The 70928-nt window shown below is 47.2% G+C and overlaps 1 protein-coding gene across 6 annotated transcripts; it reads left to right on the top strand.

The window, feature by feature from the left end:
* The first annotated feature begins 27182 nt into the window (after positions 1 to 27182).
* On the top strand, positions 27183 to 62344 carry P4HA2 (prolyl 4-hydroxylase subunit alpha 2). Of its 6 annotated transcripts, XM_090288027.1 has the most exons (17): positions 27183 to 27259; positions 27743 to 27916; positions 36192 to 36291; positions 36985 to 37081; positions 37456 to 37607; positions 40293 to 40430; positions 44120 to 44359; positions 45493 to 45686; positions 46471 to 46647; positions 49827 to 49897; positions 50136 to 50235; positions 56937 to 56990; positions 57436 to 57495; positions 57544 to 57609; positions 59551 to 59619; positions 60003 to 60099; positions 61878 to 62344. In XM_090288027.1, the coding sequence occupies exons 2-17, from the start codon at positions 27857 to 27859 to the stop codon at positions 61946 to 61948; spliced, it is 1746 nt and encodes a 581-aa protein (XP_090144153.1). In that variant the 5' UTR covers positions 27183 to 27259; positions 27743 to 27856; the 3' UTR covers positions 61949 to 62344. The 6 variants fall into 6 exon arrangements, with proteins under 6 accessions (XP_090144153.1, XP_090144148.1, XP_090144150.1 ...); XM_090288022.1 differs by lacking the exon at positions 57436 to 57495; XM_090288024.1 differs by lacking the exon at positions 57544 to 57609.
* Positions 62345 to 70928: the final 8584 nt, after the last annotated feature.

Here is a 70928-nt window from a genome sequence, read left to right as displayed (position 1 = left end):
CATTAGCTGAAAGTAGCTGGGCCAGTGGGGCCCCCTCTCTGTAGTTCTTTCTAACCTGCCATTAGAATTGGACTGAAAAAAAGCTTCCTGTTCTGGTTATGATGTTAGGTTGTATGAGACAAACCCTGTTGCAAAAAATCAAACAAACAAACACTATAAAATTGGACAAAAAAATATAAAACAACTATTTGAGGGCATTGGAGAACAGCTGATATATGTAAGAATTGAAGGATTCTGATTCTTGAGAAAAGGGAATAATCTATAGTGAGTTCCACATTTCCCCTGACCTTTTCCCTGGGAACATTTTCCACACTGCTGTGTGAGACAATATGACCAAGAAGAAGGCATGCACCTTACCAGACTAAGGCTGGAGACACTGGTGTTCAGGGATGCCAAAGAGGCTGGAACTTTGGGAGGAAGGTTGGTGCAAAAGTAATGTCCGACTTTTTTAAAAGAAAGTTTTAGATAGTATTTATTAAATTTGTGCCTCTTCTTATAATTTTTTGATGTCACAGTGACTACTTTACACCTTATTTTTTTCAGGTTATTGAAGTATTGTTCATAATCATCCACAATATTTGTACCCATGTTCATCCCATTTAAAGAACACATTAGAAATATTTTACTCTATGAGTTTCATAAAAGTGCCAATGCAAGTACAGCAGCAAAGTTTATTCAGAGCACTTATGGGGACGATGCAGTGACTGAAAGAAGTTGCAGGAGGTGGTTTTCCCATTTCCAAAATGGGGATTTCAGTTTGAAAAATGAGCCAAAAGAGGGTTGTTCAAAAAAACTTGATTCCGAAGTGTTGGAAGCTGTTGTCACAGAAAACCCCACCGTTACCTCTAGGAAACTTGCAGAACAATTTAATGTAGCCTATACAACCATGCTACACCAGCTGAAAAGGACCAGAAAGGTTTCAGTAGTTGAAAGATGGGTCGCACACGAACTGTTTCCAGAGAATCCGCAACAGTGTGTGGCTTGTTGTGAATCATTGCTTTTGCGACACCTTCAGGCACCATTTTTAGGTAGACTTGTTACAGGTGCTGAGAAGTGGATCCTTTACCATAATGTTAAACACTTCTGATCATGGATCAGTCGAGGAGGAAGAAGAGCTCAACAACCAAGAGGAGGACTTCATCCAAAGAAGATCATGTTGAGTGTATGGTGGAATATGGAAGGAATTGTCCATTACAAACTGTTAGACAACAATCAAACAATTACTGCCAATCTTTACTGTGAACAACTTCATTGTTTGAAAGCAACTTTGAACCAAAAGCGACCCTCCTTAGTCAACAGAAAGGGTGTCATCTTCCATCATGATAATGCTTGTCCTCACACAGCTCAACTCACCCAAAATTTCTTTAAAGAGCTTGGATGGGAAACAATGCTTCATCCTCCATATTCTCCTGACCTTGCTCCTTCTGATTATCACTTATTTCAGGGACTACAGAACCATTTTGATGGTCTTAGGTTGACATCAAGAGAAGAGGTTGAAAATGAGTTGGATTCATATTTTGCTTCAAAACCTAAAAAATTTTACAAGTGTGGCATTTATAACCTAGTTGACAGATGGAATGAAGTTCTAGAAAGCAGAGGAGGTTATGTTAACATAAATACTTTCATAATCATGGGCATTTTCATTTTTAAAATAGACCTCAAAAATCAGACATTATTTTTGCACCAACCTTATAGAAAGAAGGAACAACAGAGAAGGAGCCCAGTGATTATATGCACATTTCTCTGGATTTATTGCCCTAATTATAAACAGCATCTTGGAGACTAAAGAATTGAGCAGAGATTCTAGCAGTTACAAAGCGCATGGGAGACAAATTGGAATGCAAGTCCTGCCAAGGTGGAGCAGCCTTGGTAAACACTCAGGTTTTCAGCTGAGTTCCAGAATAGTCACAGCCTAGGAGAGAGGGCCATAGCTTAGAAATGAGTTATACACAAGGACAAAAAGAGTGAACTTCCCTAGCTAAAACACGGCATGAAACCAAGCCTTGATAGGAGTAAGGAGATCTGTCCGTCAGTTTCCCACCTGCCAGAAGACAATTTAATCCTCTTTTTCTGGATGAAGATAATGTCACCCAGAGCCTTTCTAATTTTCCCCAAAATTTGTTTTGTTCAATACAAAATTATAAGACATGCTAAAAAGTAGGATCAAATGGCTGATAACCAAGAAAAAAGACAAATAATGAAAATAGACCCACAGGTGTTTCAGAAATGAGGGACTCCAAATAATTATAATTAAAATATTTAAGAAAATAGCAGGAAAGGACTAATTAGGTGAAAAGCTGAAGAACTTAAAAATAAAATTGCAATACATAAAAGAGAATGAAATTGACATATACAACTGAAAATATATAATGTCTGTAATGAAAAACTCATAATATAGATTTAATAGCAGAAGGGACATAGCAGAAGATAGGATAAGTTACCTACAACACACAGGTGAAATAAAAGTAAAAGAACAAAAATAGGAGAGAATAAGAGACATATGGGACTTTGTCAGACATGCTAATGTATGTATAATTGGAATCCCAGAAAGAGATGGTTTAAAAAAAAACAGGGCAATATTAGAAGAGGTTATAACAAAGAATTTTCCAAAACCAATGAAAGTACCAATGCACAGATTCAAAATGCTAAGAAAATCCCAAGATAAATACAAAAAGAACTACATGTAAACACATGATAATCAAACTTCTGAAAAACAAGTAAAATCTTAAAAGTAGTCACAGGGAACATTAACAGGCATACTACCTTAATGGAGCCATTATAAGACTATTAAGTCTCTTTTCAAAAGAAATGATGGAATTAGTTGACAAATGGAATGACATCTTTAAATTATAGAAAGAAGAAACCTACCAACATAGAATGCCTTATCCAGTAAAAATACCCTTCAAAATGAAAGCAAAATAAAGACATTTCTGACAAACCAAGGCTGAATTTGTTACCAATAGAACTTCACTAAAAAAAATACTAAAGGAAAACAATTTCTTATAAAAACATGGAATTACAAGAATTGAATAACATCAGAAAGGGTGAATATGTGAATAAAATAAATAATTATTGACTGTATAGAATGACAATGTATCATTTCACAATAATACATCGTAGAGTTTATAACATGTAGAATTTGTAATATATATGACAATAGAACAAAGGATGGAAGGATTCAATGGAGTTCATCTGTTGTAAGTTTCTTGCATTGTTCAGGCAATTATGAAAGTTCCCATTTAATATATGTAGATTCTAGTAAATTAGGTTTACATATTGAGATATCTTAAGAAAACTTCTAAACAAATAAAAAAGAATGCCTAAATAAAAGCTAATAAAGAAGGAAAATGCAGAACAAACACACATATCCAGTCTCTTGATTTAAAGCAAAGGCACTAATACATTTCAGTGAGGTGAGGATGGTCTTTTCAGTAAGTAGTTCTGGGTCATTTGAACCTTGATTTCTCATTACATCATGCACCAAAATTAATGTGACACAGACTATAGGCCTAACTATGAAACCTAAAACAATGAAACTAATGAAACCATGGTAGACTATTCTTATAACTTTTGGATAGGTAAAGCTTTCTTAAATGGGTCATAGATATCACTAACCAAGAAACAAAAGATTAATATATTGGATTTATAAAAATTTAGAACCTTTGTTCAACCAAAAGACACTATTGAGAAAATGAAAAGTTAAGTTACAGACTGAGTGGGAATTTTTGATATATATGTATATGTGTAACAAAAGATTTATGTCAGAATCTATGTACGAGAAATACAGAAAACCCCATAGAAAAATGGGTGAACACTTGAACAGATATGTAATAAGAAATAACCAATAAACATATGAAAAGGTGATCAATATAATTAGTCACCAGGGAAATATTATCTAAAATTATAATGAACTATCGCTCCACTCCCATCAGAATGACTGAAATTGAAAAGGGTAACAATACCAGATATTGGCAAAGATATGGAGTGACTAGAACTCTCATACATTGCTGCAAAGAGTGTAATTTTATGCAACCATCAAGAAAAATGGTTGGAAGCAACTACTCTAGCTAAATATATGCATATCCTATTACCTGGGTTTATGTGCTACATAAATGAGTACTTATTCCCAGTAAAAGACATGTGCAAACATATTCAAAGCAGTTTAACTTAAAGTAACTGAAAAGTGGAGACAATTCAAAGGTGCACCAACAATAAAGTGGATAAATTGTGGTGTATTCAAACTATGGAATTCTAACAGCGATGAGCTAGAATGACGTACTATCACAAATGGTATCACAACCATAACGTTGGGTATAAGAAGCAGACACAAAAGTATATATTGTATAATTTCACTTTTTTGAAGTTTAAAACCTGACAAAAATAGGCAAAGGGAGGGTCGGTGGGCTATGATGGGGCACAAGGGAGCCTTCTGGTATCCTGGGAATAGTCTCTATCTTGATCTAGGTGGTGGTTATATGAATTTGCATGTGTGCAAAACACATTGAGCTGCATATCAAGATATGTGTAGTTTACTGAATGCTAAGTATCTCTTATTAAGGACATTTTTAAGCACAAGTTTAAAATGGCACTGGCTGCTCATGGTGGGGGTCTGTGAAGTTCAAGCAGGAGATACTGGCTGTCCAGTGGGTGCAATGAGGTCCTGCCTGGCTATCACAGGCCTCCCTGTGAATCAGCCATTCCCATACCCCAGGCTTTGCTTCTTCCATCTCCCAAACACCCAGGGGTCACCCTGGCCAGCTACTGGGGGAGACCCACAACCTGACCCCTTCATCTGACCCCTCAGCAAGGGAGAAGGCCCTTCCACAGTCACCCTCAGCCCCTGGGATTTACTGTTGCTGCCTCATTTGTGTCCCTGCTCCCCATTCTCCCTCCACCCTCCAAAATATCCCATAAGCTCCGTGGGGGGTGAACTTTCATCAGACTCATCCCTGTCAGGGTCCCTGGCACCCAGGCCTGAGCAGAGGGGGTTTCAGCAAATGTTCACGGACTGACTGAATGTGAGTAAGCGAGGGTGCAGAGGGCCCCGAGGCCTCAAGCTGAGCGACCTAGAGTGGAAGCCCTTCCAGGGCGCATGGGCCCTGCCACCCCTCAGCGTGGCTGGGGAGGCTCACAGACAGGACAGATCATCGAGCCGGGCTCTCCAGGGTATGCGGCAGGCAATGTCCCCAGAGCCCATCTCGTCCCTCTGGCTGATCTGTCCTTGGTGCTGCGCACTGGTCCACCCCACCAGGAAGCCGCCAGGCAGGAGATCCTGTTGATGTCATCGCGCAGCTCAGCAGCCAGAGGTCCCGAAGGAGCGAGTAGAAGCCATCCAGCACCCAGGATGTCTTTCAAGGGCTAGGTCACACTTGGGACAGGGAGAAGGCTCCACGCTTAGCTGCCCATCACAGGAGCAGCTCAGAGCATCAGAGAAGCCCAGATGAGGCCTGCCTGCTCCTACTCAGCACCCCCCTCCTCCAGGGGCTCATCTCAACAGGAGCCAGGAGAGTCCAGGGATCCTGCGTCCTGCCGATGGCCTTTCCCATCCCTTACTTCACCTCGCTGCCCTTCCGGCCCTTGGTTAGTAGTGCTCCCCCAAGGCTGGAAGCCACCTTAACTGGCTGTGAAGGGCCCTGGTCACCCTCCCACGCCTCTCCCGCTGAGTGAGGGGCTTGAGACCCTCCCAGCATCCTCCTGCCTTCCCCACCACTCCAGGTCCCAGCACTGCGTCATTGGCTGTGGCCCGGTAAACACCTCTAATCTGCCTGCGTTGCTCGTGCTTATGACCTCCTGGCAGAGGTCTCAGCTAAACCTTGGCCGGCTGGAGGCGCAGGGCACAGGATCAGGCCAGGGCTCTTGGAGCAAGGCTGGGACTGCGCCTCTGATGGGTGCCCCGCGGTGGGCTCCGTGCGCCCTCTGCTGGCCAGCCTCATCTATGCAGCTGCAGTCTGGCAGGACCAGGGCCGCAGCAGAATTTCCCTGGGAACACACACCTCGGCTGGTGTCCCGGGATGGAGGGCAGACAATGAGGGCAGGGGCCTGGATCTGTTGGGTGACTGTTGGGGTCGGAGGGCTCTGCTCACCCTCAAGGTTGCCGACACACAGTAGAGTTCGATGGCCCAGCCATTGAGGGAAAGCCATCTGTCCCCTTAACTATGTGGGTCACTCACGCGTCAACCAGAAAGATGCCCTGTCCCAGCCACCCCTGCTACCCTTGGGCTCTCTGATTGGTACAGATGTTGGAGGTGAACTCTTTCCTGATTCTATACCTCAGCGGACTGATTCAGGGTCAGGGACAAGGTCAGATTCTGGTTCAAAGTAGCATCAGGTTCTGACTCAGAGTCCTGATTAAAGGCAGACCCAGAGGATACAACATAGAACCTCCTTCTTCTCATGGGAGAAGCCAAGTCTCACAAGCTCATGCACACACACAGGAGTGTGTGTGTGTGTGTGTGTGTGTGTGTGTGTGTGTAGCGGGTAAGGACGCTGCTGATAAAGGCTGGCCAAGTTGTTCTATAGGCACAGTGATCATTAAGCTTCTCACAGGTTCCTGCAAATGTTGGAGACAAGAAAACATGGAGAAGACTACACAAAAGAAAATATCAATACAAAATGCTAGCAGATGTGACCTTCTGCCATGGAAACTAGTCAGCTGTGGCTTTGCCGCGTTCTCACTGGGCAAATATAAGATGTACTTAAGTGGTGTGTGGTATGTCGGATCTGTCAGTATGGTGACAGGTAGCCAGGACCCCGGAGGCATGAGTGACCTGACATTCTCAGGGTGAGCCAGCATCCTGGGCAGCATCCCACAGGGGCAGAAGACCGGGATCCCCAGCAAGTTCAATAATGGTGTCTACTCAAGGGACAGAAGACTCAGGGTCACAATCAGAGCTGATACAGGTAGAACAGTGGAAGACAGGAGAGAGCCCACAGGAGGGGTTGGGGACCTTGAGGCACCCAGTTGAAAAGCTCCTGAGATTATGTGGAGGTATTGATTTTGTACAAGTGAGCAAAGGATATTCCTTTTCCAATTCACTTTATTTTCGCCTCCTGGCAAGTAGTGATGAATTTGGAATTCTACAATGTCTGCAATGGGCATGGAGCCCCAGGCCAGTGCAGTACAGAATCTGCAGAACTTGGTCGAGCTAGGATCACTCATGGATGGAGTGACTCACTCACCACACTTCACAAAGGATATAAGGTGACTTGCAGACAGGAATCACTATAGCAAGAGGAAGGGGGAATAGAGGCTCAGGGAGGGGCTAGTGTGGAGAATGTCATTAAATGGGTGGGTACCTTGTAGTGGAAGGAGTCAGGCAACTGAGGAAACCAGACACTGTGATTAGGATTCCGTGTCTGTCTGGAACCAGCAGCATGCTGGCGTGTTCTTTGGGGGTAGCCAGTTTGCATTGTGGGGGCTGCCACTGACTGCTTCTAGCAGGGTCTGCTCAGGGCTGACAGGGCTGAGGGAGCCAAAGCAAAAAAGACCTCATTGTGGGTGAAGAGGGCCTCATCATCAAGAGGGAGCTGAGGATGGGGAGCAGAGTATTCAGTATTTGTTGAATGAATAAGTGAATGAACACATAGTCCTTCCTCTTTATTGATTCTTTTTAAGTATATTTTATTGATTATGCTGTTACAGTTGTCCCAACATTTCCCCCTTTGATCCCCTCCACCTGGTACTCCACCCTTCCCTCCAGCAATCCTTTCTTTAGTTCATGTCCATGGGTCCTGCATGTAAGTTCTCTAACTTTTCCCTTTTTTATACTATTCTTAACACCCCCTGTCTATTTTGTTCCTACCAATTATGCTTCTTAATCCCCACACCATTTCCCCTTCTCTCCCTCTTCCCCCTCTCAGCTGATAACCCTCCAGATGATCTCCATACCTATGATTCTGTTCCTCTTCTCGTTGTTTGCTTGGTTGTTTTTGTTTTTATTTTTTAGATTCAGTTGTTGATAGTTGAGAGTTTGTTGTCATTTTAATGTTCATAGCTTTGATCTTTTTCTTAAGTAAGTCCCTTTAACATTTCATATAATAAGGGCTTGGTGATGATGAACTCCTTTAGCTTTACCTTGTCTGGGAAGCACTTTATCTGCCCTTCCATTCCAAATGATAGCTTTGCTGGATAGAGTCATCTTGGTTGCAGGTCCTTGCTTTTCATCACTATGAATACTTCTTGCCAGTCACTTCTTGCCTGCAAAGTTTCTTTTGAGAAATCAGCTGATAGTCTTATGGGAACTCCTTTGTAGGCAACTCTCTGCTTTTCTCTTGCTGCTTTTAAGATTCTCTCTTTATCTCTGACCTTTGGCATCTTAATGATGATGTGTCTTGGTGTGGTCCTCTTTGAATCCAATTTGTTTGAGACACTCTGTGCTTTCTGGACTTGTATATCTATTTCCTTCACGAAATTAGGGAAGTTTCCTTTCATTATTTTTTCACATAAGCTTTCAATTTCTTGCTCTTCCTCTTCTTCTGGCACCTCTGTAATTCACATGTTGGCATGTTTTAAGTTGTCCTCGAGGTTCCTCATCTTCCCCTATTTTTTTCTTTCTTTTTAGATTCTTGCTTCTTCTTTCTGTTCTGATTGAATGTTTATTTCTTCATTTTGTTCCAAATCATTTATTTGAATCCCAGCTTCCTTTCCTTCACTGTTGGTTTCCTGTATATTTTTATTTATTTCACTTGGTGTAACCTTCACATCTTCCTTTATGTTGTTGCCATACTCAATGAGTTCTTTGAGCATACTGATCACCAGCATTTTGAACTCTGTATCTGATAGGTTGGCTACCTCCATTTGGTTTAGTTCTTTTTCTGAGGTATTGTTTTATTTTTCCATTTCGGCCATATTTCTTTATCTCCTCAATTTTACAGCCTCCCTGTGTTTGTTTCTTTGTATTAGGTAGAGCTGCTTTTCTTCCTGTCTTAGTAGTGTGACCTATATAGCAATGGCACCTGTAAATTGTGTGGGGTGGAGCTTTAGGTAATTGCCAGGGTGGGGCCACCTGCTTCACTGTTTTGTGTCTCTGTTTGTTGTGGGGGCTCAGAGAGGGGACAATGCTGCTGCCTGGCTTCTGGTGATTTGCCCAGCACTTTCCCTGTTTCCAGTCACTTCACCCACTTCCCGTAGGTGATTGGCTCCCTTCCAATTGCTGCCTTGGGGTTTGCATACATTCTAAGACCATGTGGGCCCTTTAAGCAGTGAAAATCCGGCAGTTTCTTCTGCCACCCCAACTCCCATTAATTTTTACGGCCTGAGGTAATAAGGGTTTATCTTCCTGGTGCTGGAACCTGGGCTGTGCAGTCTGGCCTGGGGCTGGGATCACTTGCTCCCAGGGTGTCCCTCCTGATTTTTATCCATCACACATGAATGTTTGTCAAGCCACACCACCTCTCTGCCCTGTCTCTGCAACTCTGCCCCTTCTACCCGTCTGGATGAATGTGGCTTCATTAAATCATTGGTTGTTGAACTTCCATATAACTCAATTTTCTGATGATTCTGGTTAATTTGTTTTTGAGATCTGGCTGTAATTCTATGGTTGCATGAGGAGGTGAAGCATGTCTACCTACATCTAAACCTTGACCGGAAGTCATTAATTCTTAAATTTACCCACTTTTCTCAATATGCACTATCATTCCCCAGTTCAGGGCACCACCAGCTTTCATTTAAACTATGGCAGCCCCTCTCCATTCACCTCTAGGCCCTGCTCCTCTTCCTTCCCCTCACCCACATCAGGGAGACAGGGGGCTCTTTATAAACCCTCAGTCAGATCCTGCTCCTCCCTGACCCTAATGCTGGAGTGCTGCTTGCTGCCCTAAGCCTCACATCTAAGCTCCCTTGTGTAGCCCATGAGGTCTCGATGATCTGGCCCCGGGAGCTCTACAGCCTCACCCTCACTTCTCCCCTATCCTTGGCTCTCCTGGAGTCCTGACATTTTGACAAACCCCGAAAACATAGTCAAACCATTGGACTTGCAGCCTTTGAGACAGTATCTGAGTCAGATGTCCAATCCTCACCTCATCCTCACCCATTTCTAATGCCCCCCCAGCTCCCATTTGGGCTCAAGTTTGGGAAAGAAGGGATAGGCTGGGGAGAAGAGGGCTTCTGTATTATAGTGATAATAACTTTTTAAACGATGCTTACACTCTATGCATCAAAATATCAAGATATGTAAGCACCATACCTACTTAACTCCAGCCCTCTGGGCATTTGCACTAGTCTGGAAGCTTTTTTCCCAAGTCAGAGGCAGGAGGGCAGGTAGGAGTAGAGCCACTGTCTCTGCCATGAGGTCCTGCCTGGCCCTGCTGGGTGATTATAGCTTCCAAAGGCCCGGGCCACCCCTCTCCACCCTGTAATGACAGCCAAGCTTGTGCTGGCTCTGCTGTCTCTGGCTGCAGAGTCCCTGGTGGAGGCAGCTGGGAGGGGACTTGTAGCCAGTCTCTGGGACCAGGCTCATCTTTTGCACTCACTGAATGGGGGTGTTGACAGATTCTCTTTTCCTTCCCCAGGGTCCTGCCCCAGGCTCTAAGACCAGACTGGCTGGGAGGCCCTAATGCTGAAGCCACTAGATGGCTCCACTCAAGCTGCACCTCCTGCCCTCTGTCCTTGGCGTTGAGTCAAAGTGCTGGGTCATTTGGGACACACCTAGCTTTTCTTCAGTCCCCAATGGGAGGAACCTGGAGGGGAGGGTTGGTCCCATAGTTCAGTGAACAGCTATGTAGGGAATGTGCTGATGGGTAGAGTTGGTGTCAACAAATACAGTTCCCTCTGTGCAGCACTGGTTAATCCTGGGGACTCTGCTCTGGTGAGTTCCATGGAGGGACAGGTGCTCAGAAACTCTGGCCAGGCCTCTAGCTTCTCTGGCAGCTGCCAGGGCCAGCAAGAGACATCAGCAGTCAGGGCAGCCTCAGTGCCCACAGTGGAGCCTGCCCCTCCCTTTTCCCCAGGCAGGGGTCACAGGTGAGTGGGGAAGGAAGGGCAGGGCAGGCTGAGGGGGCCTCTGTGTATAGGGAAGGCCTGCAGCCCACCAGCCCTCCCATTTATTCACTGACCTGTCCGCCCAGCACAGAATTTTTTTTTTTTTTTTTTGCCATCTCTTCTATAGAGACACCCAACCCTCCCCTTAGGATGGCGGTAGTAGGGAGACAAGTCTAGCCTGCTATGAGGGGCCATCCACTAATGATGTCACTTAGGGGCAGCAAAGGGGCAGGACCTCATTTGGCAATTTTCTTGGCCACGCTAGGCAGTCCACCTCTAAGCCTGAGCCTTAGGAGTGTCTCTAGGACTGGGACTTGGCAGGCAGCACCTCCTATGAGAAGCCTGGCCCAGCTGGAAAGGGCTGGACCCTTCCCTCCCTGGACAAGGGTACTGTTGGGCCCCTCTTCTCCTGCTTGTTTCCCCCACAACAAGGAGCTCCTTTGACATTCCTGGATCCCTTCCAGGACCTCAACTGCCCTAGCAAATGCTTGTGGAATGAATGCAGAATGGACACAATAGAGTGATTGCCAGAAGGGAGGTGTGGTTTTGTTCATACAATGGATTTGGGGAAAGGAGTGGGATGTGGCTGTTTGTTAAGAGACACACAAGGGTGAGTTTAGTGAGTTCTGCTGGAAGCCACCTGTAATGAGTCCCCCCTCCTTCCCTCCCTGGCTCTCTTTCTCTTCCCTCCCTCCCTCCCTGTATTTTTGTTTCCCATTCCCTATCCTGGTCCGGGGTGCCAGGCCCTGTGCTAGACCTAGAGACACAGTGACAAACAGGACAGAGGCAGCTCCCCTTCGTGGGCAGGCAGTGTGGAGGAGGAAGGAGACATGGACCATGTCAGATTGCACGTCTGAAGTTCATCCACAGGGAGCTGTGGGGTCTGTGTGGGGACCTGGCTCAGGCTGGGCCCACAGAGTGCTTTCAGAGGGAGCCCCTTTGGGGAATGGAGTGTTCCAGGCAGGAAGAATGACATAGTCAAAGGTCAAGGAACTGCAAGCCACCCAGGGTGCTGGAGCCCGAGTTTGAGGATGCACGTGATGAGAGAGGCCATCAGGCTGGATGAGGGAACTGGTAGCCTTGGTGAGATCTGCACCTATCCTGGGACAGGGACACCTTTGTAGGGCTCCTATCTGGAAACAATAGGGACATAATCACATTGTTAAAATGTCACTCTGCTCATGGAGAGCAGGATGGGTAGAGGGAGCTGAATGGAAGCTGTGGGCCAGGGTGGACTGTACAGGTTAGCTGTGGTGGTGTCGTGAATCAGGGCTGTGGCTGCAGGAATGGAGAGTAGTAAATTGATTGAGATCCTCCAGGCAAGATTTATGGTATGGGCAACCTCTGTGTGTCTTCCGGCCAAGACAGAGGGCTAGACTGACATGCTCTATCTCCCTCCACAACTAAGAAGGAATACATCTACCGCAAAACCAGAAATAGCCAAAAGTTACAGAAAATAAAGCTACATGGAAGTCCAACATATGAAGTTATAAAGAAGTGGTGCTCATCCAGATGGGTAGGAGGGGTGAAGCTGGGGCAGAGAGGTCAAGCTGTGCTGGTGATGGCAGCTGTGGCAATGGTGGCAGGACTGCAGTAAGCACAGACACCCATATTTAAAAAGAGGTGAGAAACACCTGGGGAGTACCCCCAACTGCAGACCAGACCTGTCAGCTCATGATTCCAATGCTAGGGAAGGCAGAACCCCATTGCCTTGGACTGTTAAGGCCAGAGGGGGTGGGGACAGAGGAAGAAGCTCCTGGTCTCTCCACGAAGAGTAAACAGTAAGAATCCATCTTGGACCTCCGCCCCCACACAAAATGCCACAGCATGGTGAGAAGGGTCGCCCAGTAATGACAAGTGCACTGGGCTCTGTCCCCTATAGCATAGGAGTTGTGACAGCCCCACCCAGGAAGCAAAGATAAACACAAAATTGTCAGGATGACAGAGATCATGATAGAGATCCCAGGAACGCAGCTGACCAGCCAGCAAATATCTGATCTAAGGGATCAACAGATAGGAAATCTTTTTGAGGCACAGTTCAGAGCTTTGGTTATAAGAATGCTTACAGACCTGACAGCAGATCTTAAACAAGACAGGGAAGGAATGAAGGCTAGTCCTGCTGAAATGAACAAAAACACATATGAAATAAGTGGTGAGGGGAAGAAAACCAGGGAACAAATAAACAAATTGGAACATAGGGAAGAAACAGTCAACCAGTGCAGAAAGAGGAAATGAGAAGTGAGGAAAATGAGGAGAGGCTCAGAAACCTATGGGACAGTTATAAGCAGGCCAACCTCTGAATCACAGGGTGGCCAGAAAATGAAGAAGATGAACTAGAAAAACTATATGAAAAAATAATGAAGCAGAACTTTCCTAACTTGGGGAAGGAAATAGACTTACAAGTCCAGGAAGCAGAGAGAGTTAAAAAAAAACTGGAGAAGAAGAGAATTATGTACAAAGGGGTCCCAGTAAGACTATCAGCTGATTTCTCAAAAGAAACTCTGCAGGCAAGAAGGGACTGGCAAGAAATGGTCAAAGTAATGAAAAGCAAAAACCTACAACCACAATTACTCTATCCAGTAAAGCTGTCATTCAGAATAGAAGGGCAGAGAAAGTGCTTCCAGGACAAAGTAAAACTGAAAGAGTTCATCAGTTCCAAACCACTCTTCTATTAAATGTTAAAGGACCTTGTTTAGGAGAAAGAGGATCAAAACTATGAACATTAAAATGAAAATTGTATCACAACAACCAACAATAGAAGCTAGGGAATTGAAACAAAGGCAAACAAAGTAGGCAACAAGAGTGGAAAAAGAATTATCGGTATGGGAAACATTTTGCAGGAAGGTCAGCAGGAAGGGGGAAGGAGGGAAAGGGAGGGAGATGGTACAGAAATTAAGAAGCATAGTAGGAGGTAGTGGAGTAGATAAGAAGATGTTGAGAAGAATTATATGCACAATCAATGGGGGGGGACAACTGTAGGGAGGGGAGTCATTGGGTGGAGGGGAACAAAGGGAAAAAAATTGGAACAACTGTAACAGCATAATTAATAAAGCATATTTTTACAAAAAGATTTATGGTATGGGAACATTGTGGAGGAGAACATGGAAATGCCTGGGAGGTGTTGATTTCACTTCCTGAGGTGAGAGAAATGCTAGAGCAGAAGCACTTTGCTGTCCAGAGACAGATTAAGGTTGGTTGAGGCCCCAGGCGCAGAAGAAAATATTGGGCCCCTTAAATAAAGAGAGAGACAGGGAAAATAAAAATACATGTTAACCATATTTTTAAATAAATAAAAAATATTATGTACTATTATTGTTTTATCTCCAATAAAATATGAATATAATATATGTATAATGTAATTAATAACAGCATACTAATAATCACAAAGTTTTGATGTTTCATTTTTCTAGCTACCAATGAAAAGAAAAATATAAAATTTAATAATCTAAATGATTAGAATACTAGAAAAGAGATTTTCTGTTATAGTGCAATAATTTAATGATTAATTAAAATTCAAAAATTACTCATAAATTATGAAAATCCAGGCACTGATGTAACAACAGGAATTAATTTTATCTTAATATAATTTCAACAATAGGAATTATTTTTATTTTAATATAATTTCAACTTACCTGAATATTTATTTATACACACAGAAAACTATTTTTAAAACTGTTATTGAAATAAGTACATATCCACAAACTAATTTACATCTTTGCATATATCAAGTAAGTCTGCACTGCAGGAGAACCTTTGTAAGTACAAAGTAGCAAATACGATTCTATCGCTCTGATGAGTGGTAGCACATCCACACAGGGCCTATGCAGCATAGTATGTGTATAGTATGCAGCATAGTAATGAAATAATGAAATAAGCGAATATAAACATACCATCAGGTTTTATTGCCGACTGTAAACTTGTACGTAATTAAAACTGCACATATGAAATCAAACTTGGTGTCATTCGAAAAAAGGTGTGAAGTTGGGGTTTCACAGGGCCCTTCAGAAGTTGGGGCCAGGGCGCCCGCCCAGTGCACCCACCGTTAAATCCTCCTCTGTTGGTGTTGGGGTCCCCCTGGGAAAGTATCAAGAGTTGGAGCCCACACAGGCCAGGTGAAGGAAACAAAGCCTGTAAGACCTGACTGGAAAACCAGAAAAGCTGGATGCATATGTGCCTTGATGCTATACCCAATGTGTCCCGATGGGAATCAGGCCCTGAGGAAATGCTTTATGTCCTTTGAAGCTTGCCCTGCTCTTTTACCTCACTTGATCACTTTATCTTACCAGCAGCAGCGGTTTTAACTTTAACTCAAAATGAACTTAACCTCCCTATTTTATAGCCATCTGAAGTCTTTGTGTCCAACACACCCTGACCTGAGGGAAGTCTTAACGTTCCTTCAATTGTTATCCCTGAACAATATCTGTTTTCTGTAATCAGCACTGTTTATCATTGATTGATGAGCTTTACATGCATGCTATGTGCCCTTAAGCTTACTGCACTCAATAAAAGACCTTGGAGGAAGGCATCTGAGGCATTTGTCTCTCAGACGTTTGCCAGCCTTCTCTTCCCTAGCACAAGCAGCCTGGGAAGTCTTCATTTCATCCGTGACAGCAGGGGACCTCTGTGGGTTGGGAGTCCCCAACAGCTTGGTGCCCAACATGGGGCCCGGGGTCTAATCTTCGGGCTTCACCCACACTGGGAGGCTACAAGCCACCACCATGGATGGCACACCTAGATCGATGAGAATTGGTGCCTTCATCCCATGGTAAGGGACAGCAGTACTGACTCTCGGTATATCCATTGGCGTGTCAAAGATAAGGGGAAGGTCTAAAGCCAATTTTTCAGCCGTTTTGGTTTTGTTTCACCCTTCCCATCCTCCACCGTTTTATTTATCCCTTCTTAAGAAACCCTAGCTGAGATTAGCAGTGGAAAAGAGGATCAGGGAATTTCAAAACTGAAACTCGTCTGTCTGCCATTCTTTCGGCACCAAAGGAAACATGGGGTACAGACTTTCTAAGGAACAGGAGATTTATTTCTGAGTAGTTCAACAATTGCTTGAACACTTGGGATGCAAAGTGAAGGAAAAAACTTTAATTGCACTTTTAAAAGTTGTCAAGTATCATTACCCTTGGTTTCCTGATAGAGAAACGCTAGATCTAGATGTTTGGGAAAGGGTCAGGTAAAAACTGACTTGGCTCCAGAATAGTGGCACCCACATCGGAACTCCAAATTTGATCACTTGGGTAATGGTACCTTTGCAAACCAGGGCTCATAAGGCTGAAGAAAATATTTATGATTACCCTGAGAATGCTTGTACAAAGGACAAGGGTTGTGTTCCCCTTACTGAGGAGGAAGAGGCTGATTCTGAGTCTATTATAGTGGGGGAGAGCCTCTGGGAGCGAGCACCCCTGAGTGGGATGATGAATTGGATAGTTTGGGTCAACATCTGCACCCTCCACCAGCAGAGTTGCTTCCCGGGCCACCACCAACTGCTACCATTCCTTCTAAAGGCTCCCACGTAATGCAGAAATGTTTGGTACAGGCCACGCAAGCGGGGATCGTGAAGTTATGCAAGCATTTCCTATTGTTGTTAAGCATCAGAAGAGCAGTAAAAAACCCACTCACAAGCCCATGTCTTTTGAGGTATATAAGGATCTTAAGAAAAGTATTAAAGAGCATGGGCTTCAATCTCCTTATACCTCTGGGCTCCTCACTGCTATATAGAAATGTGTCACATGGCCACCTGTGACTGGACCGCTTTAGTGCGGACTGTCCTGACTCCCATTCAATTCTCAGTTTGAAAATCTGAATATCAAGAGAAATGCCGCACGCAGGCAATGGAGAATAATGTGAGCGGGAGTTTGGTCACCTTTAAAATACTTCTGGGGGTAGCACAATTTGCCGACACCGAGGAGCAGGCTAAGATGAATCCACTGAAGTTTGCTCAAAGTTCACTCACGACTCTCAGAGCATTTAAACTTGTTCCAAAAACCAGGACTAAGGCTATGGGATCCTTCACTAATTGTCAAGGAGCCACTGAACCTTATTTAAATTTTATTGACCGATTCCAGGAAACCATTCATAAACAGATTGAGAGTGAAGATGCAGCTATGGCTTTACTCCTCCGTTGGCATATGACAATGCCAACCAAGACTGCCAATCAGCCCTTAAGTCCATCTGGCTATTGGCCACTGATATTAGCCAATTTGTTAAGGCTTGTCAGGATATAGGAACGGAGGAGCATAGGGCTAGTCTTGCTGCTGCCGCTACCATGGCCACAGTCTTCACTGCTCTTCGAGGCAACATCAAGTGTTTTATATACTTATTTATTTTTATTTTTAAAGTATATTTTATTGATTATGTTGTTACAGTAGTCCAAATTTTTCCCCCTTTTCTCCCCTCTTCCCAGTACCCACCTTCCCTCCAGCAATCCCACCCCCCCTTAGTTCATGTCCATGAGTCATGCATATAAGTTCTTTGGCTTCAACCTTTCCTATATATTATTTTTAATTTCCCCCATCTATTCTGTACCAACCAATTATGCTTCTTAATCCCCGCACCATTTCCCCATTTCTCCCCCTTCCCTCTCCCAGCTAATAACCTTCCAAATGATCCCCATACCTATGATTCTGTTCCTATTCTCGTTTGCTTAGTTGGATTTTATTTGTATTTTTTAGATTCAGTTGTTGATAGTTGTGACTTTGTTGTCATTTTAATGTTCATAGTTTTGATCTTCTTTTTCTTAAATAAGTCCCTTTAACATTTCATATAATAATAGCTTGGTGATGATGAACTCTTTTACCTTCACCTTGTCTGGGAAGCACTTTATCTGCCTTTCCATTCTAAATGATAGCTTTGCTGAATAGAGCAATCTTGGTTGTGGGTCCTTGCTTTTTATCACATTGAATACTTCTTGCCAATCCCTTCTCGCCTGCAAAGTTTCTTTTGAGAAACCAGCTGATAGTCTCATAGGCACCCCTTTGTAGGTAACTCTCAGCTTTTCTCTTGCTGCATTTAAGATTCTCTCTTTATCTTCGAGCTTTGGCATTTTAATGATGGTGTGTCTTGGTGTGGTCTTCTTTGGGTCTAGCTTCTTTGGGACTCTTAGTGCTTCCTGGACTTCTATGTCCATTTCCTTTGCCAAATTTGGAAAGTTATCCTTCAGTATTTTTTCACATAAGTTTTCAATTTCTTGCTCTTCCTCTTCTCCTTCTGGAACCCCTATGATTTGGATATTGGCATGTTTAAAGTTGTCCCAAAGGTTCCTAAGCCTCTCCTCATTTTTTTCAATTCTTGTTTCCTCATTCTGTACTGGTTGACTGTTTTTTTCTTCCTTATGTTCCAAATCATTGATTTGAACCCTGGTTTCCTTCCCTTCACCATCGGTTTTGTGTGGATTTTCCTTTGGTTCATTTAGCATAGCCTCCCCTTCTTCCCTTATGCATTAGCCATACTTTAAGCACATCTGTCAAGCCTGTGAGCATCTTTATCACCTGTGTTTTAAACTCTGCATTTGTTAGGTAGGCTATCTCCTTGTCTGTGAGGTTGGCTATCTCCTTATTGCTTAGCTTTCCCACTGGAACTTTGATACATTCCCTCTTTGGGGCCATACTTCTCTGCCTCCTCATTTTGACAGACTCCTGTGTTTGTTTGCCACTGTGTCTTAGGTAGAACTGTCACTTCTGTTATGTTGTAAGGGACGGAGCCTTAGGTATTCATCAGTATGGGTAACCCATTTCAGCACATTGTGGTGCTCTGTGTGAGGGAGGGGTCTGAGAGGGAACAATGCTGCTTGCTCAGCACTTGCCCCTTTTCCAGGCATTTCTCCCACTTCTGTATGGGACTGGCGCCTCTCTAGCTGTTGATCTGGCCATTGTTCCAAGAGTGTATGGATCTGCAGACATTCTAGGACCATGAGGGCCCTTTAAACAAGCAGACTCTGCTGAGAGACCGGCAGTTTCTTTCTCTGCCCCAACCCCCACTGGTCTGCAGTCAGAAGTAATGAGGTTTTATTTTCCCTGCTGCTGGGACTGTGAGCTGTGCGATCTGGTCTGGTGCTGGGAGTGCTCCCCAGGTGTCCCTCCCTAGTTTTTAAAACATGGAACTGCACTTTCCACTGGCCTGCTGCTGCCACCCCTGCTGCCTCCATCACACCGCATCCCCTCCGCCCCAGCTCCGCCCCTCCTACCAGTCTGGATGAGTATTTCTTCTTTATATCTTTGTTTGTTGGATTTCCATGCAGCTCAATTTTCTGGAACTTCTGGTTGTCTCTAGTTTTGAGGTAGTTGTATTCCTTGTTAGTTGTGGAGGGAGACGCAGTGTGTCTGTCTAGGCCTCCATCTTTGCTGGAAGTCAACATTAAGTATTTTAATTGTGGGAAGCCTGGCCATATGCAGAAGGAATGTCACAGCAAGGGGACGGGGGAATAACCATGGCCCCTGCCTAAGATATGCCCTCATTGTGGCAAAGGGAAGCACTGGTCTAATCAATGCTGATCTAAATATGACAAGGATGGCAAGCTTTTCCCTCCTCAGGGAAATAGGACTAGGGGTATGAGCTCCGGCACCCTGAACCCAAACAGGAGCCCAGCAGGCGGGAACAATCAGCAATTGCTGTGAAACCAGGCAAGCAACCTCTGTGCCGCCACAGTGGGGAGTGCAGGACTGGACCTGGTTACCACCAGAGAGCTCATCCTTAAAGAACAGGGGAAAATTGTTCAGGCCCCTACAGCAGTGTGGGGACCCTTACCTAAAGGGATGGTTTGCCTCATAAGTGGAAGATCTAGTTTTACTAGTCAGGGTGTAATGGTTTAGCCTGGGGTTATAGACTCAGACTTTCAGGGAGAAATTCAAGTTATGTTGTCTAGTACCAGCTACCATGTTATATCATCTCAGATGAGAATTGCTCAGCTTCTATTCCCTTATTTTGTTCCCAATGTTCAACAGATAGAGGGGACAGAGGCTTCAGAAGCACCAATGATCAGTTGGTGTTTTGGACAGCCTCCATTGAACTTAATAAACCCATCCTCAAGGTCTCCATTAGAGGCTGGGACTTCCATGGATTGCTGGATACTGGAGCTGATATTTCCGTTACTTTCCACCAGCATTGGCCACACGATTGGCCACTTACCAAAGCTGATATTACTATCCAGGGAATTGGAGGGGCTTCACAGCCTCTCTGAAGCCTCTAGACTCTCAGATGCTGTGGTCCGGAGGGGCAAGAGGGGTGGATACATCCCTATGTTCTTCCAGCCCCCCTGAACATTTGGGGATGGGACCTCTTAACCCAGTGGGGAATGCAGATCACCCTAACACGTTTTCCCTAGTGGCAACTGTTCATGCCTCTCCTCTACCCCTTACCTGGTTGTTCAACACACCAGTTTGGGTTGATCAGTGGCTGCTGAAAGGGGAGAGTCTCAATCACCTTAAGAAGTTGGTCCAGGAACAGCTCTATGCCAATTGAATTGAGCCTTCCAGTAGTCCATGGAATACCCCAGTTTTTATGGTTCCCCAGGAAATCAGGGAAGTGGAGGCTAATTCAGGAAATTTTGTAGTCAATGGGGGCATTTCAACTGGGTGTCCCTAATCCTGCCTCTATCCCTAAGGATGGGCCTTTAATAGTCATTGATCTGAAGGATTGCTTCTTTACTATCCCCCTACAGAGAAGGATAGGGAAAAGTTTGCCTTTTCTGTCCTGGTTCTTAATAACTGTCAACCTCTTCAGCATTATCAGTGGAAAGTACTCTCTCAGATCATGCTTAATCATCCCACCACTATCTGTCAGCATTATGTTCATCAAATCCTGCAACCTATTCAACAGCAATTTAGTGATATTCTACTTTATCACTATATGGATGACATCCTGCTTACCTACCCAACAGAAGAGACTTTGACGTAGGCTTATACTTGCTTGCAACATAATGTTTCCATGGCTGGACTAGTTATTTCTCCTGACAAGGTCCAGAGTTGAGAGGCGTAGAAATACTTAGGCTACGTCTTGTTTTCGCATACTATCAGGCCACAAGCCCCAGAACTGAGGCTTTCACAGCCTTTAACTCTCAATTCCTTTCAAAAGCTGCTTGGTTGCATTAATTGGGTTTGTCTCAGTCCAGGAATTACCACCTTCCAGCTCTGTCATCTGTTTGATTCTCTTAAAGGGGATTCCATCCTTAACTCTCCCAGGACTTTATCCCCGCTGGCCCTTAAAGAACTTGAGCTGGTGGGTGAATACCTTCAGCACTGACCATTGTCTAGAATTGATTGCTCCATGCTGGTCCCACTCTTCTGTTTTCCAAACTTAGATATGCCAACTGGCTTGATCGACCAATTGCTTCCTTCCTTGGGTATGATAGAATGGTTGTTCTTATCTCATCAGCCCAAGAGAACTATCACCACTTATGTCAGTTCCCTATGTGCTTTTATTATTATTATTATTATTAAGTGCTCAGTCCAACATTTTGGCGATGACCTGGCAATCATTCACCTCCCCCTTACCCAATTGTATCTACATCAATTGTTTTCTCAATCTTTTGATTTTCAATGTGCCTTTGTAGATTATGTTGGGAGGATCAAGATACACCTCCCCCCAGACAAACTTGCAGAATATCCCCATGGTTAACATCAGGTTGAAGAGTAAGTATAGCCAATCACCCATTTAGGGAGATTGCACTGCCTTTGTTGATGGATCTGGAAAAACTGGTAAGGCTGCCATCACTCGGCAGGAAGGTGGCAAATGGGAAAATGTTGTCACACAAGAACATTCTTCAACCCAGCGAACAGAAATTTCTGGAGCTATTTTAGCACTCCAGCGTTGGCCCTCAGAACCTCTCAACCTTGTTTGTGATTCCGGTTATACTGTTTATATTTTTCTTAACATTGAGCAGGCATTTCTAAAAACTAGCATTGATCCTCAGTTGCTTTCACTCATCTTTACCCTTCAAAGTCTTATAGACAAAAGGACTCATCATCCCCTGTTCATAACTCATATCTGCTCTCACTCTGGTTTGCCTCGTCCTATGGCTGAGGGCAATGCCAAGGCCAGTGCTTTAGTCAGTGTTATTGATAGCTTCCAGCAAGCAGCTGATTCTCATAATATTTTTCATCAGAACAGTCAGTCCCTAAGTAAGCATTTCCATATCAGCAAATCTCAGGCCATGGGCAAGTCCCTGCCATCCCAGGGAACTAATCCTCGTGACCTTGAATCGTGTTCCATCTGGCAAACAGATGTAACTCACTATCTGCCTTTTGGAAAACTAAAGTATATCCATGTTTCCATAGATACTTACTTGGGTGCTATTCATGACTCTGCCCTCACTGGCAAGTCAGCACGGCATATTGAAGTTCACTGGTTAGAGGCTTTTAGTTTTTTAGGGCACCCCAATCAAATTAAGACTTATAATGGTCTGGGATATATTGCTAGATCTGTTCAATATTTTTTATAAAATTGGAAAACTCAACATAAAACTGGAATACCATATAACCCTACTGGCCAAGCAATTGTCAAGTGAGGTCACCATACTCTTGAAAGACGTTTTGCCAAAAAGAACAAGAATGGTCTTCGTCCTCCGTTCCTATACAAGGACCCAATTGGAAATGGAAAATGGGAAGGACCAATTAAACTGATAATGTAGGGAAGAGGATATGCTTGTGTTCTGTCCCCCACAGGACCTTTGTGGATTCCAGCCAAAAGAGTAAAACCTTACCAATGGCCCAACAACATCCACACCGTCGCATGTGGATAACACAAAGTGACAGGATCTGGAAACTGGAGGAGATGACCGACCAGCTAGTGGAGGTGATGCTGACAGATTGAGGACCAGAACCTGTGGATGGGGGAAGGGGAACCAGCCAACGGGCCCTGAAGGCCCATTTGAGCCCCCTGGGGTAACATGGGGATATTTGAAGGCCCTTAACACAAGGGCCAAGAAGGTTATGACTGATAATGGGGTCACTGACACCCCAGAAAATAGATTTATAACTGATCTTTCTGTGATATCAGCCAATTCTACCAAGATTGTTTTGATTCTATCTTGTTTTGTGTTGGCGGTTCTGGGATGGCCTCCTCAGAGAATGACCCTGTGTATTAGAGCCATATCCTTGATCCACCAGTATTTAAGCTTCATACTTGGTGGAATACAGAACCCCCACTTTTCAACAATGACACTAAATGAACTGGGGGAACTTGGCTTCCTCCTAATGGACCATTAGAAGAAGGACGCCATTGGCTATGGGTCCCTGAAGGTACTACCTATGTTTCTGACCTGCGATCCAGCCTTCTCCAACCTGTGCATTACCCCCCTAGAGTGGAATGCCAGCCAACATTCCTAGGAAGAAATACACCACTGCTTGCAGGGGGCATTTTCCACCAACTTCAAAGGCAAGGTTGATCAACTACAGTTGGAGTTACATCAACAACTTGAGGACATTAAAAAACTGACTGAGTGAAGTGTTTTCCAAACTTTGAATGACAACCTCCAATGGTTGAGCCCAAAAACCTGGTTTGATGGACTTAATCTAAGAGTGTGGGTATGGGAGCTGCTGGATGCCTACTTATTATTATAATATTGTGTGTTTTGAGATGTATCTGCAAATGGTTCCTGCAGGACTGCAATCTCAAGAAACAGGTGGCGGGCTTCATTGGTTTAACCACCATCATGGTATACCAAACAAAAAAGGGGGAGAAGTTGGGGTCCTCCTGGGAAAGTATCGAGACTTAGAGCCCCATGCAGGCCAGGCAAAGGAAACAAAGCCTGTAAGACCTGACCAGAAAACCAGGAGAGTTGGGTACATATGTGCCTTGATGCTATAGCCAGTGCGCCCCGGTGGGAATCGGGCCATGAGAAAATGCTTTATGTACTTTGAGCTTGATCACTTTATCATACCAGCAGCAGAGGTTTTAACTTTAACTCAAAATGAACTTAACCTCCCTATTTTATAGCCATCTGAAGTCTTTGTGTCCAACATACCCAGACCTGAGGGAGATCTCAACGTTCCTTCAATTGTTATCCCTGAACAATATCTGTTTTCTGTAATCAGCACTGTTTAACATTGATTGGTGAGCTTTACATGCATGCTATGTGCCCTTAAGCTTACTGTACTCAATAAAAGACCTTGGAGGAAGGCAACTGAGGCATTTGTCTCTCAGACATTTGCCGGCCTTCTCTTCCCTAGCACAAGCAGCCTGGGAAGTCTTCATTTCATCCACGGCAACAAGGGACCTCTGTGGGTTGGGAGTCCCCAACACTTTGGGTGATGTGGGGTAGCATATGGGCAAATAATGAGTTTGCCTATTGAGTGATCACAAAGAAAAAGCTATGTGGGTCTGCAGTGGGCCTGTGCTGGAGATTCAGAACAGACAGCAATAGATTTCCAGGGACCCAGTAGAGCAGTAGGACATGAAGGAATGTCAAGTGTAGTGCATTGAATGGTGCCCCCTAAAAAGATATGTCCATGTCCTAATACCTGGCCCCTTTGAATGTAACCTTATTTGAAAAAAGGGACTTAGCATATATAACTAAGTTAAAGGTCATGAGATGAGATTATGCTCATCACCCCTAAATCCAATGAAAAGTATCTTTATGAGAGAAGGAGCAGATACTTAGGAATGAGCGGAGTCCAGGACTCTGAGGCCCTGTGGAGGCCTTAGTCAGGCCTTTGGCAACTGCTGTGTGGAACGAGGCATTAAGGAGACACTCATCCCTTCCTGTAGGCAGCAAATACCTATTTGTGGTAGGGGGTGAGGATGCAATGGACAAAACCACCTATAACGTATGTGCTCATGGACTCCCAGGCCAGTGTTGGTGGTGGAGTAGATAGTAGTTGAACAATCATTCAACTACATCAACTGTGGCAAGTCTTACAAAGCACACAGGGCCTAAGAGGCTGTTCTAGCAGGTTCTGACCTGGTCAGGGAAATGAGGAAAATCCCTCTGAGAGTATCAGAAGGATTTAAGGGGAGGAGGGAAATTTTTCTAGACAGGAAGAACAGCATAGTCAAGAGCTGGGAGTGGGGTGTGGAAGGAGAATGGCCAGTTAGAGGGACTGGAGGAAGGTCAGTGTAGCTAGAGAAATGAGCACGGGCCAGACCACATGGGGCTTTACAGACCACTTTTAGGGTTTTTCTAAAGGACAGTGCAGTTTACTGGGCTGAGAGTGATGGGCTCAGATATGCATTTTGAGAATGTCACTGTTGCTGCAGTGTGGAGGGGAGGTGGGAGGAAATAAGAATGGAGGGGGCAGCCAGCTAGGAAACTGCAATCATTCTGGTGAAAGAGGAGGGACAGGAATGGATGGATTAGACAGGGATTTAGGTGGTAGGATTGACTGGATGTGGGATATGGAAAGATAGGGCAGAAGGCATGACTCCCAGACGTCTGGTCAGGTAACCCCTGTGTGTGGCTCCTTCAGCTCAGCAGGGAAAATGAGAGGTGTGGTGGAGAGGGTGGAGAGCATGAACTCAGGGTTCAACACATTGCAACTGAGGTGCCTGCGAATGCTCAGGTGAAGACACAGAGAGAAATTTGTGAGTCATCTATGTAGAGGAAGAAATTACAGACAGAGAAGAGGAAAAGAGAGCCCCTAGGCCTGAGCTTTGAGGAACCCCCACCTTTACTGATGAATGGGGAAAAGCAGAGAGGAGACTGTGCTGGGGGTGGGGGTTGGTGTGGAGAAGCCTGGGCAGAGGTGGCCAGAGAGGATGGTGGAAACCAAGGGACGTGAGTGTTCCAGGGTGGCGGTGGCCAGACACTGAAGGCCTGTCAGACAGCACTGGCAACTTCGACAGATGAGGACTGAAGAGTGACTTGAATTTAGGAACTTGGAGGTTACAGAGAGTTTATTGAGACCTGGTTTGGTGTGGAGAGGGGGCTGAGGGATAGGAGAAAGGTGAGGATGAGGAGACAGAGGGCTCTTTCAGAAAAATTTGCAGTGATTGAGAAAGAGACTGCAGTAGTTGGTGGGGCTGAATGAGGGTTTTTTCTATAGTTCAGGCATGGACATATTTGCAGGTCAAGGGAAGGATCCACTTGAGAGGGGGAGGTTGACCGTTCAGGAGACCACAGGCAAGCCCCGAGAAGGGGGAGAGGACGGGAGGATGTGGGCCAAAAGAGGGTGGCACAGCACGATGTCACAGATGAAGGAGTGTTTCTGTTTGGTTTTAGCTGAGCTCTGGCTAGTGGCTGACGCAGGCTGGAACAGCAGCTCATCCTGTATTTTATGTGTTGTGTGTATTTCTGTGTGTGCTCGTGCCTTCCCCAGATCCGGGCCGCCAGCTTGGACAGTGTGTCCTGGGGAACATCCATCCCCACAGTGCCTGGGCAGAGGCTGGGCACCTCCCACTCCGGGTGAGCTGCCTGATGAGATTTGCAGATGAGTTTCCCCTCATTCATGACCAGAAGGTTCATCGAACAGGCGTGGGAACCTGCTTGGCCACCAGGGCCTGTCCTGCTCAGGCTGAGATTTGCTGCATCCTTGCCTTCATTCCCTGGACTGGACTGGCTGAAGGAGGCAACCACTGTTTTAGGCCCACGTAGTTTGGAAGTGTCTGAGCAAACCAAAGGGTGGTACTAGTGTGCCAACACCCATTTCCTACCCCCATCAACCCATCACCTACACATAAATCAGGACTGCCTGACCCAGGAGCTGGGTACAGTCTGAATGCCTTCGGGAGCTTGGCCTTGGGGGTGGCCACCAGGTTCCAAGTCCTCTTCAGAGCCTTCTCCACGGGTCCCTGTCGGTAGTGGTGATGGAAAGGGGGCAGTAGTTGAGCCCGTCCCCAACAGGACCACCATGGAAACGGGCAAGAGCTGAGACCCAGGGGAGTCGGCCAGCCTCCAGGGCCGCTCCCCCCATAGCACGGGGGCCAGGATCTGGTCGTGAGCCCCTCTGCAGCCGCTCGGGGGCTGGGGAGGAGGGCGGACCGAATCCCACAGGTGGGAGCAGGACGAGGGGCAGTGGGCGCGGTGTACGTGCGGCCAGCGGCGGGCGGCATGAAGGGTGCGCGGCGGGCTCCCGCCTGGCCCGAGGCCCGGACCCAGCTCCCTCGCGGCCAGGAGGCCCGGGCCTGCCCGCGGGGTCGCAGGCGGTGGCGACCCTTGGCGGAGGCTCTCTGGGAACTGATCCAAGAGCCGAGCAGTCTCAGGGGCGGGAGGTGGGGACGTGGCCGCGGCTCAAGCGGGCGGAGCCCGGCCGCAGCGGGAGGCGGGGCCGCGGACGGAGGAGGCGCCGAGCGGGCCGGGCGCCACCGCGGGAGGTTCTGGAAACACCGGGAGCTGCGCGTGTCCAGGTGAGCGGCGTGTCTGCTCCGCTGTCGGGTCCGCTGCGGGGCTGGCGAGCAGGCCGGGGGCGTCAGGCCGTGCGTCCTGCCTGCGCGGGGCCGGGGATCCTGTCGCTGCAGCGCAGCCTCGGCCCCAGCCCCGCGCCCTCCGCCCTGATTCTACACCCGTCTGGGTTCCTGTCCCGCCGCCCGCGTCCCTTCCCAAGGCTCAGGGTGGTGAGGTCAGCGGCGCCTTCCTGCGGGTCCCCTTGGCTGCTGCGTCAGGTGGGGAACTTGGCAGCCCGGCCCTGTCAGGCTCCAGGAGGTGGTGGTGGTGGTGGTGGTGGTGGGGTGCTAGCCCCAAAGCTGTCCGAAATTGGGGATCGGGGCGAGGCCGTGCCCTCCAAAGGGCGAAGGACTGGGAGTCCGTGTCCTGATGCTTCAAGGTCCACATTGGTGCTCATTAAAAGACGGGCTGTTTTATTGTAAAGTTTTTCTCCCTCTCCCCTCCAGACATGTCTTTGGAATCCGCGTTGCTTTTCCTGAGCATCTGTGAAGACTGCGATAAATAGTTAACTAATTCAACAAAAGGACCCTCCTCTGTGTCAGAAACTGTAAGGAGTTGCTATGCAGTGGGGCAGACCCACTAGACTGAAACACCAGAAAGTCCAGGCCCAGAGCAATGTGGTGAGTGCTGTGCTGGGAGGGAGCAACAGGCTGCGGGTAGTTCATAGAAGACAGGATGTTTCAGGCCAGAGGGCTCCCTGGAGGAGGTGACTAATTAGGTGGCGTGGTCAGATGAAGTCTGACTAAAAGATAACCTGGACAGAGGAACAGCCTGTGTGAGAGGGAGCAGACCTGGGCACTCTAGTGGAGGCGAGGTGATGGGGGAAGGGACACTTTAGGGAGTAGCTGCCTATGTTCCCTGTCCACAAGAGCTTCAAGTGAGAGGACAGTGCCTAGTACTGCACCCTGCATGTGGAGGGTGTTCAGTGAGCCCTTGCAGCGTGAAAGTGATCAGGACAGCAAAGGTGGGCCCCTCCTCTCTGCTTTTGACACCTTTAAGATGGTGTAGAAGAACATTCAAGTCTCTTCCAAGACTAAGATTTGTGTCCTCTGCTGTAGACTGACACCCAAGGCTTGTGCTTCTTTATGGGAACTAGGCAGCATCAGCCCTCCTGCAGGAGATCCTGACCCTGAGGACAAGGGTTGGGGACTGTCACTTTGTAGCTTAGGGCAATCTCAAATGCCTCAGGTTTTTCAGAGCTCCACTCTCCATCTAAGAATTTATAGAATGTTTTTGCAAGCTGCTGCTGCTTCTCAGCACATGTCCCATCTGGGGCAATAGATTCCATGGTTTAGTTCTCTGTTAAGCGAACGATTTCCTCTGGCTTGTGCTTAAACTACTCCTGAGGTGTCCAGGGTGCCATTCTCTCACTGTGCAGTTCTGGACCTCAGGGCTCAGCCTCTTTGTTCACTTCTCCTACTCATGAGCTCTTTGGGCTCTGAATCCTTTTCTTCTAGTGCCTTCTTATTCTCAGATGGCCAAGCGTGTCCACTGTGCGGCCCTGCCAAAGAAGCCACGTAGCAAGGATGGAGAGAGTTGGCTGGGAGCCTCACCCAGAGATGCTGTCATACTGCTCCACTGTAGCTCTCCGAGAGCTCAGCAGGCGGACATGGTGATGACTAGTCTGTGGAGTGAGAGGGAGGCCCTTCTGCCCTGTGGCAGGCTCTGAAATGGGGTGCCCATGAGAGTATTTACTTTGCTGGTTTAGCCTGGTCACAGCTGATCTCTGTTTATTCCACAAGTACCTCCTGTGGGCCTGGCTTCTTCTCAGAACATGTCTGAGGCAGGAACGAGGAAGGAGGAGGAGGAGGTGGCAGCACTGTTCTTGCCCCCGGGTAGCTCATAATCTCTGTGATTGCTGCTTCAGGCCGGCAGCTGGCCGTGTTCCGGGGGAGGAGCCCAGAATGTGAGTGTTTATCAGAAGGAGAGACAGCGAGGGCGCAGCCCTGCGGAATGGGTGGGGTGAGGGAATCTGGGGTCTACTCATTTCCTGAGAGAGCCTCACTTTTTGACTGCCCAATTTGTGGCCACGCTGGCTGATGGTGTGCATTGGGCTGGTGGGTGTGTCCCTGATTCCTGGGATCTGTCAAGAGTTTAATTTTATGCAGATGGGGTTGGCAGGAAATGCTGTGATGCAGGCACGTGCAGGCCCAGAGTGCTGGAGCAAGAGTTAAACTGTAAAAGTTGCTCTAATCTAGTAATTTGGACTTTTGAAGTCCCTCAGGGTAGGACATCAGCCTGTCCTAGAGCAGAGAAGGTTGGTAGCTCCTGTGGTCTCGGGTTTTTGCTGGGGATGTGGAATGAGGAATATAGGTTTGATTCTCAGAAATAGCAGAGGGAAATGAAAAGTGTGGACTAGACTTCTTGGACCTGTGGAAGAGTTTTTTTGTTCAAGTTGTGTTCTTGTGAGGCAGAGGATTAAGAGGATTAAGGTAGGGAGTATTCCAGCTCAGGTAAGATCAGTCTGAACCTGTTCACAGACCTGCATCTGCTCTAGACCTTTAAGGAAATGCTTGCTAGAATATAGGCTGTTTTGTACCTGGAACTCATGAGGGCCAGGGTGTGACCCAGATCCTGAGGCCTTGTCCTTGCAGGAGGCATGGGAATACAGGAGCTCATAGAGAACTGGCCCAGTGCCCTGCCTTTTGCCAGAGAACTTCCCTTCTTTGGTGAGATTTAGAACCCATAATTGCCCACTTCCAGGATTATTCCCTAATGGCTAGTGTGCTGCATTGCCTGTGACTCCGCTGTCTCATGAGTTAATGCTTCATCTTTCTAGCACTCCTGAGACTGGAGATGGCCCAATTTCTGCCTCATTTTCATCTCCATTGTCCCCTAGCCTGGACTTCTTCCTCTCCAGGGATCGGCTGGGCAGCTGGCTGCCTCAGGCCTACTAATGTTCCTCTAGGATCCTCGGTACTGATGACTGGTATAAATTGTGCCTGGTACTGCTGGGCTGGCCATGGACGTCTGTCATCTCATTCAGTCCTCACAATAGGCCTGTGAGACGTAGGTCCTAATGTTATCACCATTATATAGAAGGGAAAACTGAGGTTCAGGAGCCCTGTAACTTTTCGGAGGTCACAAAGTCAGGAAGTGATGGTGGAGCTGAGATTTAACTCGGGTGTCTGACACCAGGGTAGGTGTGCCCTACCTACTGGACTGTTTTGCCCTGAGTTGGGCTGATCGGTCATTTGTGGGGTCTGTGACGGCTGTTTGGGGCAAGGGTGTCTGTCACCTGAACTCAGGGCACCATGTTCCTGTCTTTGGCTTCACGTTGCTGTCTGCCTTCTGGTAGGATCCAGTCAGGGGTGTCATGAAGTTGCTTTGTGAATCACAATCAAGTCCTTGATGTGGACAGGCGTGCTGCGCCAGGGCAAAGTGTGGCTCCCCCTTGCTGGGAGGCCCTTGTGCTGTAAGTCTGCAGATGTTGCTGAGAAGGATTGAATGACGGAAGTATCTGGGGGGAAGTATGTTTGGGGTTTGAATCTCAGCTCTGCCAGTGATTTGCTGTAGCTTGTCAGGTGTGCAGGAAACTCAGCCTCAGTTACCTCTCTGAGGCTGAAATGGAGATGATAATCTATCTCTTTTACGAGATTTGGGTGAGGATTAGAAGGTAGAAATGAAAGATTTTAGGAAACACAAATAGTGGTTATCTCAGCCGAGTTCCCAGAAGACGGAGCCCGAGGCAGAGCTTAAGTGCTGAATGCTTTATTGGAAGGTGCACTTGCAGGGCAGGAAGGTGAGGCAGAGAAGGGTGGGGAGCAAAGGCGGGGGGGGGGGGGGGCTGCTGCGAGTCTGCACACAGCTGCACCAGTTGTCAGCCACATGGGCCATCTGTGGGTGAGCTTGACAGAAAGTCCATGTCGTGGGCAGTCTCTCAGTGGGCCTCCTCTTGCACTCTGCTCTTCACTGGTGAGAGCTGCCTCCTGAAACTTAATTCCCCCTGCCCCGGGGCACGCTGCCAGGGCCCTTCTTCAGCCCTTGGGGAGATGGATGTGGCATGTCATTAGAGTCCTGAAGCAGTGGGAGGAGCCAGAGGTTTGGGGCCTGACAGTCCCCTCCATTGGGTCTGAGGTGACCCAGTGGCCTAAGTGGAGGCCAAGAGAGTTGGGGGTGGTATGTCCGATGCACCTGAGACAATGGCATGTGAATTTTGTCCTCCGGTAGATTTCCTTCTTGTAAGTTAGTCTTACTTAGACTGCCAAGTCTCTGCCAAGGTGGTGACTGAATACCCAACTGGGTTTTTACAGTCTTCTCTGCTGCTTCATTGCCTGTTTCCTGGTGCAGGAGACTGGTTTTGATGGTCGTTGGCAGCCGTCCGTCTCGAGAGACAATGGTGTAGCTTCCCAAGAGTCTATCTGCACCGCCGAGAATGGTTGTGCAGTCCGACTCGGGAGTGACACGGTATCTGTCTCCTCCCGTGTTGAATCGACATCTTGCGATGACGCTGGAGTGTCCTCTCCAGTGAAGCTGAAGCTACAGAGCCTGGGCAGGGTGATATGGAGGGTCTGCTGTTGCCCATGCAGCAGACCCCCCCTCTCTTCGCAGCTGAAGGGTCCAAGGGAAAGACGGAGTCAATACAGCTTGGCTTCAGGTGCGCCGCAGGAGTTGCCGGTGTTGACTACAACGTCAAACCGCCTTAGGGACTCCGGCTCCGGATTTTCTGTCGGGGTTTACTCCCTTAGCCTTTCCCCTGAAGAGGTATGCCGCAAGGCAGCGGAGGTTTTTTGGAGTCAGAGTTTTGATGGTACCCAAGTGGTAAGTACAAATCTACATGTCTGTGGACCAGAGAGAGAAAGCCTAAGGAGAGAGACAGGTGCACAGCTAGGCTTTGCTTGGTTCTTAGTGAAGGAGACTATTTTATGTGTAAGGTCGTAGTTGAAGGTATGAAACCTGGAGTCATAAGATGGGGCTGGAAAGGGCAGTAGGGCCAAGTCACGCAGAGTCCAGAAGGCCCTGAGGGCTAAGGAGTTTGGACTTGATCCTGAGGGCGGTGGATAGCCTTTGGAGAGTTTCTAGGGAGAGAGAGACCAAAGGAGAGGCTGTAGTGAGTCTCTCTGGCTGGTTGGTAGGGCAGAGGTGGGTGGGAGGCCAGGTGAGATGAGAGAGCAGCGCGGGCTGGGCCAGCATGGCGGCCGCAGGGGTAGCTGGGGCCAGGGTAATGAGGCATGACATAGCATGAGGAGAACAGGGTGCCTCCTGCCCTTTCCTGAGGTGCCAATGACAGCAGCTTGTGGGCCTCCGTGGACATCCACGTGCTTAGGTGGCAGGGCCTGCTGGACCCTCTGAACAGCTCCTAGGTTTGAGCATGCCTGTCCTCTTGGCTTTGCCATCCTGGAGTTGGCCACATCACTGGGCGGAAGGATCACTGTGGGGAGCTCTGTTCAGGCAGGTTTGGCTCCTACACAGAAGGCAGGCAGCCTCTTGTTCAGTGCCAAGCAAGACCTGTTCTCAGCGAACCCATGTTCTGTCTCTAGGCTGTTAAATACATTGTTAAAACTCAAGCTGTTGCATTTGGGTTGCAGCTGGGAGCTTGGCAGAGGTTCCTGCCTGATGAGGTAAGGGGAGAAGCTAAGGACGCTGCTGGTTTGCAGCTGGAAACATCTTTTCATGCCCATTTGGCCAGGTTGTAAATGTCCTTTCCAAAGAGAAGGCTTGTTGGGGACTCTGATTGTATGTCTTGGAATTGCACTGTGCTTAGAAACAGTGCCGGTCATCTGGTGGGTGAATCACTGTCACTGGGGTGTTGGTAGAATTTGGAGGAGCTGTCTGGGGGTATCCAAACTTGGGCTGCCAGGTCTGCTTTGGAGTCCATTTGAGAGGCCTACTTTGGTTTTTTTTTTGTGTTTTTTTTTGTGTTTTTTTTTTCACTTTAAGTATATTAGAAAATATGTTTCAAATTCCCCGTGGAGCTCCTTGTAGAAAGTTCAGGAAATACAAATAAACATGAAGAGGAAAATAGTTATTTTGCCAAGATACAACTAGATTTATGGTTCTTTTCTTGCATGTGTGTTGTGTGTATATAAGTTTGCATATATATGCACAGACATATATATACATTTTTCCTTGTAAAATGAAATCATAGAGTACATATTGTTTGGGAGCCTGCTCTTCTCGCTTAACCGTATGCTTTGATCTTCACTCCATGTTAACATTCATATAGCGTCCATTCTTATACAATCCACAACAGTCCTTTGTAGGGAAGAAACGTACGATCTTCTGTTGTGATCATTTCCTAACTTGAACAAGTTTTTGGTGAAGTATTATTTGCTGGGTGCCTGATATGGACCAGACATGGCTCTAAACTCAAGAGCAGCTCAAATAAAACTCAGTATTGGTTTTCTGCCCAAGCTCAGAGCCACTTTGTTTTTCATAAAAAGAGGTTCGACCTTTCCCATTTCCAGGACTGTTCCAGCATGGATTTCTGAGGGCACCTGAGAGGGCTTCAGCAGCCCTGGACATTTTGTGGGGGCACAGGGCAGGCACACAGACTCCCACCTACTCTGTCTGAAGGAAGCTCTGAGTACAGACAGGAGATGGGCCGGGCGGCATGTGGGTCCCATGCTGTGGGACACTGTCTGTCTTGGATGCTGCCCTCTCCCAACCTCACCGTTTTTGTACAAAGCCTTTAGTGTTCAGGGGCCAAGATCAAGGAGAGATGGGGTGGGGCTCCAGGGCACCCTGCCTGCAGTGGCAGTGTTGACAGTGGCAGTCTGGGGGCTCCTTGGGGGCGTCTAGCTCTCTGGGCCAGCAGAGTCCTTGTCCCTCTCCTCCATCAGAGCAGGAGTTTGCAGGCTCTTGGGAAGCTATTTCCCAGAGCCCCATCTGAGATTCTCCAGGCCAGGATTCGTGCATGGGCTCAGTCTCAGCCAGGCAGCCCATCCCAGAGCAATAACAGCTGGTGTTCACATAACAAAGGAACCTGGGTGCTTTTTCCTCTGTGCTCTAAGGCATGAGCCATGAGCAGTATCACCAGGGTGACTTGAAAGCAGTGAAGAGACTTCTCCCTCCCTTGAATTTGTCACCAATTCTCTGAAGAGTTATGCCACTGCAGCTGGCGATATGGCAGGAGTGCTGGGCCCCCCCTTCCAACCACATCTGGTCTGGTCGCCTGCCTGTGCCCCATTGGCTGGTCCCTCACTGTCCTAATATACAGTCTTCTGGCCTGGGTTTTTACTGTCCTTTCCCTACAGATCTACAGAACAGGCTTTCCTGAGCTAGTCTAGCCTCTTGAGAGATAAGGAGCAGACACCACACCTTGTGAAAGGGGCTTGAGTAAGCAGCAAGAAAGGCCTGGAATCCTGGGGTGGAGATGAGGTGTGGTGAGCCTGGGAACAGACCTGGGGCTGTGTCAGGGGGGCCCTGGGCCCCACCTCGGAGCTAGCCAGCCCCGCTCCCCTTCTTTCCGTGACTTGCTTTCCCCTGCTGCCCTCACTCCATGATCCACCCCTTTGCACAATACTCCTTGCCCTGCAGCAGATTCTGGACTGAAAGGTTTTGCCCTGTGTATCTCCGGGCCTCAAACACCTAGGGTGCTCGCTGGTAGGTGTGCTGCTGGCTCTGTAGACATTGGGCATGGGCATGAACAAATGAGGTTGTTCACTTATTCTCTCCTCTTCTTGAATCAAGAACGTGCTTGGGGGTGGGGGTTGTGGTTGGGCTTCTCTGAGCGTAACCTGGAGCCGCAGAGGATTGGAATTTCTTCTGAAAAGGTGAGGTGAGGAATGGTCTGTTGTGTGTAATTGACCATGGCAGGCTGGGGAAAAAAAAAGAGAACCAGTATCAGTCAACTCAGAGTTGTTAATCAGGCTTACATTTCGGGGGAAGCATTTGTATTTCCTTTCTTTTCCTTGTTTCCTCTTAGTAAATTTCCTGTGGGGTGTGGCCTAAGTGGAGCAGGAAGAGGAAGGACTGACTGAGCTGAGCTCAGACGGTCCTCCAGCATGCCCCGGGCTGCACAGCTGAGCTCTAAAGGGGGCCCTGCTGTGTACTTAGGCTCAGAGCCAGTGGGGTTGTCACAGTTGTACCTGCTGCCTTCTGGGCTGGCTGGCTGTTCTAGGCTGATGAGAAGGTTAGAGGCTGGCCTCTTACCTATGTCAGCAGCAAGGCTCAACCCAGCCTGGGGTTGTGGCCCCATGTGGCAGATTCATTTCTGTATCTGGAGTGCCTAGCTCAGTGCCTGACATATGTGAGTCTTTAGCAAATATTTGTGAATGGTGACTCGCCAGTGAGGACAGTGTGTACCACACAGCCTCACTGCAGGAAGAGCAGTGTCTGCCCAGAGGGCCTGCTCTCAGACTGCTGTCACTGGGCCAGGTCAGCCTGCCAGGGGGCAGTTTTTATTCCCCTTCTGGCCGACCAACTGCTGTACACTTCATTTTAGGTGTGGGTCCTCTGGAACATCTTGTGTCAGTTTCTTATTCTCCCATTTTCTCCCCTCTAATGTCAGTCTTCTTGTGGGCAGGGCTGCATGTTACATCTGGGTCCCCAGCACCCAGCTTTTTCCTGGCACAGGTTGGAAGGAAAGACAGAAACAGACAAGCAATCTGTGAAACAAGAAGGGGTGGTCCGAGTCTCGGGCTTACAGATGATCGGAGCCAGAGGTGACTGTCCCCCATGCAGTTCGGCCTTTCTATGTTGCTGCTGGTCCCCAGGATCCAAGGGGGCAGAGTCTCTCCCGAGGGTGTGTGGCCTCCTAGAGCAGGGGCCGGGATTGAGCACACATCCCTGATTTACCCCCGGGTGACCCTAAGCCTCCTTAGCTTTTGTGTGCGAGGTCAGGATTTTGGCATGCTTGAATGTGTATACGTGTACACAAGCATGTGTGTCTTCTCACCTAAGTTGCTTCTTTTTTAACTGTTGACCTGGTGACTGTCACTGAATACCTTGCAGATGCTGCCCCCTGCAACCATGAAACTCTGGGTGTCCACATTGCTGGTGGCCTGGTTTGGTGTCCTGGGCTGCGTGCAGGCTGAATTCTTCACCTCTGTTGGTATGTGCCCACAGGACTACCACCTACCTGAGCAATCTTTGGCTCAAGTGCCCCGATGTCCCTGGCTGAGGCCTGTTCTCATTCAGGGAGGGGTGGTCTCACCTACTGGTTTTGACCAGTTCTAGGGAGAGTGGGACTTACAGAGTTGCCCTTTCTCCCTCTGAGGCCCTGGTGACCTGGATGTCCTGGGAGCCAGCTGTCTCAGCTGGGTCCCCGTCCCTGGAAAGTGCAGGCTTCTGCTGGGCTGCCTGACCTTCCTGGCTGTCTTTCTCCCAGACCAGAGGGTGGGTGTGGGCAGAGCGCATTCCATGGCTGGTGGATCCAGCTGTTCTTCTCCTTCTGACTTAGACTCAGAGCTTGTTTCCCTGGGCTGAAGCCTCCAGGATGTCTATGCCCTGGTGACGTGACCCATCTGGGTGACGGTAGGCGAATGAGATTTGGGGCTTCTTCCTTAAGTCGCCCAGTGTACTTACCTCAACATCCTCTTGGGGCCCCTGCCTCTCTTCCTGAGGCTGGAGGCCAGGACCATGTGAGCACCTAGGTCCCCTTTAACTCCCAAGTCCCCATGATCCCAAGAGAGCTGACATGCCTGGGGCCCAGGGGATTTGCCTCTGTGTGGGTATTCTGTGCCCCAAGGAAGGGGGCGGGACCTCTCATCCACTTGTCAATGGCCCTTTTTCCTGTCCCTTGCAGGGCAGATGACGGACCTGATTTATGCAGAGAAGGACCTTGTGCAGTCTTTGAAGGAGTACATCCTTGTGGAGGAAGCCAAGCTCTCCAAGATTAAGAGGTGCCTGATGTCCTAAGTCCCCACACCCACCCTGAGTCAGCCCTCCTGCCCGCCAGGAACCCATCCAAGGGCGCCTGTAAGAGGAAGCGATTGAGAGAGTAGCTGGCCAGGAGGTTACTTCATGCCCATCCCCAGTGGCTCCATGTGGCTGATGACTCACTGCCTTTTCCTTTCTGTTGAAGAGCCTTTTTGTATACATTGGGCTTCCCAGCTCTTATCTAGATTAAGGGGCTAGAAGGATCCATGGGGCCTTACTGGATTCATTCTGTGTTGCATCTTAACGCAGAGTATCCTAAATCTCACCAGAGAAGTCACCACAGGTCAAGACCCTTGTGGGTGTGTTTGTTAGCCTCCCTTCTCCTCTGGTTCCACAGCTGGGCTGACAGAATGGAAGCTCTGACCAGCAAGTCGGCTGCTGACCCTGAGGGCTACCTGTCCCACCCTGTGAATGCCTACAAACTGGTGAAGCGGCTGAACACAGAGTGGCCCACGCTGGAAGACCTGGTCCTGCAGGACTCGGCTGCAGGTAAGGGGTGGCGAGCAGGTGCTTGGGTGAGCCCCTGTGCTGATGTGCTCGTCCTTGGGGAATGTGCAGCTGAGCCTATCCTGGGGCTGGGTGGGCGTGTTCAGCGTGAACACAGACCCTATCATCTCACGCCCTTCACCCTTCTCTGTGGGGACTTGGTAGGGGGCTGGCTTTGTTTTATACTATGTATTACTAATCAGTTCTTGCCTTTTCCTAGTGTTTTCACTTCTCTTTTTAGGTAGTGATATTTTTCTAATTATACTTCAGTAATACCCTTTTTAAAGAAAAGTTGGAGAATACAAAAACATTCACATCAGGAAATGACAGTTCTTAATCCAATTGCCTAATGATAATAAGCACTACTGAAATTCCCAGTTTTTTACATGGACATATACATGGAAAGAAAAAAAAAAGGAACCATACACATATACCAGGGATGCAAACTCACTTGCTTTGAGGGACCAAATGAACTAACAAAAGTGAGTTAGGTAGGTCCCGCACAAGCTGGGGAGCAGGGGCCTTATCTAAATTCATTTCCATTCATGACTTTTTTTCCCCCCCATTCATGTCTTTTAGATATAAAGTCTGCTGGCAGATTTGTGGCATAAGAATATACTGTTTTCCTAAATTTTGTGGCTTCTCTATATGTCCATTAAATGTTCTTCTGCATCATCATTTTAATGGCTAGGTAGTAATATGTCATACTGATGTTGTGTAAACTTGGGCAAGTCAGTGGATGTGGCATTGTTTCCAGATCATCAACAATCTTGCACATGCATCTTTGGTTATTTTCTTAGGATACATTCCTAGAAGTGGTATTTGCAGGTCAGTGCATGGACTTTCTTAAAGCTTTAACTGTACTTGGTCCTTTCACTGTGATAGAACTTTTTGGGCTGTAACATTTTTCTCTGAACAGGAGATGGTGGAGTGGGCCATCCTGGACTCGCTGCCCCTTGTCCATGAGGTGGGAATGCTGATTAATTTCAGACTAGTTGTTTCTCTGGCTGAGGCATTTCAGCCCATGTGGCCAGACTGGGCCGGGCTTGGCTGAGGACAGGGTAGCCTCTGGGGAGGGATTAGTGAGCTCAGCCGGGCTGGAGCTGTGCCCAGTGAGCTCAGTGCCTCCAGACCCGTGGCCGCCTTTCCCAGGCCCCCACCTCCCAGCCTGGGCTTGCAGCATGGAACTGACTGTTCTGCCTGCACTGCAGGAGAACGAGCCTACTTGGGGGACCTCCCACTCTCCACTCTTGTTTTCCACGCCCACTCCACCATCAACATCTTGTTTCTTTACAAAAAAATTACTGGGTTGCAGGCCAGGTCCCCAGTTGGGGGCATGCAAGAGGCAACTACACATTGATATTTCTCTCCTTCTCTTTTTCCCTCCTTCCTCTCTCTCTAAAAATACATAAATAAAATCTTAAAAAAATAAAAATAAAAATAAATTACCTGGAGGAGACAGGATAGCCACATAGAGTAATAGGTTCTCTTCACCTCTAACTTTCAGTTCTTGCCCCTGAAATGAGGGGACATGCTGATAGTGTGGCTTTTTCTGGGGGTATATTTTCTTTCTCCTGGATTATACACTCTCTAAAGTCCCTGACCATACAGTCATGAGGAAGCCAGCATTGCGGCCTCTTGGTCCCCAGGTCCCCAGGCGTGGCTAGGAGTGCGTGATGGAGCCTGGGGCCGTGGGAATGGGTGGCCGTGGGTGCTGCTGCTGTGGGGAAGAGGCTGGGAAGAAGTGGCTTTGAAGTCACCCCTCTCCCTCAGCCGTTCTCAGCTCATGGGCAGAATTGCAGCTCCTGAGTCAGCATGAAGGGACCTGACCCCTCCTGGAGTCCTGAGATTGCAAGAGGTGCACATCTGGCTTTATAGCTGGGGTTTAGAGCCCCAGAGCAACTTTCTCGGGGTTCTTCTAAGGTCAGGGGTTCTCCCACCCTCCAGGCTGTGGTCTTGAGCACCACAACTGGGGAGCTCCTACTGTGCAGTCATAGCAGGTCTGCGTGGTGGGGGGCACAGTGGAGAGCAGAGCAAGGCCCAGTGCAGCCCCACCTGCTTGGCCTGGCCACGTGGTGCCCTGGCCCCTAATGCGGGGCATGCAGACAGTACCAGATGCCTTTAGGACTGTCATCATCACTCTTCTGGATGACAAGGGCCTGTCTTCAGTAATGAGTGGCCAGCTGGGCTCCCTGAGTTAACTAACTCTGTCTCTTGGGCTTCTTGGCCTGAGATGTGGGCTGGAAGTCTGTTTACCTAGTCAACCCAATAATCCTGGATGAAGGTTTTCCATGTGATTCATTTCCCACTGAGTGGTCAGTAAGTCCTGCCTGAGTCCTCTCTTGTGCCCCTATCATTTACCCTCTCTGTCCTCTGTCCCTTTTTATCTCCCCTGGTCTGACAGTGCTTTGGAGCCAAGACTCCCACGTGCTAACCAATGTGTGGGGCCATTTCTGTTCAGTTCCAAATGGGCAGCATAGGCTGTTGGTACATTGGGGAGTAGGAAAGGAGAGGTCTCCATGGACTGGAGCCATCGAGAGAGCTTCCTGGTAGGAAGGAAACAGCCTCTGATGGAGGGGCAGGGAGCCTGCACTAGCCAGGGGCCCTCCTGCGAGAACCTCTCTGGTTCCAGCTGGAATTCTACTCCTGCGTGAAGGGTGACCTCTTATTCTCACTCTCTTTTGGAAGGTTTCATTGCCAACCTCTCAGTACAGCGACAGTTCTTCCCCACCGATGAGGACGAAATGGGAGCCGCCAAGGCCCTAATGAGGCTTCAGGACACGTACAAGCTGGATCCAGACATGATTTCCAAAGGGGAGCTTCCAGGTAACTCGCTTCTCTGGGCTTTGCCTGTCCAGCCTGTGATTCTGCTACAGTGCCTGGGCGGGGTTGGAGCCATTGCCCACTTGTGGTCTCTACCCCCAGGTGCATCGTCACCTCTGGCAGCAAGCCTCTCCTGGGTTTCCAGTTGGTTCCAGTCTCCCTTCCCATAACAGCCGCCTCCCCAGAGCATGGTCACTGCAGCCTCCTTCCATGTATTAGCCGAGTTCCTCTCTGCTGCATCTCAAGGGAAAGCTGAGGCTGCTGCTCAGGACCCCTTGACTTTTGCCCCCAGAGCACCACTCAGATCTGCCCACACCCCCTCCTCTGCTCCTCCCTTTGATTTCTTCTTGCCCAGGGCTGATCTCTTGACCCACAGTCCCGTGTCCTGTCTGCCCTCAGTTGCAGTCTCTGCCCCCTTCCTTCTGTGTGTACCTCTCTGGCTCTACCCCTGAGCTCACATACAGGCTCTGTCCATGCTCATCTTACAAACTCGCCTCAGGGTCAAAGGCCCTCTTGAGTGTCTACTGCTGCTGGCCCTCCTCCACTTCCTGATTCTCAGGTCCTCCCAAACACACAGTCTGCCCTTTCCCCATCCCATCCTCCAAGCCTGCCACTGGAAGGTCACCAGTGGCGGGGCAGTTGTTAAAACCAAGGACAAGTTTCAGGCACAATGTTCTTTTAACTTGCTGCAGCATTTGGCGCACTGATTGCCCCTTTCTTTCTGATATTTTCCCTCCTTTGAATTCTGGGACACTGATCCTGGCTGTTTCTCTTTTGGCCTCTATGGTCATATTCTCTCAGTTTAAATTTCTCTCGCCCCCTCATGTTTTCCCCCACAGGCCCCTTTCCACTGATTGCTCCAGTGTATTTATAAGAAGATACATTGGTTTTGAGGGGCTGTTAGAGGCCAGTAAACCCAGGAATTCAGTTAGACCTTGGACACCACCTCACCCAGGGGGACCCTGGAGGAGGGACAAGCAGAGAAATCATGGTGTATGGGAGAAAGAGGCTCTGTGCTGATGGCTGGTCAGGCCTAGAGCCCTGGTACTGGGGAGTCTGTGAACCAGCACTATGGGTGTGGACTTCTTCTTATTCGTGCCCCAGTCACGTCTCAGACCAACCAGGCCCCAAGGCCAGAGGGAGAAGGTGGCTTGGGGCACTTGCAACATCAGTTCACCTTGTAGCTGTGGCAAGGTTGGTAGAAGAGGGAGCCATGCCCAGGCATTGATGTTTTACATTCAATTAACAGACCCCTGTGCATCCTGGAGGAGTGAGAGGTAGAAGGGAGTATTACTTCCTAGGATTCCACCCCTACCCCATGATCTCCCTGCACACCTCCTCCAGGTGAGCCCAGCCATTTCCATCACTTGAGGCATCATCTGTATATGGATGCCATCCAAATCTGAGCTCCCTGTCAAGGCTTGTCTTCTGAATTTCCAGCCAGTTAGATGCTTTAGGACATCTCTACTTGGATGTTCCATTGGGCTCCTCAGAATTCACTTGCCCCAAACTGAAATCTTTGTCCCTTTTTGAGCTGTCTACCCATCTCCTTCACCCCCTTATCTCAGGAAAAAGCACTTCCATTCATTGGCTGCCCAAGCCAGAATCCTACGGCCTGGAGATTCCACCTACCTAATGTCTTCTGTACTTGCAGGCCCTGACTCTAGCTTCATCATCACTTCTTTCTCAGTTGGATTACTGAAATACCTTTGTGATTTGTGTACCTCCAGTTCACTCCTAAAAATCACCTACCATGTGGTCTTTTTTTCTCTTAATCCGCACCTGAAGATATGTTTATTGATTTTAGGGAGAGAGGGAGGGAGGGGGAGAGAGAGAGAAAAAAAAGAAAGAGAAAGAAACATTGATTGGCTGCCTCCTATATGTGCCCTGACCAAGGATTGAACCTGCAACCTTTTGGTGTATGGGACAACACTACTGAGCCACCCTGCCAGGGCCCACCATGTAGTCTTAAGCACTCATCTTCCGGGTCACAATGGCTAAATTCCTCTTATGCAAGGTCTTTGAGGACCTGCATGACCTGTCTCCCTGGTCTCTTTACCCATTGATTGTACTAAGCTTCTTCACCGCTCAGCTCCTTTGTTCGCCCCATGCCCTCTGCAGGAACACCTTTACCTGTGTCAGCAGGGCTTCGTGTCTGGCTGCCCTCCAGCACTCAGCTAGTACTCTCCAGGGAGCCCTGTCCATTGAACACTCTCCAGGGGGTAGATATTTGAATTGGCTTCTGGGGAGGATGCTGAGTGTCTGGGAGTCATTTGTGACATTTTTGGCATCTGTGAGACATGTTGATAATAGCTACAGATTATTAGCATCCTGGGGACCACAGGAGATGTCTTCATACATCATCTTTTTGAATTCTTGCCATTAGTCCTCTAAAATTGATAGTATGATCTCTATTTAGAGATAAAGGGACTAAGACTCAGAGAAGCTAAGTAATTTGTCCATAGTCACGCAGCTGGTGAGTGCCATAGTGAAACCCACCCTGACCCAGACCCAGAGCTCCAGCTTGCTCGGCTCTGTTATACTGCCTCTGTCAATGCAGGTGCTGGACCTATAGAGCCAGAGGAGCTCTGTAGAGGCCCATGGAGCATGGATAGGGGCTCAAGGAACCCCGTAATCTCTGGCCTGCCTGCTAACTCCGTCTTGTCCTCAACTTCCTATTCCATGTTGTTCCTGAGCCACCAGGGCGAGCAGACTCTGGCCTCTGAAGCAGCCAACTCATTGCAGCGGAGGTTTTGTTCTATTCAGAGCTCCATGTTGGACATCAGGCAGGAAGAGCCACTCAGAGGCAGCTCTTGCATGTCAGCCATGTCCAGTTACTGTTAGCAGGGGTGTAAGGAGACTCCCTTGTTTTCCAGGGCAGGGGGTCAGAGCTCCCTCTTGCTCTCCATAGGACCTGCTTCCATTGTTCTCTGAGGAACGCACAGCCCCTCCCACCTTGCTACTGCCTTAAACCCTGCATCTCCCCATAGCTAACACACCACATCTCCTTCTTGACTTGAAACTATCTTAACGGCCACTTTCCAGGGCTCAGCCTACAGCAGATGATGCTCAGCAAGGTCCCTGCCACCTAACGGCCAAAGCTGGCCCTGCAGCCTTGACTCTTGGCCTCCATTGGTGTCTCTCTGTCCCATAGCTCCCGCTCCCTCTGTTTCTTGTACCTCTTAGGTCCTCTCTGTGTTACTTTTCCTCTGTCCTTTCTGTACCGGTACTCTCTGGTGCTCTGGTCTCAGCTACATTCTTTACTCTTTTCTCAGACTTCTCCTGAAAGCACTCATCCTCATCCATGGCTTTAGATGCCACCTAAGTTCTGTTTTTTATATTCAACTAATTTTTTACCCTTCAGACTTACCCATCCAGCTGCCCAGCAGAGATATTCTTTGTGGCCCACAGGACCTTCATATTCTCCTGAAAACCACTTCTTGGTGGGTTTCCTGGGCTCCAAGTAACAAAGGCCCCTTCCCACTTGGGAAAAGGGCATCTGAAGCCCAACATGGGGCCAGCCTGGCTGTGCTCACTGTACAATGGCCCTTTGAGGTGTGTGGTCTGAAGTCCTGGTAAGGCTCTGCTGGGAGGATGCCCCTTTCCAGTGTCTCAGGCTTCCTCAATGTGGGGATCTCTTTCCCCAACACGGAGGCTCCTTGGAGCCTGACTGTTTGCCTCTCCTGCTGCAGGAACCAGATACCAGGCAGTGATGAGTGCAGATGACTGCTTTGGGATGGGTCGCTCGGCCTACAATGAAGGGGACTATTACCACACGGTGCTGTGGATGGAGCAGGTGCTGAAGCAGCTTGATGCTGGGGAAGAGGCCATCGCCACTAAGGCCCAGGTGCTGGACTACCTGAGCTATGCTGTCTTCCAGTTGGGCGACCTGCACCGCGCCCTGGAGCTTACCCGCCGCCTGCTCTCCCTTGGTAAGGAGGTTCTCGGGGAAGGTCAGATGGGGATGGGCAGCTTGAAGGAGAACTGGTCACTCTGCTACCACCACCTGGCCATTCTCCTGGGACTGAGCCAGTCTGACCTGTCCCTGGCCAGTGACTAATGCCTTACTGCTTTCAGACCCAGCCCAGCTGCCAGCTAGCTCCTTAACTCAGATCTGGCCTGACACTCATGGGTACACTGAGGCCTGTGACACCTGTAGCCGTTTTTTAGGAATCGGTGCTGCAGTGCACCTGCTGTTCTGCAGGATGGAGGCTCCCCTGCAGCTCAGAGCAGTCTGTGCCTCAGGGTTGCTGCAGCAACAATAGCCTGGCCCTTAGTTAGAGGTCTGCGGTCTACCTGGTGGACTTGCCCTGGCATTGCTGTTTAATGTGTGTCATGCTATGGGACTGAAGGAGGTCAGAAGCACTATGTTTCTAAAATCCATCTGTTCCGCCGTTTAGTAATACATGGAACATCATAGTCTGGAAATGCTTTTCATAAGTCTGATGTCAGCTAGTGTATGCATGCCCAGAAAGACTGATGTGGGAAGAGAGCTTTGTAGGTTCTATCATGTTAGTAAGCGCCTTGGACAGGGAGTCAGGAAACCTTTGGGCTTCAGTTTTTCCATCTGAGGAGGGACATAGTAACCCTGCCAATCCTGCCTCTTTGTGTTGTGAGGCCCACACAGTGAGGCTGTGGCAGTGTCACATAGCTATTCTTTTTGGCCACTATTTCAGCATACCTTCTAGCTGTGGCCAGAGTGTGATGTGGTCACCAGGGATGGATGTACCCTAGGGGACAAATGTAACTGGCACATAGCATGTCCGGGGGAGGAGGCAGGACTCTGGCCTGTGTCCTTGGGACCTCCAGGGAGGCCAGCTAAGTGTCCCTCCTCATCCTCCCATGCCCCCACGTGCCTTTGTTGATTCTTTCTCATCAGTGACCAGACAGGGGGAGCTATTGGCTTTCTGCTCCGACTTGCAAAACCTGGTCAGGTGCCGAGGAAGGCAGGATGCTGCATGCGAGTGAGCTGCTGGGGGAGAAAACCGCTTATAGAATAATTTCTCTAAATGACCTAACAGATGTTTGTGGTTTCCTTTCCCTTCTTGTTCTTTGCTTTTTCAAGAGCCGAGCCATGAACGAGCTGGAGGGAATCTGCGATACTTTGAACAGTTGTTGGAGGAAGAAAGAGAAAATATGGTATCAAATCAGACAAAAGCTGAGCAAGTGACCCAGGACAGCATCTATGAGAGGCCTGCGGACTACCTGCCGGAGAGGGATGTCTACGAGAGCCTCTGTCGCGGGGAGGGTGTCAAACTGGTGAGACCCATGGGTGGGTCAGGAGCCCAGGCTACGGACATAGGCTTCGGCTTTGGAGAGGCAGATTTGGGGAGGCTGTTCCTCTGTTAGGTTATTTTTCAGCATCTTCCCTGGTTCTTTATAGTGTCTGCAGAGGCTGATGTGTGGGTATTCTTTGAGGTATAGGACAGGAGACTTTCTCCCATCATGTCCCAAGTGGATTCTCAATTCTCTAAGTTATTCCTGAGCCATTTCCACACCCCAGCACACCCAGCTTCTCCCTGAGTCATTCTTGGGAAGAAAAACCTGGGTGTGGCCATTCCTCAGGCCCCAAGGGAAGTCATGGTCCCCGAAGTAAAGACATAACAGTTGCTTGAGTTGGGTATCAGGTATCACTGGACTTTGAGAGCCCTGGAGTCCCAGGGCTCCCTCAGGGAGGCTCAAATGTGAGGTTGTATTGCCTCTTCCAGGCCAACTGCTCAGTTCTCCTTGGCCCTTCCTCCTGGAAAGGCTTTCCCCTGCCCCAGCCCTTGAGACCTACTCACAGCTCTGTGAGAAAGGTCAGGGATTACCCTCTGCCAAAGAACTTGCGGACCTGAGGTCCTCTGGGGAACCAGAAATGCTGCATGATGTGTGGGGTGTCATTGTATGCCAGTCAAGCTGTGGAGCTTTTGATTTCTTCTGGGTGGGGCCGGAGGGGGCAGCTGCTAGGCGCAGGGTGTGAGTCCAGCGCCTGCAGCCAGCCAGCCTGGGACGGAGGGCTAGGATTCACTTTGCTTGGGGCCTGTTGCTCGGTGCTCCGCAGACACCCCAGAGGCAGAAGAGGCTTTTCTGTAGATACCACCATGGCAACAGGACACCCCAGCTGCTCATTGCCCCCTTCAAAGAGGAGGACGAGTGGGACAGCCCGCACATCGTCAGGTACTACGATGTCATGTCTGACGAGGAGATCCAGAGGATCAAGGAAGTCGCAAAACCCAAAGTAGGTGTCTGCAGGTCATCATGGGCCACTCATCCCTGGTACCATGGGGCCGTTTGTTGCTTACCAAGCTTGCCTTGGCCAGTGCCTAGCATGAATGTGGGGGCACTGAGGTGCTGCAGACTCGGTTTGGCCTTGTGGGGCCAGTGAGGAAGAAAACAGGAACTGATGTGCACAGCCAGGGCACACTGAGGGCAGGGCAGGCCTCCAGTGAGAGGTGCCAGCTCACCTGGTTGGGGGGGGGGCAGGTTTTTAGGAGGTATGTATGCCATAGGGTGCTGCCAAGCTGGGTCCTGGTCAAGATTGCAAAGGAGGAGAATGAATGTCTTTATAATGTTGAGTCTTCTCATCCAAGAGCCTTGGGTGGCTACCTTGAGTCAGAGCTCTTAAAATTGTCTTCATAAAGCCCTGCACATGCCTTGTGGCATTTATTTCTAGTTTTTGTTACTGTAACTTCACTTTGTTTCTTCATCACTATATTTTTACTGGTTACATTATTATATGTTAAACTGTTGATTGTAAAAGTATGTTTCCTAGTAATAGCTACTATTTACAGAGTTCTTGAGTGTGACAGGCCCTGTTCTAGTGCTTACGATGTATTAATAATATTAAACAGGCGGAGCCATTATGTTCATCTTTGCTACGAGAAAACTGAGACCTGTGCAGGTCACAACTTGTCATTGAACTTATTCCTCTTTTAGTTTTAGCTGATTCTCTTGGGTTGTTCAGATAGTATCACCTGCAAATAAGAAAAATTTTGTTGTCGTCTTTTTTTGAAATTCTATTTTATTTAAAAATTTTTTAAATTTTTTTGTTCTATTACAGTTGTCCCTATATTTCCCCTGTTGCTCTCCTCTGCCCTGCTCACCCCTCACTTCCACAGTCAGTCCCCACGTCTTCTTCTTCTTAGTAGTTATCGTTCCTTTGCTTCTAGTGTTTTATTGAACTGCCCAGAACTTCTGGAGCATTGATTAAAGAGACATCTTTGTCTTCTTCCTGAATTAACTGATAATTCCTCTGGTGTTTCAGCACTGAATATGCAGTTGGCTATTGGTTTATTATATATATGCCATCATATTATAAAGTTATTCTATTTCTAGTGCATAAAGAAGTTGAAAGATTTTACATCTTTCAAAGAGAACTGCTTGCTGCCATCTCCCCATCCCTCTTTTGTCACTGGTGATTAGGAGGGAGGATTCTGCTCCTAATAGAACTGTAGTGTCCAGGAAGCCCAGTGCTCGTGGAGAGACCTAAACTAGCTTCTTGTCCTGTGCCCTTGGATCTTGTCTTGGAATGACCTTGATTTGAGGTGCCAGAGTCAGTTTTATCACTGATGTGGCCATGGGAGGGTCTAGCCAGTGTGTGTGGAGAATGAGGACCCCTTTGCACTCCCAGGGTCAGCTCCAAAGCCCTCCAGGGAAGAAAACCACTTCTGGGTTCCCAGGTGAAAGAGACATTGTTAGGTCAGAAAGTCCTGAGAAATTTCTTGCATGTCCCTTAGACCCAGGCCATGATACATTTCTCTGTGTGTGTATGTGTGTGTGTTGGGAAGGGGTGGAGGAGGTGCATGCACGCTCATGTGTGGCAGGGGTGGTGGTGGGGATGCTGGGAAAATTTGTGTATGCGCAGAAGCCATGTGAAGAGCCAAACACGCTGACCTCTCCTTTTCCGGAGCCTGTGAGGGACAGATGCTATGCTGGCTTTGAAGTGAGGCCGATGAACTTAACTTGGCCCTATGGGGAGTGCTGGCAGCTGCCTTTGAGCCCTCAATCTGTTTTCAAAATAGCTCTCTGTCTGCTCCTGGGAGCAGAGCACAGCTGCCCAGAGCCTCCTGTGGGCGTCTGGTCGTGCTGTGGCTATAGCTGTTGCCAGGGAGGAGCCCTCAGTCCTGGGTACACTGGCCATCCCACCAGGACACGCTAGAGCAGCGTGGTGTCCAAGTTGGCCTCAGCTCCTGACCAGCCGTTTGGTCCACCTACTCCTTTCCATCCCTCTGCCACCCCTGCCCAAGGAGCCGCCATCCCTTGCCCTGACTTGTGCCTTGACCTCCTCATTGGCCTACTTGTTCCCACTCTGGTCCCTCCTTAGTCAACTTCCCACAAGGATCCTTCTTACATTCTGATTGTGAGTATCCTCCCCTGTGTGAAGCCTTCCCTGGTTCTCATTGGCCACAAGGTCACACCTAAATCCAAGCTGTGCTGCAATTACCCAGCTAGTTTTCTGCTCTCCTCACTTGACTGAGTTGTATGAGGGCAGGTGCCACGCCTTGGTGACCCAGCATAGTGCCAGGCATATAGTAGGTACTCTTTAAGTGCTTATTGAAGTTCATGGGAAGTGCTGTGCAGGTGGGGGAATCTGGGTCTGTGGTCCCACCCATATGAGCTCATTAGACAGTCCACAGCTGAAGCACTAGGGGCTGGCTTTGGGCAGCAGGTCCTCCCTGGGAGTGTATCATTGCACCTGTCTGTGAGGACTGGGGGAGACAAGGTGGGTGAGGAGCGTGTGTGTGTGTGAAGTGTATGTGTGAGGCTGGTTTCCAGGTATCAGTTCATTGAGTTCCACTTGTAGTATCCTTTCCTGATTCTATTGTCTGACCTTGGAAACTTTACCTAAAGGCATGGACACTGGGCCTCCTGCATTTGCTCCTGTGTAGTGGGAGCCAGTGCAAATTGGGGTAGCAGGAAAGTGTTTGGGTGGATGTCTCAGCAGAGAAGGCCACTGAGGTTGAGAAGGACTGTGGACTTGACCAGGTTGAGAGGAGCATGCAGGGTTGAGACTCAGGGATGGTGGCACTGTCTGAATGGGGTGGAGCAGCCACATGCAGGCTGTACTCTGGGGGTGGGGATGGTGTGTGGGCCTGGTGAGGAAGGAGCTGTGTGGGCAGATGCATAGGTGGGAAAGCGCACTCCATAGGTATAATCCTGCAGATGGCACAGACCTGGGTGAAAGCAAGGGCGGGCAGAGACTGGGCAGGTCAGTGGCCAGCATCTGACAGTGGAGCAGGAATAGGAAGCCTCAGACTACTGCACTGGCCTGGCTTACAGGATCATGGGGCCTTGGCTGGAGCCACTGCCTGCAAAGCTGCTTCTTTCACTGGCCTGACAGCAAATCTGGCCCCAGTCTCTCCAGGAAAACACTCAAGGCAAAGAAGGATAAGTCTGCCCTCTCTTCCTGCCTTCCAGCTTGCACGAGCCACTGTTCGTGATCCCAAGACAGGCGTCCTCACTGTTGCCAGCTACAGGGTTTCCAAAAGGTTAGCACAGGTGATGGTGGCGGGGCAACTGCTCAAGCCCCAACTCCAAGGCCTCCCAGTCCCCACCCAAGGACTCTGAGGGAGGGTGGCTTGGCCTGTCCTACCCGCTAGTGCCTCCCCCACTTAGATCAGTCACCCATGCTGCCTGTTGGTGCTGGCCCTGGCTCTTGGAGAGTGCAAGACCTCGTCTCAGCCCATCTCCCCTGCCTCTCTTTCTCTCCCTCTTCTTTTCACTTAGCTCCTGGCTGGAGGAGGACGATGACCCTGTTGTGGCTCAAGTGAATCGTCGGATGCAGCACATCACAGGGCTAACAGTAAAGACTGCAGAATTGTTGCAGGTATGGCTGGTCCCTGGGACCTTGGGTTGGGAGTGGGTATTTCTGGCTAGATGTCTCCCATGGTGCCCAGGGTCAGGCTTAGGGAGGCTTGTCTAATAAACTGTATGACTGCATAATGCTGTGACTATGGAGTGAGCTCACTTTGGGAACCCAGAATGAAGCATGCCTGCTGGTATTCAACAGTTAACATTTAGCAAATATTGATTACACTGGGGAACACAATTTTCATTGAGTTAGATCTGACACTTGTTTTTTACTAACTTTTGACATCTGAATCCAAAATGATCCCAATGTTTCTCTATCACGTCAACTTTTTAAGGTATAAGATACCCTCCCTTTGTCCCCCAAATCATACAAAATGTACATACAAAGGAAAATAAAGAAAAAAATCACCTGAATATACTGTTTAATTAGAGTTATTTTATTCTTATAAAAACTATATATTGTTACTCTAAGTCAAATTGTATACAAGTAGTAAAGTTCTGCTACCAAACATACATATTAAGGTATTTTATCTTTTCAAACAACAGTCTAGGAAATGCCAAAATGAGATACTTGAAACAGTCTCCTTCAGTTGGCAAAGCTTTAACAAATTGCTTCATGAGACCCAGTTTTATGTGCAGAGGTCAGAATAGAATGTTCTTTCTGTCAACAAGTGGCTCATGTAGAATGTTTGGATCACCAGGTTTGAGGTCAGATCTTGGAGGTCAATTCGACTCCACCCAATGCTTCTCACGAGCTCTACTGTCCCACATACACAGAAAACAGGGATACTTGGTGTATCCGCGTTGCTGGCCAAGAAGGGAGCAGACCATTTTAGGGTCACAGATGATCCAATTGTGCTTGTGATATTGCAATAGATCAATGACTCTCTTTATGTCTTCATATTCTTCATGAAAACAAACTGAATGGCCAATTGGGACTGCACTAAATAAATTGCCATTGTGGAGGAGGACACACTTCAAGCTCCACTTTGAGGTATCGATGAACAGTCGCCATTCAGTTGCGTTCTAGATTGGAATTCCCAGTTCCTCCCTTAAACCACGTATGTTATGGCAATACACAAAGCTGTCACTTTGAAAGTACTGCAGAAATGCACTTTCTCCTGACTGAAAGGAAGATGCCTTTGCTTCTTTTTCAAGCAAGTTTTTCTCATGCAGTCTTGATGCTAGGAGTTCTGAAGCCTTTTTGTATAGTCCCAAATCTCATGCCAAATCATTCAACCCATGCTGATCTAATCCCTCATGAACTGAGTCATCTTCAATTTCAAAATCTTCATCGTTGCTGTCACTTAGTTCTTCACCATACTCCTGTTTTTTGAAAGAGGGTAGTTTAATGAAAAGTAGCACTGGGATTTCAGCTGAATGAGGCACTGGGTATATAGCTGATGGTAGACTAGGATACTCTGTTTTACATTTATTTTTCTTGTTACATCCTGACCTTTTCACTATACAAAAGCAACAGTCACTTGAATGATTTCTGGGCTCTTGCCAAACTATAGGTATACCAAATGGCAATTTATCACATGTTCCCTTCATCCACATCCGTAAACTCTCAACACACTGCTTGCACACCTTGTGAGGGGCCCAAGACTGATCTTGATCACCAAGTTTTACTTTAAAATGTGCAAAATAGGCTTGCCTCACAAATGCACTGATGGTTGTCCTTTGACTGGGAATGGTGAAACTGCCACAGATAGAACAAAATGAATCAGGGTTGTTTAGGCATGTATGATGAGAAACAGCAGAGGCAGACATGATCTGAAGGAAAGGAAATAAGTACGTATGTAAATAAAAAAATTCTGCTAATTCCTTGTATATAGACAAGAACTCAGACTACACTTCAGAATACGATTCACTATATAGAGCGGCACACAGCCTCTCACCACACTGTCTCATGTGTAACTGAATAGCCTAGACAAGTATGAACCTGTCGCTGGTCTCCAAGGTCGTCCCCCACCTGTCCCCACTCAGGGGAGGTTTGCTCTCAACCAATAGGAGAGACTAGTGCTTCCCTGGACCTAGGCTCAATCCAGCCTAGAGTGTTCGCATTAATATACGCTGTACAGAAAAAACTTGATGTGATAGAAGAAAACTAGCTGCAGTTTTGAAATCACGCCTATTTAAGTCTAAAATAGCTGAAAAATCAAATTCAAAGGAATTATGTTAAAAATTGTTCCCCCGTGTTATCCTCTATGTGTCCAAGAGTCATACCAGGAGCTGGACATGGCAGGGCCCATTTGTATCTTGATGACAGAAGCTGAAATACTGAGTTATTTCTGGGACACCTCTAAGAGAACTATAGCCTTGGCTGGTGTGGCTCACTGGACTGAACACTGGCCTGCGAACCACAGGGTCGCCAGTTTGATTCCCAATCAGGGCACATGCCTGGGTTGTAGGCCAGGTCCCCCAGTTGGGGGCACATGAGAGGCAATCCATTGATGTATCTCTCACACATCAGTGTTTCTTTCTCCCTCCCTTCCCATATAAATAAATAAATAAATAAATAAATAAATAAATAAATCTAAAAAAAAGGGCAAGGCACAATTAAAAAAAAAAAAAAAAGAACTCTAAACGTCTTCGAGTGCGTGGTGCTAAGTCCTAGTCAAGTGTCCTTGGAGGGAAAGTGTTCTGTGATGTACTGGTGAAAGAGAAAGCCCGGGACCAGTTGGCTGGTGAAGGTGGAGTGCTCTTCCCAAAATACCCATGGTGGACCCCTGGCTTCCTGCATGTTTCAAAGGTGATTATGGAGACATGTGGCAGTGCTGTGCTGAAACGCTTTGGGCGAAGCTCCTCATAATGATCCTCCGCTTGTTGAGTTCAAGGCAGCACTGCCATCTTGTGAACATGAGAGCTTCTGGGTTCTGTTGTTAAGTGATGTCCTGAGACACTGCTAGAGAAGCTGCACTGGCATTTTTGTAGTCTCCTGAATGTGTTTGGCCAGAGTTTCTGTGTGTTTGAGGATCTCATTCTTTACCTTGAGGCTTGGCCTTTGGGTTTGATCAACCACAGATCATTAGAATATTGAACTGAATCAGATTATTTGGAAAAGACTCTGAACTTGTGCCTGGACACACCCAAGCAAATTGGCGCTCACTTACTCCCAGTTTCTCTCTCTCTTTCTCCCTCTCCCACTCTCCCCCTCTCTCCCTCTCTCCTTCTCCCCACTGCCCTCCCTCCCCTTCTCCTCCTCCCTCCGGGCCTCCCTCTCTCCCTCCTGTGTTGGTCTATAGCTGTGTCAGCAATCAGAAAACCAAATTTGAAGGTCATCTTAATGGATTTCTGTGAAGTCAACCACAGTTTTTAAAAAACATGATTACCTTAAAATAGTCTTGTGCAAACTTTATGTAATCTTTTCCACTCAACTCAACTTAATTTTGAGTTTTCAAGCCTAATTTTTAAGTTCTGCAGACAAGCTCATAGATTGAAGAATTGGCTGCATTTCCCACTTCCTTCTTAGATGTGAGAATACCACCATTTCAAGAGAAATAAGGGCCCTCGATGTACTGGGTACATCCCAGTTGGCTTTGTTGTGATTCATATCTTCCTGGAGCAGGGTTTTATTGTTGTTGTTGTTGTTGTTAAGCTATCTGCCACTGCTGCTTATGCATCAGAGCTGATGTTAGGACTCTCACGGTCCTGATCAGGTACAACATTTTGCTTGATTGGCTGATTCCATACCCTGACTGAGGTTGCTGAGAAAAGTGGGCAGCTCTCCTGGCTGGCCTCCTCGCTGCACCGCCTGCATTCTGTCTCATACACAGCCCCAGAAGGCAGCATCTGTGTGCTTGAACTGGCTTCTGTGCCACACCCTGGCTTTGTCTAACCTGGTTTCTCATCGTGTTTTAGCTCAGTGGAAGATGGGGATCTGAATGCAAGGACGCCCAGTGGAGGGGTTCATGTAGCCAAAGCTGTTCTGGAGGATCCAGACCACTGCCAGGGAGCTGAGACACCGTTTTTGTTGGCCTTCTGGGAGCTCTCTTGGCACTTCCACTGCCAGCAGTGTTGAAGGCTTTGATCTGACATTGACTGGGGGACAGGAACGTGGGCTTCAGCACCTGTCTCGAAGTGCTCCTTCCACGTGGACTGCTTACAGCACGATAAATTCACACCAGGGGCTCTGTGGGAACGCTGCAGCCTTCTGGAAAGGAACTGGTTCTTCTGCTCCTTGTTGGCACTCTTTCAGCTGTAGCTGTGGGTTTGCTCTAGATCATTTAGAAGAAAAGTGAATTGGATAAGGGCCAGATAGAATTCTCTAAGATTGAAGACACTTCTGACTCAATGTCTCAGTCTCACCATAAAGTGTTTTCTAACTTTATTTGTCTTCACTCATACATCAGCATCATAAAAACCCATATCTTTCAAAGGACTAACTCTTCTACTTTTGTAACAACAAATTTAAAGATTCAAATGAATACCTCCTCACAGGAATCAGTTTTGATATGCAGTTGCTTGTTATTAAAGGTGTGAGTCTAGACAAACTGGAGTTTGTCCAGTGAATCAGATTGATGCAAATCCAGAAGTTTCCACGACACTGGCAGTATTTGGAGACAGTATTAGATTGAGCGTCGGCCTGCGAGCTAAGTGTCGCTGGTTCGATCTTCCAGTCAGGGTACATCAGAGAAGGAAAACTCTGACTCCAAAAAACCTCCGCTGCCTTGCGGCATACCTCTTCTGGGGAAAGGCTAAGGGAGTAAACCCCGACAGAAAATCCGGAGCCGGAGTCCCTAAGGCGGTTTGACGTTGTAGTCAACACCGGCAACTCCTGCGGCGCACCTGAAGCCAAGCTGTATTGACTCCGTCTTTCCCTTGGACCCTTCAGCTGCGAAGAGAGGGAGGGTCTGCTGCATGGGCAACAGCAGACCCTCCATATCACCCTGCCCAGGCTCTGTAGCTTCAGCTCCACTGGAGAGGACACTCCAGCGTTATCGCAAGATGTCGATTCAACACGGGAGGAGACAGATGCCGTGTCACTCCCGAGTCGGACTGCACAGCCATTCTCGGCGGTGCAGATAGACACTTAAGAAGCTACACCATCGTCTCTCGAGACGGACGGCTGCCGACGATTAGATAGTGTAGGTACAATAGTGTCGGCACCATGATCACATGTGGTTCCCCAACTGTTAAAAGATAAACCAGCTAGAGCAATGCAGCTTCTTTCACTTCCTGGGATTTGAATGTGTGAGTACTCCATCAAACACATGGCTGCATTGGAGGGTGCAGCTGTGCCCCGCAGCGCCAGCAACGAGCAGTGCTGGTGTTTCTCCACTGCAGTGGCACAGTGATCACAGTCGTGTTTAATATTTCTTTCAGTTCTTGACTAGAGTGGAGCCACAGAAAAAGCCTTTGTACAGTCATTTCATCAACTGCTCTAGCATTTCCCTCCTTAGGGACGCCTCCAGCCTTCGGGCCACCTGCTGAACCAGGCCTCCTGCTCCGTTGCCAGGATGCCCAGTGTGTTTAGTATGGGAATCCTGAAGGCCTAAGCCATGGATGACAACATTTATTCCTGTCCTGATTCTTTGTATCAGAGTTTTTTATTTGTGTGAAGACTGAAAGTCATGCCGCCCGATTTCTGCGCTTCATGGCATTAGACAAATACCATTTGTGCCCCAACAGGAGGATTCTCTCTTGTAAAGCCCACCGTCCCTTCCCGCCCTCACAGCCTCCCTTGTTGCCAGTTTTGCAGCATTTCTCGTCTGATGGTTGGAATTGCTTGGAAGGATACACTAAAAGTACCAATTTTGTGACAACTAATAGCTGAGCCCCTAAAGTTTTTAGGGTTTTCAGCAAGACACGGTAGCCAAGTGTTCCCAGGTGGACTTTGATGATGCCACTTGATTGACCAGCTTTCCTATCAGATTCTGAACTTCATCTTGAACTTCAGCTCTCTATCTACTGAAGCTAAAATAACCATTGTGATTTAGGACTTACTTTGTGCTGATAAACTCTTCACAAAGGCACTTACGATTTCTAATCCAATTATTGATACTGTACGGTAGTTGCTGTAGCTGAGGTGGCTCAGGTCCTATTCCAGGTCTGGGCTCCGGAAGGGGGCACCAAGGTAGGGCAGCAGTGCTGGCCACCCTGCAGCCACCACCCAGATCCTGCTACTTCACTTGGGGACAGAAGTCCTGCAGGCAGTGGACCACTGTGGAATGGAGGGCTCTATTAGCCTGCCCAGCCTGACCAGGAACAGCTGCTGGGGCACACTGACAGATGTGGCAGGAGCAGTGCCAGGCTCCGAGAAGCTCCCAAACTAGCATTAAAAAAAGAAAAAATTCCAATCTTGAGTTTGTTGTTGGCTTTCCTCTGGATTGCCTGCTCATTATCTCCCAAACAAACAGGGCTCAGGCCAGAGCCTGTCTCAAGGGCTCCCTCTGCTGGCGTCTGAGTGTCCCTGAGGGCTGGAGCTTCTCAGCAGCGGCCACATGCAGATGGCCCATCTTGTTCTGTTTGAGAAACCACAGTTGTGCTGCGGTCTTACTCTTTCTCTAGCTATAGACATGATGGCAGTGTTTGCTCTGCCTGTGCTGGCCGGGCATAGTTACCACTGTAGAGAGGTTGGTCTTGGGGGTTCTGGTTGTTTGAGGGTTCAGATGGTCCCCGATGTTACCTGGGAAGACAGCACCCCTGGGAAGAGAGGCTGCTTCAGGGTTATTCATGCTGCTGACAAGGTCCAATGCTGTTGTTTCCCACCAGGTTGCTAATTACGGAATGGGAGGACAGTACGAGCCACATTTTGACTTCTCCAGGGTAAGGTCCAAATCACCGTGCTTGCCAAGGGCCCTGTTCCAGCTGGTTTGAGCGGGCTGGAGTTTCTAGAAGCACGTCAGCCTCCACATCAGTCTTCCCTCGCCTCACCAGGGCTGCTCTTTGTTATTGGAGAAGCCCGAATCTGGAGCCCCAGGGCCTGCAGAGCCCAGCGCAGCCTGGCTGAGTGCTCTCCCGCCCAGCCCTGCTGTTCTTTGCCCTGACTCTACAGCAGAGGACTCACTCGGTCTCTGTGAGAGCTGTTCCCGCCCTCTCCCCGCGCCCTGCCTGGGTTTACTTGGCAGCGTTGGCCCATGGTCCAGGCTGATGGGTGAAATGCACACTTATTCCATCCCCGACCCATTTGGCCCCAGTCCAGGATTGGGGGTGGGAGGCACAGTGGGTGAAGTCGGTTGCAAACTTGGATGAAAGTTGTTGTTTGTTGCAGCGACCTTTTGACAGCGGCCTGAAAACAGAGGGGAATAGGTTAGCGACGTTTCTTAACTATGTAAGTATTGGGTCCAGGCCCCCTGTTCATTCTCACTTAATTTTATAGAACGATGAGCAAGATGTTTTCAAGCATTTAGGGACGGGGAACCGTGTGGCCACATTCTTAAACTACGTGAGTATGATGTGTGAGGTGTGTGGGCCTTGAGGGGAGCCTGGGTCAGAAAGCTCTCTTCTGTCCTTCCTGTCCAGCATGGTGCCACCAGCACTGCTCACAGGCTGGGCTGGGCCCTTCTGGCCCTCAGCACCCTTCTCAGCCTTTGTCTCCATCAGTGGGCTCCCTCCAGCTCCCAGGACCTTCACATCTTCCATACTGATGGGCCCGGTGCTGGTCTGGCATTTTTAGTGGGTGCCCTGGAAGGTTCCATTCTTGGCAGCAGAGTGAGGAAGTAGCTGCGAGGCTTTCAGGTGAAAGCTGCCCTTTTTCCCCCAGACTCGGTGTCCTGTCTCCCACTGGCTACTTGCACTTCAGCCACAGGACGTTGCATTTTTCTGTCACGTGAGCAACAGTTTCCTCTCCCCTCTGCTGAGAGAGCCAGCCCCAGACAGACAGAGGAGCTGTCGAGAAACTTACAGACAGATGCCTGTGTCCATTTTTACCTCTAGTTTCTCATTTAAGGTTTTTCTTTTTTAAATCCTTACCTTAGGATAGTTTAGTTTTTAGAGAGAACAGGAGAAAGAGAGAAAAAGACGGAGACAGACATCAATGTGAGAGAAAAAACATCGACCTGTTGCCTCCAGTACGTACCCTGACCTGGGATCAAACCTGTAAACTTTTGGTGTATGGGACGATGTTCCTACCAACTGAGCCACCTGGCCAGGGCTCATTTAAGTTTTTATTGTGTAGCTTGTATGTGCTGGGGACTGCCATGAACACCCTGGTGAGCAGGACATGTGTGGTCTGTCTTGTGAGGCTGATGGTCTAATAGGAGAGGCTTACATTAAACATAGGAGAGGTAATTGTTTTGTTACCATGGTGACAAGTGCTTTGAAGCCCAGTGCTGGCATTCAGAGAAGGCCTCCCTTGGGAAGAACATGTCAATATTGAGACTTGAAGGCTGAGTGGAAATTAGTTGGTGCAACTTGGTTTCTGGCAGAGGAGAGTGTGTGGAGACCTGGAAGAGGGAAGGCGTGTGGGATGTTGGAAAGCTAGAGAAAGGCTGGTGGCTCAGAGACATGGACTGAGAGGGGCCAGAGGGAGAGGCTGCTGAGCCTGACGGGCTTTCAGATTCTAGATGAGAACCTGGACTTGACCCCCAGGGCTGTGGCCATCAGGGGTTTTCATTTCCCTCACTTTCCATGTCTGTCAAGGGCCCTTCAGTCTGGCTGGTATGTGTCCTGTGAAAATAGTTATTAGCTGCAAGTGTTACTGCATTACAGGAAAAAACTTGAAGCGAGAGAGCCCAACAAGGGAGCAGTGGTGCTGTGGGCAGGTGTCAAGGCACACTCTGCGGGTGTGAGTGCAGCCTTGCTGCCAGGGGATTTGTGTTCTGTTTAGTTTGAGGCCTCGCCATGGTGGGAAGCAGGCCCTCTACAGAGACAGTGCCCTACCTGCCCACCTGAATGGCCCTGACAAAGGCACTGTTCTGGGAAGCTGAGGAACTAACTAAGGCAACAGGTTTTTAGAGCCAGAGAAACAGAGCCCAGAGTGGGGCCATGGGTAGTGTTGGAAGCATCAGGAAGCTGCTGGTCAGGGCAAGGCCCTGGTTAGATGGAGATACAAAGGATGGCGGTCAGGCAGGCATTTTCCCAGTACAGACTTGGATTGTTCCCACCAATGATGGCCAGGATGTGGGTGTCCTGCAGGCCTGCAGGTCTCAAGCGCCTGTGGTGTGGAGGCTGTCCTGAGGAGCCACACAGATTAAGCAGGGTTGAAGGAGGGCGGGGTGTGGGAACAGCCTTTCTTACTGGAAGGGCTGGCCAAGGAGCAGAGCCACCATTCTGTGCTGCTTGTGCTCAGAGGAGGCTGACCTGCACACCTTGTCGTGTCCTTTCTGGCTCAGTTGTTCTGAAAGCCTTGGGTAGAAGGTCCAAGCTCTGTGCCTTATATTCCCAGATGAGTGATGTGGAAGCTGGTGGTGCCACTGTCTTTCCTGATCTGGGGGCTGCAATTTGGCCCAAGAAGGTAAGCTCTGGTGTGTATGTCTCAGAGGTTGAAGTAGGGCGTTATGCCCCCCAGGCCCATTTCCTGGCCTACTTGACTCTCACTGGGAGGACCCTTAGCCCCTTCTTGCCTAAACTGTGACCCTGTGGCCTCAGCTTTCATCTGGGGAGAAGAAATTGGGAGGGAGGTCCCTTAGGGGCAGGTGGGTTTTCAGACATCCACCCAACAGTGAAGTTTAAGTACTTTCTGGGGAACTTTTCTATTGCTGGTGTCCCAGAGCCCTGTGCCCCTGTACATGTGAAAGGGACAGAGTTTCTGCCCAGGAAGGGGCTGTGGTGCTCAGGGTCAAGTCCCTGGGCGCCTGCTCTAATGATGTTGTCCGACAGGCTGTATCTTCTTCCCAGGGCACAGCAGTGTTCTGGTACAACCTCCTGCGGAGTGGGGAAGGCGACTACCGAACGAGGCACGCTGCCTGCCCCGTGCTTGTGGGCTGCAAGTGGGGTGAGTGACCAAAGGAGTGGTGCTGGGCCTTGGGGGCCTCAGCCTGGGCATTAGTATTCGTCCTTGGACTCGGAGCTGGGCAATAACTGATGCCAGATTTTCACAAAGCCAAGGCTATCTCCCTTTTTGAGGTTTTTTGGTTTTTTTTAATGTTTTATTCCTGCAAACAGGTAGTCCCACCATCCAGCCATGTAGCAGTCCACTCAGCTGGGCACAGGCCAGGACAAGCATTTGAGGTCACTCTCAGAGATGCTAAGATACCAAGGAAGAATAGCTGGGGGAGCATTGCAGGTCCAGGGTGGCTCCCCAGGGTGGTGGACTCCAGCCAGGGTTCTGAGAGAGCCCTGGAGGAGAACAGGAGTCAGAGAGGGGCAGGGGTGTCCCAGGAAAGCAAGGCCCACATGGAACAAGGCACACACAGGCTGAAACCAGCCCCACAGCTGTGGGGACAGGCTGCCCTTGTCACTTGGCTAAGGGGAGGCCTGTGGGCCAAGAGATGAGGCTGGAGACTGGGACCAAACCGCAGAAGCTGAAGCTTGAGCCGTGTCTGGAAGCAGCTATGGTGCCCCATGGAGAGGCTTGAACCAGTGTGTGACAGGAAGTGATCACAGCGACATGTTTATAGCCCTCCTGTGGAGTTTGGGGGATAAACAGTGGTGGGTTCACAGAAAATTGAACAAATGAGAAAGAAAATGAGGCAGTTGCTGACCAGGGAAAAGAAGAACTTGTATCAGAAAATAAAAGTATAACCTATTTGGTAGCTCATGTGTGAGCAATATTTACATGACATAACAATGTAAACACTAATTATTAGTTTAACTACACCTGTGATTTAACTGTATTAGGAAGATAGGAGGTAATAGATCTGTTTCAGGGGTAGTATAAAAGAATTCCAAAATTGAAAGTCAAGAAATAGCACTATACATGTGTTATTTAGAAAACTGCATATCAGAAAAGCCAACTAAAGAAGTTGAATGTCCTCTGGAAGCAGAGACTGGCGCTGGGAAGGGGTAGGGAGGAGACTGCTGTTTATAATATAAGCCTGTAGACAGTTTGATTTTTGTCGACTAAGTGCCTGTATTGCTACACGTTGACTTATATTTAAAAAGATCCATGACTTCTGTAAGGCATTGGAATAAAGTTGTTTTATTCATCATGAAAGAGTCTGCACTGAGGAATGAAATCGCGGTTCATGGGCATTTGAGACACAGCTTTAGGTGACCGCGTGGCTGCCCACAGCGCACAGGTTGGAGCTGCTGGCCCCCAGCTGCTGAGGGCTACCTCAGCATCTTGACAGGCCCCCCACCATCTTGACAGGCCTCCTCGTCCTCATCTCCTGCCTCTCAGTCCCCACCCGCCACTCCCCAGGCATAGCACTTAGCCAGGGTTCTTAACACATGCAGGAGTAGTTCATGCCTGCATGTCTTCTTCATCCTGTTTCCACTGCCTGGACCCCCGTGGTATAGAAACTGGTATTCGGCCCCTCATCTTCCCTGGATAACTCCTATCCAATTTCATGTTCAGTCTGGGGTCTCCTCTTCCTCCAGGTGGTTAAATGCCCTTTGGCTCTGTTTCTATGGCAACCGTACACACATTTGTACAATTATCAGTTTATGCATAGGGTCTTCCTTACTAGCTCCCGAGCTTGAGACCTGAGACCATTTCATACTCTCATCTGAATCTGAAGGCCCAGTACAGGATTCATCCTGAAGGAGTCATTAATTTGGGGAGGCTGATCTAACTGACAGGATGGTAACATACTTTTTATCTGTTCACAGTCTCCAATAAGTGGTTCCATGAACGAGGACAGGAATTCTTGAGGCCATGTGGATCAACAGAAGTTGACTGACATCTCTTTCTGCCCTTCCTCTTCCTGGCCCCACAGCCCTTTGTCTTGAAGTTCAACATGACAAACGCCTTTGTATGTTCCAGCCCCTGCCAGGCTGGTCTTTGGAGTAGTGAAGGTTTGTCTGGAGCAGACCAAGTGGACAGGGGAGGGTCCTGGGTGACCTTGGTCCCAGGCTTTCTGGTCAGCCTGTGTGGTCTCAGGTCAGAGTGGCTGCTGCAGAGTTAGGCTTTCTGGCTTTCTGGCACCTAGGATGGTGCTTTTGTACCTCAGATGCTTTGGGTGTGAGATGTTTCAGTGAACCAAAGTTCTGATACTTTGTTTACATGTTTGTTTTTACAGCATTTCTGTTAATGTGGCTTTAACCAAAAAATAAAATGTCCCTGCCAGAGCCTTAAAGAGCCTTATTTGGAGTATTTTTTTTTTTAAGACAGGGGAGCTTGTACCAACTTCATCATTTCCTATGCATCTCCTCTGTGGAGGCAGAATCTGAGAAGTGAGCACTTCAGTGACAAAACCCTGACCTTGGGTACCAGATCTGGTTTCAATACCTACAGCTCCTCCAAGCTTCAGTGTCCTTTCTGGAAGGTGAGGCAAATAGTCTCTCCTTGTCTCTCAGAGAGCATAGAGATCATTTATGTTCATGACTGTGATGCTGTTATAAATTGAAACTTATTTTTAAATCTTGAGGTATGCATACAGAATTGTTCATGAAACAAAATGTGCAGTTTAAAGCACGAGCAGTCATGTCACCACCACCCAGATCATTTTCAAATCCACACCTCAGGAGCCCCTTGTGAGCCCCTCGTGAGCCCCTCCTGGATCATGCCTCCTGCCCGCCCCGGCCTCCCCACCCCCAGTACCTTGGTGGTAACCATTTTCTAATGATTTGTGGTAGTTAGCTTTTCTTTGTAGTTTTACTGCCTATGTCTGCACCCCTAAATAAGTAGTCATTTTGTTTTCCCAGATTTTGAACTTATTGTAAACAAGTGTGTATGTGTGTGTGTGTGTGTGTGTTTGGCTTCTTTCATTCAATGGTTGTTTTTAAGATTCATTAGTGTTGTTCTGGAGCTGTAGTTTATTTTAATTTGTATAGTTCACTCAGTTTTGTTAATGTATATTGCCAACATTTGAGTTGGTTTCAGTCTTTGTACATGTTTAATGCTGCCATTTTTGCAGTTTTATGCATGATTCCTGGTGTACATAAACACATATTTCTGTAGTGTATATATCTAGAAGTGGAAATGCTGAGTCTTATAGATGAGTCTTCTACTTTACCATATAATGCATTCTAGGCAGTTATGCCTGTTCACACCAGGAGTAAATGAGAGTTCTTGTTACCCCAACCTTCTGCAGTCCGGTATTGTCATACTTTTGAATTTTAACCAGCTTGTTGCATATGTAGTATTAATTTTAACATGATTGTTAATGACATTGAACACCTTTTTGTATGTTTATTAGTCTTTAGGGTTTTTTTTATTTATTTACTTCTTTAAAGAGAGAGGAAGGGAGGGAGAAAGGGAGAGAAACATCAATGTGCAAGAGATACATTGATGGGTTGCCTCTTGCATGCCCCCAACTGGGGAACCTGGCAGCCACACAGGCATGTGCCCTGACTAGGAATTGAACTGGCAACCTTTTAAAGTGTCTATTCAAGTCTTTTCTTAATGACTGATAGGAACTGTTAATATATTATGGACACAGATTTTTGTTGGTTATATGTTTTGCAAATTATATCTTTATATTCTTAGTTCTGTCTTTTGATAAACAGTTCTTAAGTTTTATGTCAGATTATCCAGTTTTTCCTTTTTGATTTATGCTTTTTATGTTTTGTTTAAGAAAATCTTCCGCTCTGGCTGGTGTGGCACAGTGGGTTGAGCACCAGACTATAAACAGATATGCTTCCATAACTCAAGATCATTAAAATATTTTCTGTATTATTTTCTAAAAGCATTATAATTTATCTTTTTCATTTATGTCTTTACACACCTGGGTTTTATTTTTGGTATGAAGTACAAGGGTCTTGTATATCTTGACACTTCCCCCAAAATGGTTTTTCTTTTCTTTTTTGTTTTTTTTGTTTTTTGTCTTCAGCAATATTTATTGGAAACAGCAATGCTTCCCATGGTAGGAGTTGATACATTAAGCAGTAAGAGTTGCCTTTCACTCCACATGATCCACTACTGCAGGTGGCACATCTGAAGCAGCACATTAAACATCTGAAAGAATCTGTACAGCTAGATAAGTAGAAAATGTTTTGTTTTGTTTTTTAATTTTAAATTCAGGTGTTTTCTGCTTAGCTTCTTGACCTTCCATTCTGCACAGCTTCAGAATTCAGAAAATATCTTAGTGAATAAAGGGGTTGAGTGATTGACTAAACTCTTTACCCTTCCCTGCTATTTAACTTTCTAACAAACTATAGTCTAATTTTTGTCTTTCAGTGCTCCTTGAGACTGCCAAGGTTTCTCTGCCTCTTGGCAGTTGCCCATTGCTTGGCTCCTTATTCTGGGTCCTCAGTCTCTTACTCCATGATTAGACTCTAAGGATAAAAGAGGCTATAGACTTTTGGCTCACCAACCTGAGATTCATCTTCACAAGGATCTTGATGCACAAGCCCTTTTTGCTTCAAAAAGATTTCTAGGAGATTTTATCTGGCTTTCATGGTTGTTTTTGGTATGAAAGTTGGTTTACCATACTATTTTACCATTTTAGCTGGGACTCTTGTTCATTTGAGTTTTTAAAATTCATTTTCATGTGAAAAATAGTTACAGAAAACCTGTGTTTGGTATCTTCCTTTGCTGTCTGGTATAACATGTTCCACATTCATCTTGGACATTTCCTGCATTCAGGAGGGAATCAACCATTAAGCAATCCATTACGTGTTGGTGCCTGCCTGCCAATCCAGTGTAGTCTTGGAAACACAGGGCAAGCTTAGAGACAGAGCACTGTTTTCAGTAATCTTGATTAACCTACTTAGCATTAACAAGTTTGCCATGGCACTAAAGAGTTGAGCATTTCAGTATGCTTTTTGTAGTGTGCTAGGGATGTTACAGTCTGCTTCAAATTCACAACTCTTTAGAATTGGTCTTGAAGAAGCCGAAGGTCAGAAAGATTAGGTAATGTATCTGAGGTCATGTAAGGTCTCATTGCTGTTTAGTGCAAGGTCTAGGAATCAAATCCTGATCTGACAGTTTCCCAAAGTCTTTGCTCTAAAAAATTAATTTATGTTTTCATTCAATAGTCATTAAAGATCCGATGTGGACACAATGATGATAAAATACTGCCATTACCTTTAAATAACTCAGAGTGATGGAAGAGATTCATAAAATAGAAGTGTGAAACGTGAGAGGTCTGATCCTGGAGGACCTAGCGCTCAAGTAGGAGAGCGAGGGTCTGGAATTTTACACTACAGTGGGCAATGTTAGATGTGGGTCTTAAAGCATAGATAGAAATTTGCTTTCTTTGCTATCCCAGTTTAAAATACATGCACATGGCTTAAAAAATAAGGAACAGAAGAGCTTGCCATAAATAATTCTTCCTTACCTATTGGTCCTTTTCCCTGGTCTCCCTTCCTAGAGGAACTTCTCTCAATTCTTTGTTTTTCATTTTTATGACTATAAATCATATACTCACAATGCTGTTTTGAGGCGGAGGTGCCTCACACACCCCAGGCTCGGTTGGAAGCTGCTCTGTCCAGCAGAGTCTTCGTGACCATGGCGGAACAAACTTTACCCAGGACACTTTATTATGTCTAGGTGAAGGAAGGTGGCTGCCTCTCTAGTGGAGAACAGCAATGAGACCTTCTTTCCTTATGCCTTTTATTGAGGATACACATGGGAGATACAAGATCTAAATTTATGAATCATCAATAGCTTTTAGGCATTTGCAAAAGAGTTGACAATAACAGATTATATGTATCAGTACAGAGGGTACAGTGACCAGTCTGTGTCAGGGTCTATCAAACATCTTGATGCCACACTGGCATTAGAGATTGTTTATGTTACATTAATGATAAAGCAGAGAAAGTTTTAAAGCATAGTGAGCATAATAAGCATTCTTTAATCCAATTCCCACGGCAACCCTCTGAGTGGTCTTCATTTATGTTCCACACACAGCCTTATGTTGAGACTTAAAGACAAGCACAGCTGGAATGCCGGTGGCAGTCATGCTTAGGCCGGGGCTACAATTCCGTAAACCACGAGGAGCAGTTCCCTACACTGTTTCTTGATTTTTTTCACTTCAGAAATTTGGGAAATGATCATCTAGCTATATTTACTACCTTTCAATACACTTCTCCTTCCCTTTGCCACTTTTTGATAGTTATATCATTTATAGTTCTCTCTTGGTTGCCTGGTTTTTCTGTAAGCCTAAGGTAATATCTCTGACATCTAATATGTGAGCTGAAGATCTAGACTAGTGTTTGATCAAACAACTGGTCACCATAATCTAGCTGAGTTGACGTACAAAATTATCACATGCCCTTTTACCTCCCAACCTTTGTCAGTTATACTTTGGACAGGATAAATTGATTATAAAAGCTGAAAAGCCAAATACTGTGTTTCTTAATTTAATGTTGATGTAGCTATCATAAAAAGGAATCTGTGCCTCATTTGTCTAATAAAATTTGAAACAAATTTACAATGTGTATTAGCTTACTAAGGCTGTCAATAACAAAACATCACAGACTGGATGGCTTAAACAACAGAAATTTATTTTCTCACAGTTCTGGAGGCCAGAAGTCCAAGATCAAGGTATCAGAAGTTTGCTTTCTTCTAATGCCTCTCTCTTTGGCTTGCAGATGGTGACTTTCTTACTGTGCCCTCACACGATGACCCCTTGATCTATGTGTTCTCTGTGTCCTAATCTCCTCTTATGGGGACACCAGTCATATTGGATTAGGGCCACCCATATGACCTCATTTTACCTTAATTACCTTTTAAGACCCTAACTCCAAATCCAGTGTACTAGTAGTTAGGACTTCAACATGGGAATTTGCGGGGAACACATAATGCTACTAGGAAATCATGTTAGATCTTAAACACTACTGGGAATAAAAGAAGCAAAAGGCCATTCCTTGTTCTTTGTACACCAGACATAGCCCACCATTAATAAGTGTGTTCGCATTAAGAATGTCAAAAATAGGCCCTGGCTAGGTAGCTCAGTTGGTTAGAGCATTGTCCTGATATACCAAGGTTACAGGTTCAATATACAAGAAGCAACAAATGAATGCAAGGATAAGTAGAACAGTAAATAGATATTTCTTTTTCTCTTCTCCTCTCCCCTTCTCCCTCCCTTTCTTTCTCTCTAAAATCAATAAATAAAAATTAAAAAAGAATGTGATAACAATAGAAGGAAGTTTTGTTGATTTTGTTGACGAGACAAAGGGATTTGGGCGATCTTATGAAATTCTTAATCAGAAAAAGATATTCACATTAAAAAAATCTTTGAAGCCATCGTTATAATAATGGAAAAAATATAGCAGGTATGTATACAAGGATGTACAGCCATTATTCCTCCTCAAAATGATTATGCCAAATTTGTGCTTTGCTCAGTCCATACTCTTAATTTAATGTGCAAAACTGCTACTTTCAATGAATTTAAATATAACCGTTTTAGTATTGTTCAAAGGATACATTTTTTTTTTTGTGTGTGTGTGTGTATGTGAAATCAATGAGTAGACAGACTATTACATCTGTTTTAAAAACTACATTAAAACATACAAATCATGAGGGGTATCAAGATCAAATGCAATAAAGGCACTTCAGACAAAGATGTTTGTCAAACATTAAAAGATAAAACATCAAATAACAAAATACCATATGCTGAAATAGCAAAAATAGATTACAAATTTTATATGCAACTTATCTGTATAGGATGTTGTTTTGAACTAAGTAGAAAAAAATTAAAGGTTTACAATTAAAAATCCATGACTATATACAAAGCTATGTGCTTAACAGAAGGCCTATTTATGATCATAACAAATGAAAGCAAGTAACTCTGAAGTATGTTTAAGGTAAAACTTTAGCAAAGATAAGAATATATCAATATTTCCTGATTTGGAAATGTAAAAATCACTGGATGAATATATCACTTATAATAGGAAAAGTATCAAATATAAAGAGATAATAGATGTCTTAGAAATAAAAGATATGAAAAACAAGTGCATTCTCAGTTATTTTGAATTTTTACCTGGAGAACTTTTTCTTTTTAAGACTTTATTTATTTACTTTTAGAGAGAGGGGAAGGGAGGGAGAAAGAGAAGGAGAGAAACATCAACTGGTTTCCTCTCTCAGGCGTCCAACCAGGGACCTGGCCTGAAACCCAGGTTTGAAGGACCAACGCCCAACCCACTGAGCCACACCAGTCAGAGCTGGAGAAGTTATTTTCTATAAATACATCTGATTACAAAAAGCAGTCTTTTCAATAGTCTGATTTAAATCCTGTGGGTATTTCACTTGAAGTAGTTTTCAGCAGCATACAATATCAATAATTTATAATATAAAGTCACCATTATGTTTAGGTCCTCTAAAACTGATTCACAAATTTTCCTTAGTACCATGTTACCCAAATTTGGAATTGTTAGCTAGTACAAGAGTCTCAAGAGCTGGGTGATTCTTACTAAGTCCTATTCTTGCTAGGTGCTAAAATGTAGCACAGTACTTTTCAGATGAGGCACAGCTAATAAGTTTAACCAACTGCAAAGAAGAAATCAACATATAATTAACCAAATAATGTAGGCAATCAAGGAGACAGAACTTTGGATGATAATTCTGTCTACTTGCTCCAAGAAAAGGAAACTACCTAATGACAATCACAACTTGTCCTTGAAGAGAACACACAAAGCAGCAAAAACCTTCAGTCTGATAACGGAAGTAGTGTAGGGAACTTTCAAAAACAATACCAGCCACAGTGGCATCCTACAAAAGAAGTTTTGGTAAACTAAAGTTAATTTAAAAATGTTAAAATCTCACTTGGAAAATTTCGAAAATTTTGATGCATAAAAACTTCAAGTAATTTTTGGTATAATATTGAAACTTAAAACTATTTCAGTATTCAAACTCTTCAATTTTGAAATATTTTCAAGTGATTTACTATTTGGGGCACATTAACTATTTAAAAATACATACACAAAAACATGTAAGAGGCACATGTTTCCTTTTGCCTCAGGCTATGATGTGGCTTGGCACAGCATTGTTCATAAATTTCCAAACCTGGCAGCTAACCTCTAACATTAGAGTTGCCAGATTTAGCAAATAAAAATACAGGACACCTACTTAAATTTGAATTTCAGATACACAGCGAATAATTTCCCGTGAGCTACACTAAGAATTATTTTTATCCCACGGCAAACTTAACAGCACACCCCGTATATTATCCAGCAACCATAAGCATAATTATCCTATGTAGTAGAGAAAGCTGCCGGCTTCTCGGTCCAATTTTACTCTTCCAACAACGCAGCCAGCCCTCTCTAGCCACTGGTTAAGCAGTGGTGAGGGGGCGGTCAGGAGGGCAGTCACGTGGCTCCCGCTTCCCACGCACGCTGAGCAGCTTGGGCACGTCCAATCGGTACCAGGCCTGGGAGACGCTGTGTGCTCACCCTCACGGAGCAAGGGAGGCTGGCGAGTTGAGAACACCCTCCCCTCCACCACACTTGCCTTCTCAGGATCTCTTTGCTTGCTGGTTCCTCAACCTGGAATATTCTCCCTTCAGAGAGATTTCCTGCCACACACTGTTCAGACTGACGACCCTGAAGGGTCTGCGTCCTCGCGATTCTCCCTAACCTTTCTTTATTTTTCTTTGTAGGGCTTACCGCCACCCATTAAATGATAGATTTGTGTTTTAGTTTATGGTCTGTCTCCCCCACAAAAATGGAAACTTCTCAAAGGGAGGAGCTTTGTTTTTCTATTTTCATGTCCCCAGCCCAAAAACGGCGGTGGCACCCTACAGACAGCTTCTGGCTCAAAAGCCGCTTTAGTGGGGCAGTTGGGAGAGAGTTCAGAACCCGGCTGGGGCCCTTACGGGGAAGCTTCGGGGACAGGCGGGGCCAGAGGGTTCTGGAAAGGCCTTGGGCTTGTGGTACTCGTTCTGGAGGTGGGGCGGCAAGACTGGCTGGGGCTGTGGGCCCCACGGGTGAGACGCTGTGGCCAGTCAGTCCGTCTAGGCCAGTCCAGTGGTAACAGACCCTGAGGACCAGCGTGGCAAGGTGGCTTGGGACCTGTAGGGCTCTGCCCCTGAGAGAGGGGTGCTCTCAGGGCGGGTAGAGAAGAGCATGTGCCCTGAGGAGGGGTGGGCGGGGCCCAGTGATGTCTGGGACATCATTTCCAAGGTTGAGGCTACTTTAAAGAGGTTTATTTAACTTTCATGAAGATTTTTTATTCTATTTCTCAGGGAAAATAATTTTTTTTTGGTAAAGCGTTTGGGGGTTAAGAGAAGTATGTAGTAGGAAAAGGCCATGGGTGTGTGGCCTTGTGTTTTAAAGGAACCGTTCAGGTGCCCGCTTCAGCAGCACATATACTGAAGGAACTGTTCAGTATTTTTCTTAAAGTGTTTTTATAATGTGGAGGACCAGCCAGCGCCCAGGAGGTTGTCTACCCAGGTAGTACTACTCTCTTTTCTGAAAAGTCAGTCTCTTTCGTTACTTTATGAGTGTGCAGCCAACAAAACCTCAGTGAAGTTATAAACAAAACCCCTCTTGTCTCTGATGGGCTCTTCTTGTTCTGCTGTCCTTTCATTTCCCAGTCTTCATCTTTTGACACTGTAAGTCAACCACAAATAATTCCCCAGAATTGTCTTAATCAGGTGTTCAGGTTCCCCCTAGTGGCCACACTTATAGATGCCTTTAACTTCCGTCTTGCCTTCAGAGAAGCATTTCTTGGCTCTCCTTTCTTTGCCAGCCTGCCTTGCTGGCTCCTTTTCATGACCTGCCTTTCTCTGGTGTTTGTTCCTTAGTCTAGTTCTGTTTCCTTTTCACAATAACATACTG

This window comes from Furipterus horrens, unplaced genomic scaffold, assembly GCF_987537825.1.
Source record: "Furipterus horrens unplaced genomic scaffold, mFurHor1.1.pri manual_scaffold_10, whole genome shotgun sequence".
In the NCBI taxonomy this organism is placed as follows: Eukaryota; Metazoa; Chordata; class Mammalia; order Chiroptera; family Furipteridae; genus Furipterus; species Furipterus horrens.
Note: the sequence above shows the minus strand (reverse complement) of the source record. Positions and strands in the feature narration are given on the sequence as shown.

Excerpts from the sequence above, each read along its gene's own strand:
- P4HA2 (XM_090288027.1), top strand. The coding sequence starts at position 27,857 with ATGCAGTGGGGCAGACCCACTAGACTGAAACACCAGAAAGTCCAGGCC. Across the intron at positions 45,687-46,470 it reads GCGGGGAGGGTGTCAAACTG|ACACCCCAGAGGCAGAAGAG; the intron begins GTGAGACCCATG and ends GGTGCTCCGCAG. Across the intron at positions 57,496-57,543 it reads TAGCGACGTTTCTTAACTAT|AACGATGAGCAAGATGTTTT; the intron begins GTAAGTATTGGG and ends TTAATTTTATAG.